The 69,487-nt window shown below is 38.0% G+C and overlaps 1 protein-coding gene across 2 annotated transcripts; it reads left to right on the forward strand.

The window, feature by feature from the left end:
* The first annotated feature begins 23,557 nt into the window (after nucleotides 1–23,557).
* SEC62 (SEC62 homolog, preprotein translocation factor) lies at nucleotides 23,558–60,403 on the forward strand. Of its 2 annotated transcripts, none has more exons than XM_051983169.1 (8): nucleotides 23,558–23,674; nucleotides 38,299–38,407; nucleotides 39,513–39,618; nucleotides 43,054–43,264; nucleotides 49,290–49,382; nucleotides 49,904–49,964; nucleotides 50,911–51,030; nucleotides 57,144–60,403. In XM_051983169.1, the coding sequence occupies exons 1-8, from the start codon at nucleotides 23,639–23,641 to the stop codon at nucleotides 57,626–57,628; spliced, it is 1,221 nt and encodes a 406-aa protein (XP_051839129.1). In that variant the 5' UTR covers nucleotides 23,558–23,638; the 3' UTR covers nucleotides 57,629–60,403. The 2 variants fall into 2 exon arrangements, with proteins under 2 accessions (XP_051839129.1, XP_051839128.1); XM_051983168.1 differs by lacking the exon at nucleotides 23,558–23,674 and adding an exon at nucleotides 24,053–24,295.
* The last annotated feature ends 9,084 nt before the right edge of the window (nucleotides 60,404–69,487 follow it).

A 69,487-nucleotide genomic window follows, 5' to 3' on the forward strand; every position in this document is an offset into this window, starting at 1 on the left:
ATTTGGATTGCTTAGCAACTTTGGGAAAATACTGTACTGTTTAGGAGTAATGAGATATTTGGCACCAAGAGTATAGAAAAGAGAAAAGATATTATCTGGGTTTTTTTTTTTTATCATTTTTCTCTTTTTTTCCTTTCTGCTCCACTCCTGGATCTACCCCTATTTCCCTTCCCACCAACTCCCACATCTCTTTTGTTTACCAGAGAAAATTAACTTGAATCAAAGAGAAGAAAATTGTGGTGAAAAATTTCCCTTGTCCAAGATAATATTGAAATATTTGACAATTGAGAGGCTCACCCTGGGACCCTTTCTGTAATTATGTATTTTGGGAATTCAAAATACTAATGGTTGTTCTGAAAAGACATGGGATCAGGAAGGGGTACCTGCTATAGTAGATATCACAGTAAGACTGGAGTGAGCCAAGATGGAATACTGAAAGGCTTAATTAAATACAAGAAAGGATTCATGTAAAGGCATAAAGGAGCTGAAAGAGAGATGAAGACTTAGAAGGAAAACACTGGAGATGGGAAGAGCAAAAGGAAAACTGTTTTAGAATGTAAGCTCCTTGAGAGCAGGAACTATTTGGTTTTTTTCCGTTTGCATCCCCAGTGGATGCCTACCATATACATTAGCTCTACCATACATAGGCCTGTAATAAATACTTTCCAATTGATTGGTTGATTGATTGATTGACTTAGAGGAACTAAACCACAAGTGAATGACAAATAGAATAACTTTCATAGAGTGGCTCTTATAACCCAAGAAATTAGAGCCAATCAAAGCAATTCGACCAGGAAAGAAAGAAACTAGTTTAAGATTTTGGGAGTGAAAAGACCAGATTGAAATGGCTTATTCATCATATCACATGGCTATGGAGAGAGAGATTTCAAGACCTGGTAAGGGGGGATAATAATAATATTCTGTCTTTCTCCATGTATTGTGAAGGAAGCATTTAGTAATCCTTCATTTGGTCCATAGAATCCTGAGTTTAGAGCAAAAAACCATCTTAAAGTCTGTTTAATCCAATCTCCTCATTTTACATATGAGAAAACTGAAATATAGAAAGACTTGCTTAATGGTAGTGAATAGCAAGGTAGGGATTTGAACTCAGGTCTTCTTACCCTACATGCAGCACCTCTTGCTGCTAGTACCATGATCCCTCTCACAACTATGGACTACTGTTATAGTGTAACTGCATGTGTGGGGAATGGTGTGTTCTGATTAACCATCAGGCTCTGAGGCTCACCGGATCAGATACTGTACATAACTCCAGGCTGATCCTATGAAACACATCCCTTCTTTGATGTGCTCTGTCCTTCAGACCTGGAGAAGCACCAGACCTAATGTGGAATCCCCACAAAGGCACCTGGGAGAACTTATATACCATACTTGGCTTCCTCTCCTAGAGAATAAAGAAACAGAGCCACACAGAATGGGGAGGAGCACTTGGCCACCTAAGTAGGGTATTATAAGCCCCTGAAGCTTTCCCTAGCTATTCACCTGGACAAGATCCCACATTATATATACTCAGAATCTTGGAGGGAAAAATTACAATTCTACACTGGCTTTGACCTTGCCTAAAGACTTTGTCTTCTCTGACACAAGTTGGGGCTGAGCTTCCAGAGATCATCTCTAATGCTGAGTTACATATAGTTCATGTCCATGTACTTGTTCTTAACACTCATCAAACTATTTTGTCTAAAAAGAGAGTTGCCACTGTTTTTCATGATTCTGCAGTTCTTGCAGAAAAGGAGATTGGAAAAGGTAACTGTTAGGTGCTAGAGTTATGGAAGAAAGAAAGAGAAGAGAAGTACTATTTATCTGCTTGACCGTCCTTCTTCCCTAGGTCTTTCTGCCAGAGATTCCTGGGAAAACTGATTTTTACTTATCGATTAGCCTAAATTCTCTAAGGATATATTCCCAGTGCTTGCCAAAGCAAGCCTTTCTTTCCTCCTCTCCTCAACTTGGAAAGCATCTTTATGGTATTTTATGGGAAAGTAAGTTCTCCTGTGCCTCTAGGAAAGACAAGATGGTACCATGGAGCTGACCTCAGAGCCTGAAATATCTGAGGTCCAGTTCTATCTCTGACACATACTGACTGTATAACCCTCAGCAAGGATGCTAAACAGCACTGATAAAGGATAGTTCCCCCTCTGAGTGTTCCTTATACCAAAGAAATCACAAGTCTCTTTCCTATCCCAATTCCTGTTTTACTACATATATATTCTTCAAATGGATTTTCAAATTCTAAGGAATTGGAATATAATAAAATAAATGCAATGCTTAAAAGTTACTGGATAGAATTTATTACTACTAGTTCAGATGATTCTTCTGCATTATTTGATTACTCCAAGTTTATCATTATCTACATCAATTAGTATTTTTGCGGAAGTTGTGGAAGTATGGCTTTGATAAGTAGTTCCAAAGATAACAGAATAGTTAGTGTATTTCTCTGATTTCCTTTTCTCTTCTACCTAGTCCTTAAAAAAATAATTCACTCTTCTTGACCCATGAGCTACCAATCTAAGATTTTTAAGCACAATTGCAATTAGCCACAAGATGTCATTGTAGAGCCAAGTAAGGTTAATTGCTCTTGAAAGACGGACAATTAGCTAATGGCACTGGCTGCCATTTTGTAAAAATCTGAAAATGTTGCATATATTAAAATGCATATATTAAATATATTTTATTTATATTATTAAATGCATGTATTAAAAGACCAAATTTCTGAACTTTTTTCTACAACTGCCTCATCATCATTCATAAGCTCTTTTGATTTTGACTGAAAGTAATGTTCCAACTTGAAAAATTGCATTTTACTAAAATAGAGATAGCATGGTACAATCAAGAAAGCCTTGGTTCAGACCTTTTTCGGTAATCATGTGACCATGACAAGTCACTTAGCTTCTGAGCTGTTTTCCTCATCTATAAAATGGGGATTGACAACTTAGCTCTCATAGGGTTGTTGTGAAGGTCAAATGAGTTAAGGTATCCTAAGTGATCTTTACAGATAACAGATACTTGTAGATATAACTTCCCCCTCTATATTAATTCATTTAGTAATCTCATTAATATGGGTTTAATTACCATCTTTGTGTTGATAACTCTCAAATCTACCTTTCCTAATGTAACTCTGCTAATCTGCTATCTAAGATTACTCTTTCTGATATCTCAAACCAGACATGCAGTAGACAACTTAAACTCCAAAACAGAACGTTATCTTTCTCCTTAAACCCTCTGTGCCTTCGCCAACTTCCCTGTTACTATAGAAGGCACCACGATCCCTTCGGTCCATCAGAATCCCAACCTAGGCGTTGTCCTGGATTTCTCTCTATCTCTCACTCTCCATATCCAATCAGTTGCTGAGACCTGCCAATTTCATCTTTGCATCTCTCCTCTGAGAGTGTCCCACCCTATTACCGGCCCTCATCATCTCACACCCGGGCTATTCAATAGCCTGCAGGTGGGTCTGCCTGCCTCAAGTGTCTCCCCTCTCCAATCCACTTCCCATTCATCCACCAAAGTGATTTCCCTAAAGCGCAGGTCCAATCATGTCACCCCTACCTCCACTCAATAAACTCCAGTGGCTTCCCATTGCCTCCAAGATCAGATACAAAATGCTCTTTTCGGTACTCAAAGCCCTTCATAACTTAACATCTTCCTACCTTGCCAGTTTTGTTACACCTTAACTCCTACTGTTTTACTTTTCGACCCATAAACATTGACCTTCTGGCTGTTCTGCAGACACGATAAAATAATCCCTCTTTTGGTTGTGGACATTTCCTCTGACTATCCTTTATGCCTGGAATGCTATTCCTCTTCTCTGAGTATTGAGTTCCCTGGCTTCTTTTCATTCCCAACTAAAGTCCCACAGAAACCTTCCCTAACCCTTCTTAATTCCAGTCCAGCCTCTTATTAATTCTTTTCTATTTATCCTGTATAAAGTTTGCTTTATTAGATTAGGATTGGGAGCTCCTTGAGGGCAGGATTGTCTGTTGCTTCTTTTTTTCCCCCAGTACCTAGCCCAGTTTCTGGCACATAGTAGGATCTTAAAAATGATTATTAATTGATACTGATTGGTAATCAATCCAACACAACTCTGGAAGGGACCTCAGTGACCATCAAATCAAGCACATACCTGAGAAAGAGTTCCCTAGCCTATCCTTTCCCAATAAATGCTTATCTTGCCTGGAGAGCTCAGAAGAGAAATGTCCCATCCCCTTTCAAGTGATCTCATTCTGCTGCTGGACAGCTCTTTTGACTCCTAGCTTCTGCCCCCACCCCCTCCTCCTTCATTTCATTTCTTCTAGTTCTGTTTTCTGGGCCAAACAGGTCAGGTCTAATTCCTCTTCCACAAAACCATCCTTTAAATACTTGATCATAGCTATCACCTCTCCTCCTACCCATGCTTAAGTAATCATAGTTTTACTCATTGCAAGGAATCTATAACTCTTTTCTCTAGAAGTATAGTCCACAATCTCCCTTCCTGTCCCAATTTCTCGCCTCATGCTGGGAAATTTCATGTACATGATGATGCTCCTTCAAGTACCCCAACCTCCCAATTCTTAACTCCCTTTCCCACCATAACCTATCCTTCCACCCCCACCTCATCTGCACACAGAGACAGCCACACCCTTTATGTTGCCATCACTTGCAAAAGTTCCACCTCCATGATCAAGAAATCTGAAACTCTTCTATCCAATCACAATCTCCTATTGCTCCATCTCTCTCTATGCATTACTCCTCCCAAACCTGTTCTGCATCTGAACCATGACCTGCTACTTCTCAGCCAGACCATCACCCATGCTCTTACTGCACTCTGACCTCTTCTCAGCTCTGACCATTGGGTAAATTGGTTCCACTATCCACTATTCTTCCCTTTTGAATCCTTCGCTCCTTTGCCCCATTGCTACTCATACATTGCCAAATCCTAGTCCTAGGTTGCCAACTCCAATCACCTTCTCTATTCCTACTCTGCTATTGATTACTGCTAAAAGTCAAATAACTGTGCTTACTGGGTTCACTTTAAATATGTGTTATCTCTTCTTAACTGAACCCTCTCAGAACTGGAATCCTCCCATTCTTTCCCAATTTACTCTATTATACTCCCATCGGCATCTGTTCCAAACCTTCTCTTCTTGCATGAAGACACTTCCAAGATTCCTTTCCACATACTTCTCAGCAAATAATGTCACCTCATACTTTAACCAAAAATATAGAAGCTGCTGAAATCTTCTTCTTCTCCCCAGTGCTATTACTCAAATCTCCTTAGCTTATGAGAAGGAGCATGTGGTGGAAAGAGCCTTGACTTTGGGGACAGTAAATCTGAGTAAAAGAATCATCTCTGACTTTTACTATGACTGGAAGCAAGTCAATTAATTTCAATAGAGTTTTCTTTTCTGTAAAATGAAGGGATTGGACAAGCTGGATCTTCAGTCCTTTCTAAAGCTATGATCCCATAATCATCCCCTAGTCTTTGCTATGGATCAAAGAAAAAGGTGGCCTTTCAACTTGCCAGTCAGTCCCTTTACTTATACCCTTGATTCAATGCCCTCTTTTTACCTCTAAGGGTTTGCTCCTTTGATCTTCCTCCCTCCCATTCTCTAATTTGCAGTCTCTCTCTTAATCAACTTATTTGTTCCTCCGCTGCCTAGAAACACCCCCAGATTTCTTACATTCTGAAAGAACCTTCAGTTGTTCTTGCTGTTTTCTGAAATTATAATCTCCTTTTCTCTCCTTCACAGCCAAACTCCTAAAGAAAGAAAAACAGTTTTCCTCTGCTTGCTCTCCACCCATTCAATTTTCCTAGCCATGTAATCTGGCTTCTAAACATACTACTCAACTAAAATTGCCCTCTCCAAGGTGACCATTTGTTGATTTATTGAGCATTTGACACTGTTGACAATTCTCTCCTCTTAGATGTGCTCTTCTCTCAGGGTCTTTATGACACAGTTCTCTCCTCATTTTACTTGTCTAACTGCTCTTTCAAAGTGTTCTTTCCTGAACCAACATTCACATCCTGTTCCCTAAGCATGAGTGAAATCTTTGGGCAAAAAATTGACATTTTCTTCCCTTTCTATATACTTGTCTTTTCTCAGCGATCTCGGCGATGCCCAAAGATTTAGTTATTATTTCTAAACACGTTATTTGGAGGTTTCCATGTGCTGCCCTCATCTCTATCCTCAGCTCCAGCTCTTGACCACCAGTTGCCTAAGGAATATTTCAAGTTGCATGTCCTATGAGTAATTCAAGCTCAACATATTCAAAATAGAACTCATTTTCTCTCCAAACTCACTTTTCTGAACTTTCCTACTTTGTGGAGGGTACCACCATGTTCTTTATCACCCAAGTTCATAATTTTGAATAGTCTTCCATCTCTTTCACTCATTTTATCCAATCAATTGTTAAACATTGTCACTTCTACCTCTATGACAATCTTTGCATCCACTCCCCTAGCCACCACCTAGTTCAGGTCTTCATCAGCTTTTGCCAGGCTATTGTAATAGCTTTCTAATTTGCATTCCGGCCTCTAACCTCTCTCTTTTCTTTTTTTTCTCATTGATTTATTTAACATTTACTATTATTTGTCAAGCATTGTGCTAAGTACAACTGGTGATACAAAGAAAGGTAAAAACACAGTTACATCTTATAAGCTCTGAGAATCCTTAGCCCATCTCTAATGAGTTCAATACCCTAACATGGAAGCCAGAGCAATTCCGGGGAACCTTCTCTAATGCCATTGACTCAGTTATAAATATTTCACTATATCACTGATACCTTGGAGTAATTAGGGCCCCAGTATCATTTAACCAATTAATATCTGCTGGTTTTTACAAAGGGATGTCTACTAGAAAGATGTAGCAAGAACAGAAAGTACATAGCACAATACTTTCTCATAGACCACTGCAGTCTTTCCTCTCCAATTCATATTCCACACAACGGCTAAATCAATATCCCTAAAGCACAATGTGACTAGCTGTTTCTCTCCTTTAAAAGCTTCCGTGGTTCCCCATTACCTCTAAGAAAAAGTATAGACTTTTGCTTTGGCCTTTAAAACTTTCAAAATTTGGGTTTAACTTGCCTTTTCAGGCTTCTTTCATAAAACTTCTCTCCATTGCAACCGGTCTACTTGCTGTTCTTATAGATAACATTCTTTCTCCTGGCACTGTCCTTATATAAAGACTGTTCCCAACATCTTCCTCACCACTGGACCACTGGACAATGCCTGTGGACGTTCTTTACTTCCTTCAAAATTCTATACAGATACTGCCTCCTACATGTGACCTTTCCTTCCCTTTGTTGTTGTTTAGTTGTTACAGTCCTCATTAACTTTTTGTGACCCTATTTGGGGTGTTCTTGGTAAAGACCCAGGAATTTTTGGCCATTTTCTTCTTTACCATCGAAGAAACTAAGGCAAATAGGATTAAGTAACTTGCCTAGGGTCACATAGCCAGTAAGTGTCTGAGTGGTAGATTTAAACATGGGAAGATGAGTCTTTCTGACTCCAGAGCTGGCATTCTCTCCATGGAAGCATCTAGCAGCCCTTTCCTATCCTATTCAATTTTTATTGTTCCCTTTTGCCCCTGAGCCATTTTTCATTTATTTCATCTATTTTGTTATTTTTTAAAAATTCAATTATATTTTATTTTCAGTTCCATATTTTCCCATCTCCCACCCATTAAGAAAGAAACACAAAATCTATTTAAGATTATTTCATATTTTTATATTATTATATTCATATATTTTATCACCCAGGAAAATGTAAAAGTCCTTGAACACAAGGATTATTTCATTTTTGTCTGTGAGTCTCCTTAACCTACTGTAATGTCTGGCATATAGTATTTAATAAAACCTTGTTGAATTGAATGTGGCATTTATCTCATTTCTTTTTGCTTGGGAGGGAAGGCTTCTTGGAAGAGATGACGTCTTAAATGAGCTCAGAAGGATATAAACAGGCTCAGATGGAATCGGTGGTAGAGCTGGGTCACATCACTCATTCTCTCCAAACAATGGGCAGAGCCAGTTCTGTGGATGGTTTACTTTGGTTTTGCCAGAGCATCGTGGAAGGGGAGTAGTGTGAGGTAAGAATGAAATGCCAGTGTGAGGAGGCTCAAGAATGCCAGGCAGGGCAATGATGGCACTGAATCACAAGGGCAGTGACGACTGAATCCTTGACAATACTTTTTTTTTTCCTGCTGTGACTGCAGACAATGAAGAGAATAATCAGAGATCAAAGGACCCTGGAAATGTGTCAGAACCCCAGAATGTTCGACTCTTGCTAGTTGTCTTCCAAATTCACTACTTTATAGTGTTTATGATATTATACAAGGATGGAGCATTGGGGAACGTCAATTAGTTTGAACCCCTCAAAATGGAGGTTGGCTCACAAAATCACCTATTGATTAACTCCTCCTGGTTTGCCATTAAAACTGGCCATGTAATTTAGCAAGCATCAGACTCCTCAGAGGGATGATTCACCACTCTGTGGGAATCAGACTGAATCAACAAACACCAACTATGACAACTTGGGTGTGTGTGATGAGAAGATTCAGAAATCCCCGTGGCTGAGACTCCTTGGACAGTGTTTGTGGTGCCCACGAGCCTGCAAGGATCTGGTGGTTTTGCTGATGAGGCATCTGGTACTCCAGCTATGAAAACAGATGCTTCTCCCAGGATGGTGGTATGGAAGGAATCAGACAAATCATCCAACAGGCTTCCCCTGTCACCTGACATCTGCTGGATGCACACCTTCCTCCTCATTCCAAAGCATTCCTGACTTGAAATTACCTGATTAAAACGTTTGCTTCTTCTAATTATGATGAATAATCGTGGAGGCAGCACCTTACAATGGGAAAAACATTGGTTCTGAAGTCGAGAGACATGAGTTCAAATCCTGACTCTGATACTTATTCTCTATCATTAAATTTATTACCAAATCACTAAAACTCTTTGGGCCTCAGTTTGCTCAATTTAAGAGGAAAGACTAGAACTGGATTATATCTGCAATTCCTTCCAGTTCTAAATCTCTGATTCTTACTGAAAGCAAATGATATATCTCAGTCCACATCACTGAATGTACTAGGAGTTAGAAGGGGAGATTATGTTTCTTTTGTCTGTATTCTTCGGTATTTCGTTTTAATTTCCTATTTTTTCTATGAACCCTCTCATTCTAAGTAATTCCCTCATTCTCCAATAGATACTGGATAAATGTTAAAAGACGGAGTTTAGAAAATTACATGGAGCACTGGATAAAGTTCTGGACTTTAGGTCAGGAAGTAAGTTCTACTTACTTCAGAGACAAGTCTCTTAACCTCTCTCCAGCCTTACTTTCTTCATCTATAAAATTTTGTTATTGTCCATTCATCCAATCATGTCTGACTCTTCATGACCCCATGGATCATAGCCCACCAGTTCCTTCCATCTTTCACTATCTCCCAAAGTCTGTCCAAGCTCAAGTTCATTACTTCCATGACACATTCTATCTATCTCTTCCCTCATCACCCCTTTATTTTGCTTCCAGTTTTTCCCAACATCAGGGTCTTTTCCAGTGAGTCTTATCTTCTCATTATATAGCCAAAGTATTTAGGCTTCAGTTTTGATATTTGACATTTCATTTCTTTAAGTATTAACTGATTTGATCTCCTTGTTGTCCCAATGGACTCACAAAAATCTTCTCCAGCATCACAATTCGAAAGCATAAACTCTGTAGTGTTCATCTTTGCTTTTATCGAACTCTCACAGCTATACATAACTATTGGAATAGCTTTGACTAAACAAACCTTTGTCAGCAAGTTGATGTCTGCACTCTGACCAGATGTGCCAAAATTTTCTTTCCAAGGAATAAGAGTCTTTTAGTTTCATGGCTGCAGTCACTGACATTTTTTCTCCCTCGATTAACCAGGAAGTGATGGGACCATAATCTTGATTTTTTTTTTTTAATGTTAAGTCACACTCTCCATTTTCACCTTCATCAAGAGGCTTCTTAATTCTTCTTTACTCTCTGCCATCAAAGTAGTATCATCTGAATAGCACAGATTGTTGATATTTCTCCTTTGCAACCTTAATTCTAGGCTTTGATTATCCAGTCTCTCATTTCACATGATGTACTCTGCACAGAAGTTAAATAAATAGACAATATCCAGCCTTGTCATACTCCCAATCTTAAACCAATCTGTTATTCCATATTTGGTTCTGTTGCTTCTTGGCCCATATACAGATTCCTTGGGAGACAAGCAAGATGATTTGCTACTCCCATCTTTTTGAAGACTTGCCACATTTTGTTCAGATCCACACAACAAAGGCTTTAGTGTAGTCAATAAAGCAAAGGTAAATGGTTTTCTGGAACTCCCTAGCCTTCTCCAGAATACAGCAAAAGATTTAATCTCTAGTTGCTTTGTCTCTTTGAAAACCAGCCTGCACTTCTGATAATTATTAGTTCACATATTACTGGAGCCTAGCCTGCAGAATCTTAAGCAGAATCTTGCAGGCTTATGAAATGAGCATAAATGTTTGGTAATTTGAACATTGCACCTATGGGACATAACCTGATCTTTTCCAATCCAGTGACCACTGTTCAGTTTTCCAAATGTGCTGGCATAATGAGTGCTATTCTTTAAGAGCATCATCTTTTGACTAAGAACCATTACATAGAATTCCTAATCCCTATATTTTTGCTTGCCTGCATTTTTGATTTCCTTCACAGTCTAATGGTACACTGTTGCAGAATCCGATTCTTTTTGTACAGCAAAATTTTGCTTTGGACATATATACTTATTTTGTATTTAATTTATACTTTAACATATTTAACATGTATTGCTCATCCTGACATCTAGGGGAGGGGGTGGGGGGAAGGAGGGGAAAAATTGGAACAAAAGGTATGGCAATTGTCAATGCTGTAAAATTACCCATGCATATATCTTGTAAATAAAAAGCTATTAAAAAAATAAAGATGTAATTTAAAAAATTCAATAGCAAAAAAAAAAAAAACAACCCAGCAACAACCACAAAAGAGAAAGAGAGAGAGAGAAAGAAAGAGAGAGAGAGAGAGAGAGCATCATCTTTTAGGGTTTTAAGTAGTTTGGCTGGAATTCCACACCTCCACTGGCTTTATTGTTAGCAACGCTTCCGGAGGTCCACTTGACTTTATTCTTTAGGATGTCTGGCTCTAGATCAATAACCACATCATTGTGCCTATTGGTAATATTTTTAAGAGTTCTTCTATATAAGCTCATAGTTTCACTGAGACATGACAAGGCAGTGATCCAGGAGGGAATAACAGCACCTATTATTTCATCTTGTTGTAAGGATCAGTGTGATAACACAGTTTGTACTTTACAAAGTGTCATAAATGTTAGGATTATTATGAGGATCAATGAAATAATGTTTACATATAATCTATATAATAAATGTTATTGTTATTGTAAGATCAATGAATAACATGGTTGGTATTTTGCAAAGTGTCATATATGTCCTGTTATTTTAAGAATCAGTGAGATAATGTTTACATATAACCTATATAATAAGTGTTATTGTTATTGTAAAGATCAATGAGATAACATACTTGCAAAGTACTACATAAATACTATTCTTATTGCAAGTATTGAATGAATGAGAGAACATATTCAAAATACTTTGTTTGAACAAGGCTACATTTATTGTTATTATTGTTATCTAGTTAATATTGTTATATATTGTTGTTATAAGAATTTACCTCCAAAGAGAGGAAAAAAGGGTCAAATCAAACTATACCAACTATGAGACATATTGTCATTGTCTCTTACTGGGTGCTAATTCAGAGAAAGGAGATGTTGGATGATGGAAACATACTGATCTAGTCAATCAATACACAGAATTCATTGAGTACCTACTATGTATTCAGCACTGAGAATATATATAATAAAAAGAAGGAAATGATCTCTACTTTTAGGAGCCTATATTTTAGCAAATGTGAATCCAGCTTGTCCTTATCAAATAATAATCTTAGTAGTATCTAGCATTAAGTTTTGATAAGTGTGTGTATGTTATCTCATTTGATCATTCACAAATGTTATCATAGCCATTTTAGGCAGAAAGGTGGGCTCTTGCTAATTTCATGTCATTTACATCACAGAGACTTCAAAAAAAAAGTCAAGTAGTCCCCTAGAATATACTATCTACACAAGAGCTAAAAATAAGTTATCATATCATTTCAATAAACTTAGGAACATAAATTACAAGGGAGACATTATTTCATAAGAACTGTTAGGAAAACTGGAAAAAACTACTTGGTAAAAGACAAACAAACAAAAATAAAAAACAAATTTAGATCTGCATCTCACACCTTCCACCTCAACAAAATCTCAAATGAATAATAGAGCTCATTAAAAACTCACATCAGAAAAACTAGACATGTTTACAAATATCTAATTAATATTTTAAAATATATTCTTCTAATTAGCATGTAAGCTTCTTGAGAGCAGAAGCTATTGTTTTTTAATATTCTAGAATTTAGTAAGTGCTTAATAAATGTGAACACTAGTTTTTTCCGGTTTTGCTTTCCATATTTCTCTGTATTTTTCAGCTCCTTGTGTTATATTATTCCGTATATTCATATGGCACAATATGTGGTAGGCTCTTTAGAATCTCAAGTGACTTAATTTTGATACTTTGGGGGAAGTTCATCAGACTGGGTACTCTCTTCTAATTCTCTGTGTATGTGGATTCTCATCCATGTCCATGGCAGCATGGGGCATGGCAGTATTTGGAATCAGAAAGACCTAAGTCTCAAATCCTTCCTCTGATATTTTCTAGTTTTGTGACCACAGGTAGAGTTCAACCTTTCTGATGGGCAGGCAACTCTAGAAAGACTACAATCTGCCTTGTTAGAAGGAATTCCCATCCCAAGAAAATTGTGGATCTTTGACCTACTAAAGTACAGAGAATCTCCTAGAGTAGAGCAAAAAGTAAAGTAGTAACTGAGGAATAAGATTGTCTGATTAGGTGTTTGAGATGCAGACCGGTATCTGTGGCCACACTAGATTGGGGTCCTCGGGGTGCCATTTATTTAACTTTAAATAGGAGATGAGTAAGTGTCTAAGGGAGAGCTGCCAGGGTGGAGAAGACCTTTACTTCCTGCCAAATTTAAATCAAGTAGAAGAATAAGGAGAATAAAGTCTGGAGAAGAGAAGACTCAGTTGGGTCCTGATAGCTGTTCTTAAGTATTTGAAAGGCTATCTTATGGAAGAGGACTTAAGTTTATTCTGATTATAATGAGCACCTTGCTCAGCCCCATCAATTCTGTTAACCCTTGCAATTTTGTTTCTCCTAAGATCACTATGACTCCCAGTCATCACTGGGAAAATACTGATGGTAAAAAGATGTACTATTATTACACACAATGGCTTGGTACCACTGAAAACGCATCTAGTTAGTGACAGATCTGGGACCCAAACTTAGAAATTACACAGTACCATATTGTCTGTGTGACCTTGGTCAAATCACTTAACCACTTCAGCCAATAGTTGCCTATTTGTCAAATAAGGAGGTAGATGTTATCTCATTTGTTCATTCATGAATGTCTTCATAGCCATAGGAAGGTGGGCTGCTGCTAATTTCATGTCATTTAAATCATAGAAACAAAAGTAGCCCCCTGGAATATACCAGTTAAATAAGAACTAAAAATAAGTTTTCATATCATTTCAGTAAGTTCAGGAACATAAGCTACCAGAAAGACTTATTTCATAAGAACTGTTAGGAAAACTGAAAAAAACTACTCACCTGTAAGGATTCTGAATTCAAATAAAGCAATTTTTGCCCAGAAAGATTCTACAAATCTTTTTTCCAGAATACTTTTTTTTAAAAATCATAATTGAAGGAAATTATACACTTTAGTTAGAGTTTGGTGAAAATTAAGATGTATTTAATCCCATCCAAATTCACAGACATTCCACCCTTGAAATCTCTTTATGGACTCTTTATTTGGGGAGAATAGAACCTTGTAAGTTGTTTAAGATAATAAATATTTTGCTGTCAGTATCCAAATGAAAATTCTTGAAAACTGAAAGCAAAGACTATCAGCTTTATTTAAATTCAATAGAACTCTGACAGGACCTAATACAAAGTTAAGTAAGCAAAGCCTGGAAAACAATATACACAATAATTATTATAATGTAAATGGAAAGAACCACCACAAGACAATTGAAATTGAAAATTTCAAAACTACAAAACACAAGGGAAGTCCTGACAAACAAATCCGAAAAGACTTCTCCTGACCCTCCCACTTTTTTTGCAGGAGGAATGGCAGTGGGAGTCCAAGATAAGGGAAAATAGCATATATTTGTCAGATAATTTTTATGTATTAATTTTCTGGGTTTTTTTTTTTTGGTTGTTGTTGTCCTTTTTTGTCCTTCCTTTAAACATTCTGTATTATAAGGAATGGCTCTCCAGAAAGAAGAGAAGAAGGAAGGGAGGAAAGGAGGTAAAGGGGAAAAGAAGAGGAATGAATACTAACTAGGTAATATTAAAAAAAAAAAAAGACACTAATAAAAATCTAATTTTAAAAAATAAATATTATGGAACAACTTATTAGAGAAAGTAAATCTGAGAATAAGAAGAAGCATTAGTTATGCGAAGACGCAAAGGTCTTGTTCTGCAGTAGTCTTTTCTAAATACCTACAAACAGGGAATTTTGTTATCAAAATTATATATTTTACTTCCTCTGAACCTCTCTATCTCTTATTTGGTTATGAACTCTTCTCCTATTCATAAATCAGAGAGGCAATTTCTTCCACATTCCTTTTATTTTCTTCTTATGCTACTTTTTGTCCAATCATATACCCACTTGGAGCTTATCTTGGTATATGATGGAAGATGATGGCCTACACTTACTTTTTGCCAGACTAGTCTCCAATTTTTGTGATGCTGGAGAAACTGAGCAAGATAGAGATTAGAGGCCAATTTAATAGTTTATTAAATGGAGAGATATACTAGGATCAAATGGATCCATGTGGTCCCAGGGCTGGACAAGACTATCATCTCAAAGAATCCAGCACTGAGTATTAGACAGCAAGATTTTTTTATAGGATAACAAGAACAATGCCATAATGGGTGAGGTACCTAGATGGGGGTAACCCAATGAGGGGAGGCACCTAGGACGACACAATGAAGGGAGGTGCTGGAGAAGTTACTGATATTCTAATAATGTCTAAAATGGATAGACCTTTAAGAAGAAATGACTATAACCTAAAGATAGAAAACCTTGATCTCATCAACATTAATAGGGAAAGGTCATAACCTGAGGCAGAGTAACTAAACCTGACAGTGGAGAAACTGGGTCAGGACATTAAAAGGGAACTGTGGCACATTTTTTTGTGTATTGATTTGTGAAATTTTTATCTCTAAATACAAAGTCAATTTTTGTAAAGTTTCTATACACATTGGAAAAAGGAATACTGTTCCTATTTTATAGCATTCAAAAGTCTATTATACCTTTTTTAAATAAAATTATATTCAGATCCTTTTTTGGTCTATTTTTAGTTAGATTTATCTAGCTCTGAGAGGAATAAATTTAGGTCCTTCATGACTATAGTTTTCATATTTCTCCCTATGACTCATTTAACTTTTCTTTTAGTTGATGTATGTTTAGTATTGCTATTAAATGTCTGCACACTCTTCAGCAAGTGGGAACAAATTGTTCATCTATTAAATTAAGTCTATTTTTTGCTGATGCTTTTTCTGAGGTCATGATTGTTACCCTTGTATATATACATATATAAAAAACCACTAAGGGTTTGCCTCTTTGCCACCACAAGATACAGGTCTACTTTAAATCTTTGACTCAGAACTGGGTAGTGGTAACCAAGCTGCCAGATGCCATTTATTCTTGCATCCTGTGTTATTCAAAAATCCTCTGGTAATTCTTCCTGCCCTAGTGTCTTGCTAGGCTTTGGAATGCTCCATCCACAGCATTCTCCTGATCAGACCTCATGTCTTCCATCCTCAGATTTCTCAATCTCCCTTTGCCTTCCTGGGCTGGAAAAAGGATTCACTGTGACCTTTTTCTTGGAATTCTTGATCAGAATTAGGTCCAGTGCATTTTCCTTGTGGAGGAGATATAGTGAGAGATGCAAGCTGTACTTCTTCATGAAATACATGACTCTTCTCTGCAACATGCTTTTAATTGGCCTTCATGCCTCAAGGCTCTCCCCATTCCAATTCATTCGCCATTTCATAGTTCTGGGAGGTTTCCTTCCCTTATCCCTACACAGAGATTGTCCTTTATCCTTTGGGTATTTAGGCAAGTACACTCTTGATTCCAGAAGTACACATTACATATATCAGGGAAGTAAAATGGTAGAATATTTGGAGCATCGGTCTTAGAGGTCCAGGGTTTGAATCCTGCCTTAGACATTTATCAGTGTTGAACCCTGAATGAGTAATTTCCTCCATTGTTGAATGAGGGTTAAAATAGCATCTATTCCACAGGGATTATTGTGAGAATCAATTAGATAATATTTGTGGAGCAGTTAGCATAGTGTCTGGCACAGGGTAAATTTTAAGCTTGATTTAAGGACTGTCATAAAGCAGTACCCACTGTAGTGCTCTGTATACAGGAGGCACTTAATAAATGCTTGTTTATTAAAATTTCAGAATAATGAGAACTTTCCATAGTCGGAATGAACTACCTTCAAAGGTGTTGGGTTCTCCCTCATGGGATATCTGTGATTGGAAGTTGGAAGGGATGAAGTAGAGAGGCTTCTAGAATAGTTACAGATTACACTGGATGATGGCTTCCTTTCTTTTCTGAGGTTCTGTGATTAGGGAATTTCTGAATTTTACTTTTATTCTTTATAAAATGGAAGTATTTGTTCATTTACCAAGTTGGGGGATAACCTTGAAGTTTGTCCTTTAAGCTCAGAAAACTGATACTCTAACTCTCTCTTCCCCTTTTAGATCTAAGTTCTTTGCAAGCAGGGATTGTTTCACTCACTGCCTTTGAATCCCCAGTGTTCAGTACACTGTAGTCTAGCCTATAGCAGGGTTTCTCCTAGTTTTGCTGAGTTCAAAAAGAATAAGGCCCATCTCTCTTTCAAGTGACTGTTCTTAGGACACATAAGATAGCAGCTTAAGAAGTAAGCCCTTGGCATTTTAAATTGCCTGACTAGTATTGGAATACATCCACTCAAATGTGGAGTCCTCAGCAAGAAAACAACAAAACATAGACTTCAAAATCTAGTTTCTGAACACAATTGGAAAAGAAAATGTCAATACAGCTTATTCATCAGGATTAGATGAATTGTTTCAAATGTCACAGATCGTATAGGGCATGCACACCAGTAAATTTTGCATTTCTTTCCAAAGAAATGTCTTTCATAAAGCAATGCCTACAGTAGTGCTCTGTATACAGGAGGTATTTAATAAATGCTTGTTTATTAAATTTTGGGCAGCCCTGAAGTCATACAAACCTCATTGATAAGTATCTTTTCCTCATATGATCAGCTATAATCTTGTCCCCATTAATTCCCTGAAGTTGTTCCATGTATCCTAATTATCATTATTCAAATTTGTAATGATATAAAATATGGTCATCGGTTCCAGCTCATTAGAAATAGGCCATATATAATTTATTTCCTCCTACTACCACCCCAATCCCTTTCAAGTTCTAGAACCATCATCAAAACAATTCCATCATTTCTACTAGGAAAAAAAGGTATCGTTCTATTTCTCTGTAACTATACTTACTGTTTGCCTTTATAACTTATTGAAGCAAAATATCTCTCCATGACTACTGCTCTTCTACATGTTTTGTTTTCCTCATATTTGAAGTTTTTTGAGAGTAAGCAGTGGCTTTCTTGTGCATTTGCATCCCTAAAGCTTTGCACAGTATTTATCATATCGAAAGGCTTTAATGCTTTTTGTTCATTCATTCATTCATATGAGCTTTAAGATTTCCAAAGCACTTTCTTACAATTACCCTTTGAAGTGAATAGTACAAATAAACACCCCCATTTTACGGATGAAAAATACATAGAGTTAAAATGGAATGCAACCTAAAGTGTGAATTTAATAGAGAGAAGGAAAAGCAATAAAGGAAATCTTGGAAATGTCTTAGACTCCAGAGCTGAAGGTTTTTGGGAAGTCTTTGGTCAATCCAAAAGTCAGTGAGCTGGTGAGCCATCTGGCACTGTAGCAGTCAAAGAAATATATGTATTCTCAGGATTTTAGCTTTAGAATTGAGAAAAATCTTAAGAGACCAGCTAGTTTAACTCCTTTATTTGAGAGATATGTAAACTGAAGTATAGACCCATTCAGAAGTGATTTGCCCAAGATCATATAGTCAGTGTCTGTAGCAGATTTGAGTCCAGTCTTCCTGATTTCTTGACTCTTACTCTCAATAGAATTTTATTTTTCCAAATGCATATATAGTTTTCAACATTCATTTTTGTAAAATTTTGTGTTCCAAATTTTTCTCCCTTCCTCTCTTCCCTCTTCCCTCTCCAGGACAGTAAGCAATCTGACATGTGTACTTTTAAAAACATATTTGCCATGTTGTACAAAAAAAATCAGGGGAAAGGGGAAAGAACCACAAGAAAGACCAAAAAGCAAAGAACAATATAAAAAAGGTAAAAATACTATGCTTCAATCTACATTCAGTCTCCATAGTTTTCTCTCTGGATGCAAGTGATGTTTTCCAACCCAAGTCTATTGGAATCGCTTTCAATCAGCACTTTGTTGAAAAGAGCCAAGTCCACCACAGTTGAGCATCACATATCTTGTTGTTACTGTGTATGGTGTTCTCTTCGTTCTGTTCATGTCACTCAGCATCAGTTCATTCTTTCCAAGCTTCCATGAACAGTAAATTTAAAAACAAGGAGTCTCTCTTAATTCAGATGTAAGTGGATGATATTTGGGGATGTAAAGAACTTTTCCACTGTAGTGGCCACAAGTGGCCTCTGCTCTAGAAGATCTAGAGTTCCCTCTAAGACCTTACATTAGATGATGATGGTAAGATTACTTGCTTCCTCTGAGAAGCTCATGTTGGTGTAGCAGATCCAACATTGGACTTAGTGACAAAAAGCCCTAGATTTGAATCTTGCCTCAGAGACTTAGTGGGTTAGCTTCTGTTGGGCTCTGGGGGACATTCATCTCTTTTGTTCCTGGTTCCCAACTGAGTTCAGTGTTAGATGAAGTTGACCTCACAGAAGGATTAGGCTTTTCCTCATTGTTTCTGGCTCTTTATGACACCAAATAATTACCTAATTTCAGACAAAATTACTTAAAGTTTGCATCTATTTGGTAAATGTGTAGAATCTCCTCAAGAGGAGATCATGTATGAGTTAGCTCTTTAACTTTTTCCACAAAAAAGAGACACTTAAAACATATGACTCATAAGTATGCATTGACCAAAAAAAAAACCCAAAACAAAAACAAAATCCCTTAACCATAAAGTAGTAATTTATCACTACTATTACTATTATACTCTCCTAGAAAGCTGATACTTAAACTATCAAAATATAAAACATTTTGTGAGACTGCTGAATTAGGGTTTCAACTTCATCTCAGCTTTGCATTGTCCAATTTCCTTTTTAATTTCTGACAAGTCAGGTCAAGTCTTGGGCTCATCCTCCTCCTGATGGTCTTTTTCAAGAAATGGTATAGTAGCTTTGGGAAATATCATTAATTAGCACTTAATGGAAATCCCAATAATTCCTGATGTCTTAAACTCATAAGGTTTTCTCAAAAACTGAAAATGTCTAGTTCAAAATCATATTTCAAACAACAGATTGGAGCATAGGAAGCCTCATATGAACTGATGCAAAGTGAAGCAAGCAGAAGGATGAAAAATTATACATAAGATGATTACAACAGAAATAGAAATAACAAAATTGAAATTGAAAGTTGAATTATAATGACCAAGGTTTGCCTCAAAGAAGAGATATGAATGAGAATACAGCTCTTTCTCCTCTTTGCAAAGTGGAGACTGTAACTGTAGAACACCCCATGCAGTCTTGGACTTGGTTGATGCTGGTTAGTTTTACTGAATTTCTCTTTTTAAAAATTATCTCATAAGGATAGCTCTCGGAGGGATATATTGGGCAGTAGGTGATACAAAAACAAAAGATCATAATTTTTTTAAAGGTAGCTGATGCTAAACCCTGCCTCCAAGATTTAAAAAGTCTTTTAAAAATAATCATTCCCTTTGCTCCAATAATTTGTTTGGAAATATACCATGGAAATATTTCTTGAAAGTTTTATAAACAAGACAAAAGAGTCTTGTAGGCAAAATTGGTCTTAGGAAAATCATTTTGGTAGCTGAATAGAGATGGATTGATTCAAGGAAAGATTTGAGGCAAGCAGACTGCATTACAATAGCCTAGATGTGAGATGATGAAGACCTGCACCAGTGTGGGGGCAATATCAGAGAAAAGGGGGCCAGTGGCAGGGATATTGCTGAGATGAAACTGACAGGTCTTGGCCATAGCTTGAATATTGAGAAATCCACGATGACTCCTAGGTGTGAGCCTGGGAAAGTGGGGGAGAAATATACGGAATTCTATGTTAGACATGATGAGTTTATGAGTCTACTGGACACCTAGTTTGATAGCTGAAAGGCAGTTGTAGATAAGAGACTGGAAGTCTGCATAGAGGTTAGAGCAGGAAAGATAGATTTGAGAATCATCAGCAGAGAGTTGGTAATTAAATCCATGGGAGCTGATGTGATTGCCAAGAAAAATAGAATAGAAAGAGAACAGGAGAGGATCCAAGACAGAGACCCAAGAGTGAGAAGGAATGATCTGGAGGAGGATCCAACAAAGGAGAAACAGAAAGAACAGATAGAAAACCCAGAGACTGGTGTCCTATAGAGAGAAGAGAATCTCTAGAAGGACAGAATGATGAAGTCTTAAATCAGCTGGTAAAGGGCTAAAAAAAAGTGGAGAGAAAATGGAGGCACCAACTGCAAGTTGGCTGAGTAGTTTTGCTGCAAAGGGAAGAAGAAATATAGGATGAGAGTTAATAGAGACAGAAGGATCAAGTGGAAGATTTTTCAAAATGGTGGAAAATGGACATAATTGTAGTCAGTAGGGAATGAGCCAGTCAATAGGGAGAGACTGGACATAAATGATAAATTGGGGGTGCCAGAAAAGGCAACTTGTTGGAGGAGATGGCATAGAATGGATCGTTTAAACTGATAGGTTAGCCTTGGTAAGGGGTAAACCACTTCATCCGTGAGACAGAGGTGAAGGAGATGGAGGCAGAAGACATGGTGAGAAAGAAGGCAGAAGATGGAGCTCATGTCATGTTGCTTCATTTCCCCCTCCCTGTAAAATAGGTGGCTAGGTTCTCACTCGAGAGTAGGAGGAGAGAGAGTCTGCAGAGGTTCACAGATGTTTGAGAAGGTTTGGAGACTGGGATAGTTGCCTAGCAGTGATGAGAGCCCAACTGAAGTTGTATAGCATAGTGGACCCAGTCAGAATGGGTGAGCAATTTTCTCCACCTTTGTTCAGAGCAGGTACCTAGGAGCAAAAGTTGCACATGGTGGGAATAATCCAATGTTGAGAATTTAACTCACAGCACAGATGGAAGACTCAAACAAGATAATATATGTTAAATAATTTGCAAATTTATAATAGTAATAACTGTAGTAGTAATGGTATTTATAGTAGTAGTAGTAGTGATGGTGGTGGTAGGAAGTAGGAAGTAGTGGGTAGTAGTGATTTTAGTAGTAGTAGTCGTAGTAGTAGTAATAGTAGTGGTGATTTTAGTAATAGTAGTAGTAGTAGTGGTAGTAGTAGTAATAGTAGTGGTGATTTTAGTAATAGTAGTAGTAGTAGTGGTAGTAGTAGTAATAGTAGTGGTGATTTTAGTAATAGTAGTGTAGTAGTAGTAATGGTAGTAGTAGTAATAGTAGTGGTGATTTTAGTAATAGCAGTAATAGTACTAGTAGTAGTAGTAATAGTAGTGGTGATTTTAGTAATAGTAGTAGTAGTAGTAGTGGTAGTAGTAGTAATAGTGGTGATTTTAGTAATAGTAGTAGTAGTAGTGGTAGTAGTAGTAATAGTAGTGGTGATTTTAGTAATAGTAGTAGTAGTAGTAGTAGTAGTAATAGTAGTGGTGATTTTAGTAATAGTAGTAGTAGTGGTAGTAGTAGTAATAGTAGTGGTGATTTTAGTAATAGTAGTGTAGTAGTAGTTAATGGTTGTAGTAGTAATAGTCGTAGTGATTTTAGTAATAGTAGTAGTAGTACTAATAGTGGTGATGATTTTAGTAATAGTAGTAGTAGTAATAGTGGTGATTTCAGTAATAATAGTAGTAGTGGTGATTTTAATAATAGTAGTAATAGTAGTAGTAGTAATGGTAGTAGTAGTAATAGTAGTGGTGATTTTAGTAATAGTAGTAGTAGTAGTGGTAGTAGTAGTAATAGTGGTGATTTTAGTAATAGTAGTGGTAGTAGTAGTAATAGTGGTGATTTCAGTAATAATAGTAGTAGTGGTGATTTTAATAATAGTAGTAATAGTAGTAGTAGTAATAGTAGTGGTGATTTTAGTAATAGTAGTAATAGTAGTAGTAGTAGTAGTAGTGGTGGTGGTGGTAGTAGTAATAGTAGTGGTGATTTTAGTAATAGTAGTAGTAGTAGTGGTAGTAGTAGTAATAGTGGTGATTTTAGTAATAGTAGTAGTAGTGGTGGTAGTAGTAGTAATAGTGGTGATTTCAGTAATAATAGTAGTAGTGGTGATTTTAATAATAGTAGTAATAGTAGTAGTAGTAATAGTAGTGGTGATTTTAGTAATAGTAGTAATAGTAGTAGTAGTAGTAGTGGTGGTGGTGGTAGTAGTAATAGTAGTGGTGATTTTAGTAATCGTAGTAGGAGTAGTAATGGTGGTAGTACTAGTGGTAGCAATAGCAGGGCTGTTTTTTCTGTCATTCAGAACTTCCTTCCTGGCTTTGTCCACATCAGGACCTTTAGCAGTGGGGGGGCTCCTCTCAAAGTCTCCCTAAAAGAGCTGCTGTCCAGCACAGGCCCCCCACTGGCAAGATCATCCCCGCGGCTCACATAGAGGTTGGGGCGCCCGGGGAGCACGCAGCACGCCGCCGTCGGACGCTTGCACCCCACCCTGGAGACTCAGCCCCACTTAACCGATAGGGGGGGAGGGGGAGACAGGGGAGGAGAGTTTCAGAGGCTTGACTTGAAGGCCGGTCTCGCCTGGCTCGGAGGCAGCCTTCTTCCGCTTTAGGGCTCCAGCCCATCTTCTCCCAGCGTTGGCCTTTTGCATTTCTAGGGCCCTTTCTATCCTTTTTTAACGATGAGATAACGGACACAGGGAGCAGGGGCCGGATTTTTGAGGCAGAGACTCTGGTTCATATTTCGGCTTGGCCACAAGCCCTTGCCTCCTTGGGCCTTAGTTTCCTTATCTGTAAAAGGGTGGCCTCAGAGGCGTCTGTCAGCTCGCTAGTGTGAGAGGGAGACCGGGGAAACCACCCAGCATCTCGGGTCCCGCAGGCGCCTGCTCCCGCCTCCTCTCCTTTTCCCCTCCCCCACTTCCCGGCTCCCGGGTTACATAACAAGGCTCTCGGAAGAGCCGAACTCTCGCGAGACCTGCGGATTCTCCCCGCCCCCTGCTTTTCTCTCTCCACGTCAGAGGGAGCCGGAGGAGCGGCGAACATGGCGGAGCGCAGGAGGCACAAGAAGCGGATCCAGGTAGTGAGGCCGAGCCTGGGGCCGGAGCGGGGGCCGCGGCCTGGCGCGGGTGTATCGGGAGCTCGGGGGGATGAGGAGCAGGAGGGGGCCGGCGCCGGGGCAGGCTGGAGGACCGGAGCGGGCTGCGGCTTGGGTTGGGGGGGGCGGGTGACGGCTCTGGTGTGTTGGGGGGGGCGTGTGGTGTGTGTGCGCTAAGGGGGTCGAGGGTGTGATGTGTATGGGGGGGCCCGGGCGGCCCTGCGTGCTTCGGATACGTGTGGCTGTGCTGGGAGGGGGGCGCCATGGGGGGCGGGGGCGGGGCTGCAGGCCCCCTCCTCCTCGGCGGGCTGCGCCGCCTGTCAATGGTTGCGTGGCCCCCACAACAATGAAAAGCGCCTACTGTGTTCGGGCCGGCTGCAGACCCTGCGGGGCCGCCACCTGCCGGGGGTCCCAGCTGCGAGGGTCCGGCCCTCGGTGCCTCCAGCCTGCACGGACCGGGCTTAGCTCGTGGGGGCCTCCCAGACCTGCCCGTGCTCTCAGGCCCTCCCTCGGACCACCGCTGCCCCCGCTCCCAGAATGTGATGCACCAGAGAGGGCTCCATGAACACGCCTCGGTACCAGTGTTGTGTTCCTCCCCTCAAGGTCTGTCAGTATCCCCGATGTGGGTATTTCACGGGACGGCGTTTCCTCCGCATCGCCTCCCTCTGCCCCTCTAGTCTTGGGCTCTGCCTCCCTCTCTCTGAAGGTCCGTGTACTATTCTGTAACCTGATTAATTGGGGGGGAGGTGGGGAGGTTTACTGTGCCAAGGATAGCAACTGGTGGGTAATACGTGCTGCTAAAACCACCAATTAATAGAGCGCATACATACGTGTGGCAGAAATAGATAAGATTAAGTCACAGAAAATTTGTGTTCCAGAATTTTTTCCTTGTTGCTCTTATTTACTCCATCTTGACTTAATTTTGTATTTCAGTGTCTTTTTCCTGCTTGAAGTTTGTTACAGTTTCATTGCCCTAACCTCGCATCTTGTCATAAAAATGAAATGTACATAATATATTATGTAATGTACATTATGAACTAGAATTGACTTTAAAACTTGGGGTTTTTTTAAGTCACTAAAAAAAAAAAAAAAAAAAAAAGGTGTTGCCCATTGAAAATGAGAAAGATTTCTTGCAAAAAATGAGACTTGAAAAAAGTCTAGAGATGGACAGAATTTCCTAAATGAGGGTCAGAGTGAAAATGTTGGAGACAGTTTTTTGTGAGGAACAAAGAGGAGGTGTCACTAGGTGATAGAGTAGGTGGAGAGGAAGAAGGTGTGAGAAGGCTGAAAAGTAGGACCGATCCATAGTATAGAAGGGTGTGTTTGTGTGTTTATGTGTGTTGTAATAAACATACACATGTTGGGGGTGAAGGAAGATGAATTTGACTTTTGAGTTGAAGATAGACAGGAGTCGGGTGAATTGAAGCTGGGAGATTATCCAGCCCTCTATTATAGTAGTCTAGGCATATGGCAGTAGCAGAGGAGAGAAGGACTGAGAGATATATCTAGATAGATATGAAATATTTGGAAAGTAGAAATCTTAACAAAGTTACAATAGGGCTCAATAAAGTGTGTTTATATTTTAGTTTTGTCACAAAATTTTTATTTAAGGTAGTGTTCTTTAGGATACATTTCTGCCTATATTTTTCTCAGTAGTAAGGTGACACTTGTCAGAAACTTATGATCTGCGTGTCTTGTTTTGAGTTTCTTTTTGTTATTTTTGGTAAAAGAGAAAAGCAGCACAACTTTTAAAATTCATGTTTAAATTACTTTGGTGTGAAATACACACATCGGGGATACTGAGCTATGGCTGCTCAGAGCTGTTGTTTTGTGCTCTTTAAATAAGCAAAATTAGTTTTTACAATTTTTCTGTAGTAGCTCTTAATATTTCCTAATTCCAGTTCTTTTAAAAATAGTTGACCAAATGAGTTATGATCATTCTTACAGAACTTTAGTTATAAGAGTTTATTCGGTTCTCTGAACTCTGGCCATTTAATAATTACATTCTTATATAAAAGTCTTCCTTTTAAGTAAATTTGGTTGAGTATGGTTATAAATTGTGCTTTTTTGTTAGTCTAGTTAAGTGTTTTTTCTTTTTTAAGCATAAAGAATCTAACATCACACAGTGAAGTAAACTATTAAATTTAAAACAGGTGTTAACACAGGTGTGATGTAGGCGTTTAGATTTATACCCACTTTTCCTCATGCTTTTCTACAAGTAAATGTGTAGACAAGCAGTGGTTTACAAGTGGATGTGTCGTACTGGCAAATGAAAAGACATACATTAAATTGGTAGCTCTCCTAAAAGTTTTCTCCAGTTGAATTTGTGTCATCTGTAAAATGAAGTTGGGATCAATTATCTTTTAAGATATTTTCCTAGCTTAAAGATCCTGTTCATCTAAGCTCCATTCCTGTGAGAATTAGCTCAATTTTCCAGATTCGTAAGATCACCTTGAAGTATGACTGCCTTTGTACATAATGGGCTCACGGGACCATAGTGGTTGTGGTGTTAGCAATTTTAGAATTGGAACCACCGTGCCCTGCATATGGTAGGTGTATGACCAGTAGATTTTGATTAAGTAAATTGGAATTGTCATTTATCTTTCCTGCCCCACATTGAAAGAGTTGTCTTTAGGCAGCAGGAGGCCTGATTTTCATTCCCTTTCCCCCCTTTGACACTTCAGTAGCTTCTTGATAGTGAAAAATTCACATCAGTGCTCTACCTATGCATCTTTTATTTCTTCATCTGTGAAACAGTGGTGATCATGCCTTTGTTACCTACCTCATAGGGTAATTATAAGTCTCTAATAAGGCAATGTTTATAACACTCTTTGCAACATTAAAAGCACCACATAAAAATGTCAGGTGGTGTTGTTACCATTATCATTATTATTACTTGGTCTGGACCTATAATTTCATTTGTGTGGAACATTCCAGAGAAGGAAATTCCCTCTTAGAAGACTGGCAATGTTTTGGAATTTTTTAGTCTTAAAGAGCTGCCATGGCACTGAACTGTGAGATTAAATGATTTGTCTTAAGTCACATATCCAGTATGTGTTAGAGGCTGGTTTTTCTGATTTTATCTTTTTTCTTTATGAACTTGACAGTCATTAACAAACATGAACATTTCCATATACAGAGACAGAGAAAAAGAGGATTGTCTTTTAAACTGAAAAACTACCATGTGCAATTTGGTTTTTAAAAGTTTGTCAACATTATCATAAGTATTATAAGTATCAACATTACCTTTTTTTATTTCTCTGCTATCTTTTCTGTTTTTGACATATTTTGTTGATATCCCTTTCTTTTTCCTTTTTTGCATCAATATCACTTCTCATTCCCTGTGACCCTTCAATAAAAGCTTTTCCTCAAAACAGTAGAGTCAAGCAAAACAGATTAGTGTTGTGTTTGTCATGTCTGAAAATGTTTGTTTCATTCTGTAACTATGGTCTGTCACCCTCCCTCCAAAAGATTGAAAACATGATTCATCATTGGTCTTCTCGAGTTCTAATTGGTCATTGCATCAGTATTTGTTTTAAGTCTTTCCGGGTTGTAAATTGTTGTGGTTCTTCTTTCTTAATTTGCATCCATTCATACATTCTTCTTAGGTTTCTCTTAGCTTGTCCCTTTCATCATTTTTTTTATGTTTCGGTAATTTCCATTACTTACATTTACCATTATTTGTTCAATCATTCCTCAGTGGATCTGCACTTAAGTCATCCCCAGTTCTTTGTTGTAACAAAAAATATTGCTATGAATATTTCTGCAAGTACAAATCCTCTTCCTCCCTCTTTGATCTCTTTGGGGATATAAACCCAGTAATTTTATTGCTAGGTCAAAGGAAATGTACAATTTAATGACTCAGGTATAATTCCAAATTGCTTTCCAGAATAGACCACTTCACAAATACAGCAACCTGTCTTCCCACAGTTCTTCCAACAATTGTCATTGTCCTTTTGCATTTCTCTTGCCAGTAATAATTTGGAACTTTTTTTCCCTTATGATTGTTAATAACTTGCATTTCTTCCCTTTTTTGCCTCTTTTTTTGGGGGACTGCTTGTTCACTATTTATTGGGAAAGTACTGATTTTTAAGCTAAGGCCTAGAAAGATAAGTTAATTAGTGGCAAGTGCAGAACAGTAACTGAATTTTCTTAACTCTTCTATTCTTTTGAAACATCCTGTGCACTAGCTTAAGTTTTTTTCAGGTCAGTTTCCTTTGCCCTTTCACTTCAAATTAGAGTATTGTGAATAGCTTCAGTTATAACAATTTATATTGGCAGTAGATTTGTTTAAAACCACAAATATTTAAATCACGATCAGAATTGAACTGTCTTCTACAAAAATGTATTCATATTTAATATTATAACTGCTATTCATAACTTACTTTATTAACTATTTGTTCTCAGACTTTCAGAAAAAAGTGAGTGCTTGGTTCTTGTTAAAGAGATTTGGTGTGAGTAGAGTTAGGTCATTTTTCTCATATATTTTTATACTTTAATATGCCATTTGTAAAAATAATTTCTTAGATCGTCAAGAGAAATTTTCTCTTTGTTTGAAATCTTTTAACTGTTAATATGCCATTTGTAAAAATAAAATTTCTTAGATTGTTGAGAGAAATTTTCTCTTTGTTTGAAATCTTTTAACTGACTGAACATTTACTTTCCTTAACTAGAAGGATTTTCCTTACCTTGATCCTTTGCTGTTGTATAGATCATAATTGATTCCCTGCCTTTTTTTCCTGCTTCAGTTTTCCTATCTGTGTCTACCCCATAGGCTTTCTTTGTATCTTTTGATAGGCCATGGATGGCTAGCACAAGGTCAGCCATAAGCCCTTGTCCACCATGCTTCTTTTTGACAGCCTTATTTTCAATTCTCTTATTCAATGCCTCATTGATGTATTGGAGCCATCTCATACTCTTCCTTTCCCTTTGGGGGACTCACCATTTTAATTTTTTGTAGCTCTTTCTAATTCTAAAGTGAGGGAACTGAAAATTTCATAATATTAGTCTAAGTAAAGATCTAAAGTTATGTCTTTAACACATCTAAATTTGCAGATTCCCTTTTCTTTATTTGAAAAACATTTTAACAAAAAATCTGACTTAAAATTCAGTCCAGAACTAAGGACATCCCAGCTAGATATCCATGAAAGATAATCAGGTTCCGTAGTGAAAGAGTTTGGGTTCCTTCCTAAGAAGGTTTTGCAGTGTGGTGTTTTAAGTAAGACAGATCACCTTCTTGGATCAGTACTAGCTTGGATTGGAAACTGCTTCTTTTCTGCTTTCCCCTTTGATGTGTGCTCCTCCTGGGGCTCCCAGGGAAGACAAGCTCTTTGAAGAGGCAAGAAAGCTTCTTAAAAAACAGGGAAGACCTAACAAAAATCACAAAAACTTTATTGCCTGGAGCATGAGGAGGGAAAAAGGTGAGTCATTTTTTTCCTTTGGCTTGCTGAGGAACTCCATGGTGGCTCAGAGCTGCTACGTGGCAAGGTTCCCTTTCCTCGTCTTCCAGCTGCTAGGTGCCTTGGCTCGGCTTGAGGAGTTTCTCCATATTTCCTGCCCCTGAAGAACAGGAAGGGACTAAAAAGTATTCCCTTGTCTTAAATTCTTAACTTTACAGGTCTGGGAGTGATGATGGGACCAGCTCTGGTCACGCAGCAGGTAGTGGCAAAATGAAGGCTACAACCTAGTCAGTGAGCAGTTGGTTAATGCCTACCATATGTCAGACACAGGCTAGTTTCCCCAAATTATCTGATAGTGAAGGCAGCAACTGGCACAGTGGCCTAGAGGCACAGGTAATTCTTAATCATGATAATCCTCACTATAGGCAATTAGGGCTTTGATTGTATGATTAAAAACAGGAGAAATATGATAAAACATTCACCGTGTCAGTTGATGTTTCTAATGAAAAAGAAAACATGTTTGTTAAACATTTACTGTGTACCAGCCTTTCATAGTCTAAGCAAGGGTCCTCAAACTACTGCCCGCGGGCCAGATGTGGCAGCTAAGGACAATTATTCCCCCTCACCCAGGGCTATGAAGTTTCTTCATTTAAAGGCCTACAAAACAAAGTTTTTGTTTTTACTATAGTCGGGCCTCCTACAATCTAAGGGACAGTGAACTGGCCCCCAATTTAAAAAGTTTGAGGGCCCCTGGCCACTCTAATGGACTTAATTACTTAGCTGTATAAGTTATACTTAGCTTTTCTAGGGAGTTTTCCAATGGACTCTTTGGTTATGATAAGCCTTCAATGTGTTGAGCTAACTGGATATATGTATGCAAGCATTCTTATATAGAGCTTTTCTGACTGGGAGATCATCAAGGTTATCCTTCCTGCCTTCCTTTCTTCCATTCAGGTTACTCACCTTTTTTTTTTTTTTAAACATATTATACAGTTTAATGGATGTTTGACACTTTTTAACTTGTGCCCATAGATCTAATTCTGCTCTATGCATCCACACAACAGTCTTTCCCTAATATAAAGAACAGGAGTCATATGTCCTCACTCTTCAAGTGTTTCTTTTCAGGCCCGATGTCTGAAAAAAATTTTTTAGCAGTAGCTCAAAATACATGCAAAGATAGTTTTCAACATTCACCCTTGCAAAACCTTTATGTTCCAAATTTTTTCCTCCTTCTCTTCCCTCCAATCTCCCCCCAGACAGTAAGTAATCCAACATAGGTTAAATATGTGCAGTTCTTCTAAATATATTTCCTTAATGTCTTTTTTCAACCTCAAGTCCTTCATCTGGTTTTCCCTGCCTTTCCCTATTGCAGACCTCACTATTAACTGGCCCCTGGGTTGTGATAAATAAGGATAGAAAGGAGTGGAGAAGGGAATAGCCTAGTACAGTAGAGCTAATACTGGAGTCAGAGAACCTGAGTTCAAATCCCACTTCTTTGACTATTTACAGAACATTTAGCAAGTCAGCTTCCTCATCCACAAAATGGAGTGTAATGACTTCGGAAGATCTCTTCCAGTTCTAAATCTGTGAACTTAAGGAAGTCTCCTAAAGCGGGTGAAGTTTGTAATAGCAACAAAGTAAAAGAAAATTCCAAACGGCTGTTAGGAGTGGATCAGTGGCCCTGCTGATTCTGCATGTCTTGGGTATGGCTTGTTGAATCTTAGCCATTTTTAAAGCTCATTGTCATTATCTACTTCATTTACTTTGACACCTGAGTGCTTTGGGAAGTACTTCATCTTTAAGTTTCTTTAGTTAAAAGAAGGAACCAGACCAAAAAATAGAGACACATACAAATTCATATGAATGAATTTTCTGGAGAAAATCTCCAGAAATTTGAGACAGAAGGTCTAATTAGAAGACTGATACAGTAATCTTGGTGGAGAGGACCTGACCTAGACTGGTAACTGTATGTGGAAAGAAGAGTATAGTATAGAGATGTTATGAAGGTAAAATTACATGGTTTGACCTAATGTGGATGCAAGTAAGAAATCAAGGAGTGACAATGATATGAAGTTGCATAACTGGAAGGATGTCCTTGATATATATAAAAAGGGAAAGTTGGAAGATGGGAAAGTTAGGGGAGGAGGTGATAGGAGTGCCTTACAGAACATCCACTTGGAAATGGCCAATTTGGACATATGGAAGTGGAACTCAGGGGAATGCTTAGGCATCTAGAGCTGGAAACCCTGAAAATTGACAAAATCACCTAGTGAAATAGAATTTAAAAAGAGAGAGATAAAAGGACCCAGAGTAAAGCTTTAGATGATACCCCTGGCTAGTGGTAACCATCAAAGGCATCTGAGAAGGATTTGTCAGACAGGAAGGAAGAGAACCAAGAGAGTAATACTGTGACAAATCCAGAGAGAAGAGAGAATCCAGAAGGATGTCCCTCTATAGTGTGATGAAGACAGAAAGAAGTTCTAAGCAACCTGTTTGAGGAAAATTTTAGAAGGGGGGGGGGGGAGAGGTAGGGGAATAACTTTAGCTGTGAATTCTTCACAGAGGAAGTGGCACATCACTTGATTCTTGAAGAAAGAAAAAGATTTCAAGAGGCACAAATGAGGAGAGTGGAATATATCTTATAGGCATGGAAAGTGTACCAGCATGACTGTTAAGTTAAAGAACAGTTCAATTTGCATAAAAAATAAAATACATAAAAGGATTAAAGTTAGTATAAATATGAAACAAAATGGAAAGATAGATTGAATCTGGATTTGGAGGACATTAAATGCTAATCTTAAACTTATATTTTATTCTAGAGGCAGGCACTAGGGAGATCCTTAAGTTTTTAGGGCAGAGGAAGTAATTTTGGCACATCTGTGCTTTAGGCAAATTTAGTACCTGCATGAAAGAGAGATTAGAGAGGGAAGAGACCAAAGAAAAGGAATCAGTTAGTACAATAGTTCGGACCATGTGATATAATTTAAATTTGGGGAGGTAGTTATGTGCTCAGAAAGGAGAGACACTCTGTATATAAAACATAAAATTTGGCACCTCGTTTGAGGCAGCTATTTATTGATGTACTCATGACAGGAGAGAGCTCTGTTGTCTTCCTGAGGCATGTGTTCAGGTGCAACAGAGAACCATAGAAAACTTGTAAAACCAGATCTCTATTATTAACTACTTCTGATGATTCATATAAACAGTAATTATATTACTAGAAGGAATCTAGAAAGCATTGCATTGCTAAAGATTACTGAGTCTTGAGCAAGAAAATAAAGATCTTAGGGGCATAAATTAATCTATTAAAGGCAAGGACTTGAGAAGAGAAACAGATTTCAAGAAGAAAATGGTGTTAGGGGATTTGGATTTCCATACCATGTCTTAAAACAGAAGAATTATCCTGGCCTGAAGTGACGTTTTCCTAGCCAGGTTTGGAAAGTCTATGTTGCCTGCGGTCTTGCAAATCTAATCCAAAGGGATTAGAAAGAAAAAAAAAAGAAAAGAAAAAGAAAAGAAATGGGGCGAGAAAACAACCTCTGTATTTCCACCTAGTAAGAAGCTGTTGAGGAGAGCTCATTTTAAGAAGAATAGCAAAAGAGATGCCAAGAAATTCAAAGAAGACAATAATATTAAAACTCATCCTCTCATGTCTATAAATAAATGCTTAAAGAATGAATAATCTAATTCAGGGAGGCTAATTTGACCTTGTAGATATCAATATCACTGAAATTTGCCCTCACGATTCATAATTGGAAGAATATATCTTATAGCAGTGTTGAAAATGGGTACCCTTGCTTTATTCCTGATCCTATTAGAAAGGCCTTTAACTTTTCTACATTACATATAGTGCTTGTGCTTGGGTTTTGGTAGATATTATATTAAGGAAAAGTGTTATGATGTTTTCTTCAATTTTTTTCTTTTAAACATTAGATTTTGTAAAAAGCTCTTTTAGAATCTCTTGATAAAATCATGTAGAGTTTTATTTCAGTTTCTTGAATATTTTATTATTTTACAATTATAGATAAAAATTTTAATTCATTTTAATAAATTTTGAGTTTCAAATTCTCTCCCTATCTTCCTCCCTACCCCCTTCATTAAGAAGGCAAGCAAGTTGGTATAAGTTATACATTTGTATACTCATGAAAAACATTTCTAAATTAGACATGTGAAAGAAAAGAGACTCTTCCCTTCCCCCACCCCCGGAAAAAAAAAAAAAAAGAGTATGCTTCAGTTTGCATTTAGCCTCCATCAGTATTGTGTAATGTTTAAAAAAAAAAAAATTGCCATTAGTCTATATATAATCTTTTATCTCTGTCTTTTCCTGGTATCAGTGCTATGTTTGTATTACAGAGATGGTGAGAGTTCTTTCTTTTCCTATTTTTTTCAGTTTACATAATATTAGAATTGTTCTTTTAATGTTTGGTAGAATTCATTTGTCTGAACTAGAAACTTTTTTTTTCCTTTGAGAGTTCATTTATGGTTTGTTCAATTTCTTTTTCGGATATTTTATATTTTTGTAAATATTAATTTTCTCTAAGTTAACCAGTTTTTTTTGGGGGGGGGAATTGTTTGTTTTTTGGCGTGGGTTACATGTAATTGGGCAAAATAGTTTATGATAATTTATTCAAATAATTCTTCAAATGTAATGAATTCTCCTTTTCATTTTTTGGTTTTAACAGTTTTGCTTTCCTCTTGTTTAAAATCAGATTAGTCCACCACCCCATGTCACCCTCCTACCCTGAAAAGATCAACTCCTAGTTTTATTAATTCTTTCTTTTTCAATCCTTTTTTATTCTTTCATTCAGTTTTACTGATCTCTTTTGACTTTCTGAACTTCCACTTCGATAAAGTTTAATTATAGAGTTTTGATTTGATGTTTTTCTAGTTGTCTTAGTTACATGTCAAATTCATTGATTTATTGTTATCTCTTTTGTTGATGAAAACTTCAATAACTTTTCCCGCTTATCCCTCAGATTTTGATTTGCCTGCTTTTTGTAATTTCCTTTGATGACATTTTCTATTGTTTCTGTGATTTTGTTCTTTGAACAACCAATTTCTTTAAAATGTGATGTAGTCTGTAATCAAGTTTTGATTTTTTGAAGATCCTTTTTTGAATATAATGTTTACTGTATTATGTGATCAGTAAATGACACATTTTATCTTTCTGTATATTTTTAAAAAGGTTTCTATATTTCGATACATGGTCACATTTGAAGGTATTATACATAGTTGAGAAATAGGTAAACTCTTGATAGAGATCTATCATGTCTTAAGGGTTTGTTTTTGTTTGTTTTAAGTTCTGTTCAAGCCCTTCACTTTCTGGTTTAATTTTTTTTGGCAGGTTTGCCTAGATTTGAAAGGGGTGCGTGGAGGTCCCCCAGCTAATACAGCTTTTTGCTATTTTTCCCCTTTTCCCCCTCTGCTTTTCCTCTTAAGTATTTAGATATCATGCTGTTCAATGCATACAAAAGTGTTATTTTGTTCTCTGTGATGCATTTAAGCATAATATAGTTTTCCTTTCTATCTCTTTGGGTTTTATCTAATGTGATTTCTGCATCCTTTTTATTTGGATTCATTGATAGATGACAATAGATTCTATTCTAGCTTCTCATTTTAAGTCTTTGTGAATCTTTATGTTTTTTCAAGTGTGTTTCTTAGTTAAGAGTTAAATTAACTTAAGAGTTAAGTGACTTATCCAGGGTCCCAGAGCTATTAAGGCCAAATTTGCCTTCAGGTCTATTGAAAAGCAGTCTCTTGCTCATTTCTCTGGTCTCTTCTTACCCAGCCTGTAATCCTGAACTTTTCTTTTTCCTTTCTTTTTAAATCCCTCCTTTATTTGATCCCTTTTAAGTTGGAAGTCTGTTTTACTTGTTAACTATTCCCTTACCCAGGGGTCCTCAAACTTTTTAAATAAGGGGCCAATTCACTGTCCTTCAGACTGTTGGAGGGTCGGACTATAGTAAAAACAAAAACTTTGTTTTGTGGGCCTTTAAATAAAGAAACTTCATAGCCCTGGATGAAGGGGATAAAGCTGCTTCATCTGGCCCACGGGCCATAGTTTGAGGACCCCTGCAGCCTTACTTGTGCCTTTCCTCTGTTAATTATTTCCTGTTTACCATGTGTATAACCAGCTTTGTATATTTATTTACATGTTGGCCTTTCCCCCGACGATATCTTTTATTTGCCCTATCTTGTCTCCAATCAAGTTTTCTTTCGGTATTTTTTGCTGATGGAGATACTAAATCCAGAAAAGTTAGCAACTAAAGAGATGTTTAGAGCTGAGATACTGTTGATCATTCAGCCAAATGGAGGATATATTGAAGTGGGAAGGAACTTGAGGCAGGCAGAACTACCAGCAGGCTATTACAGTAATCTAGGAATGAGGTCTTGAAGTTGTAAGCCTGAAGAACTGGGAGGATGGTAGGGCCCTTTACAGTAATAGGAAAGGTAGAAGGGAGGAGGGTTTGGGGCAAAGATAATAAGTTCTATTTTAGACATGTTTTGTTGGAGAAGTGAGATTGGAAGGAAGCTAATAGAGAGTAGGGATTGGATATAGGTACATTTGAGGTACAGCATTTTATAGGTACATCAGCATAATTTTGGCAATTAAATCCATGAGAATTGATGAGAGAAAGAAAGAAAAGAAAAGATTCCAGAAAAGAACTTTTGAAACACATATTTTATCCAAAGAGCAGTCATTAAAAGATCTTTCAGCATCCTAAAAGGGATAATCTAATGAAACAGGAATTTGGGCCTAGTTGTTTGTGTGTTATTTCCCCCATTAGATTGAATGAGAGCAGAGACTTTTTGTCTTTCTATCCCTAGCACTTAGTATGGTACCTGACAACATAGTAAGTCTTTAATATTTATTGACTGACATGTTTTGTAACTATTTTTAAAAATTATTACTTCGATAAAGGTTTGGATAAAATGTTTATCCATTTCACAAAAGAGACAAAATAAATGTATTGACTGGCAAGATCCCAAAAAACCAAAACAAAACATCGAAAGGCTAGAATTGTGGGTCAAATCTTGTGTGAAATATAATGAGGGTAAATGTAAAAGACTGTATATCTGGGTTGAAAAAAAATCTATCAGAAATAAGATGAAGAAGCAGTCAGTACTTTGGAAAAAGATCTAGGAAGAGAGAGGTTTGAAATTTCAATATCAAATTTCAATATCAATCAGTAGAGTTGTTCTTCATTCTTAAAAAAGACCAATGCCATCAGGAGGATGATATATCTTAAATTATATGTGAATTGGGGCAGAGCTACACAAGGTCAGCCTTTCTAGGTAGGGTAATTGAAGTCTCATGGCAAGACAAAGGTCAAGACCACTGTTATGGCCCAGAATGTAGGGGGTGAACTTGACCTTTCTGAAACTTAAGCTCTGTTCCAGATCTCAATTTGTCTGAGGCCACACCCATTCAATGACTGAAGACTGGGTAAGAATTGAGATAAAAGATGACCCAATTTCCCTTCACAAAGATAAAAATCTGGTAGGGAAAGACCCTTTGAGTTTCTAACCAGAACAGGTTGCTTTTTAGACTCATCCTTAGCCTTCAAAAAAGCCTAAACACAATTGGTTGGAGGTGTTGTTGGCCATACATTTAAAGTCAGAATGATTTGGGTTTTAAGGTATCAAGAGTGCTAATGCAATATTGGGCTCATTGAGAGGTTTAGTGTTTAGGTAGAAAAACAATGAGAGCTATTGGATTGTTGTTAATCCTAGTTTGCTGTTTCACTTCAAGAGTTACTGTAGGGTTTCCCCTCAGCATTTCTATGGATGGTCTAATTATTATCCCCTTGGCAATGGATCAGAATACTGGAGGTTTTTAATGAAAGAATAGGACAGACTTTTGAGAAATTCATTCTGGGGATGAGGTTGATACAATATACTAACCATCACCTAGGAGAGGATAACCAAGAGAAAGCAGTGAATTAGAATAATTGCCAGAAAACCCATATTCAGGAAGGGAGACTGGTCACCAATATCATATATTGCAGAAAGGTCATATAGGATGAATACTACGAAAATTTTACAAATAAGAGGTGCCCTTTGAGAGGTGAAAAGCCAAGTTACAAAAACATTGAAGAGTTAAGTGGATGATAAAGTGAAATGAGAGATAGGATGGCAGAAAAAGTTTTAAAATCTCAAAATACATTATTAAATGATGAGAAGCCAAGAAAAATTAGCAACATCTTTCATATCACTTCATGTGATTCTTTTTTTGCTTGTGTTGTGCCACCATTCTCTTTTAATGTCCTGACCCAGTTTCTGTAATTGTCCTATTCAGTAACTCTGCTTCAGGTTATAATGATTCCCTCTTAATGTTAAAATAAAGGGTCTTATATCTTAGACTTCAGGCTATAGGGATATAGGTCTTTATCCATTTTAGATTTCTTTAGAATATTAGGAACCTCTCCAGTACCTCCCATTATGTCACCCTAGGTGCCTCCCTCCATTAGTTCATCCCCATCCAGATACCTCCCCCATTATGTCGTTGTTCTTGTTACCTTGTAAAAGAATCTTGTATCTAACATTCGGGCCTGGATTCTTTGTCTCTTTCAGCCCTGGGACCAAACCATGGATCCATTTGGTCCCAGTAAATCTCTCCATTAAATAATTAAATTGTTCTCTAATCTCTATCTTGCTCAGTTTCTCCAGCATTATAGTGTTGCTTTGTTATTGTTGACAGACATTTGGGGAAGGAGAATTGAGATAGAAAGAAGGAAAAGGATGGACTATTTAGATCATTTCATACCTCCCAAATCAGCTGTTCATAGTGTGATAGCCTTATTTTATTTGAAGGAAATTCCCATTTAGGAGTACCAATATTCATGGATGTTTATATAATCATGTCCATTTTAAATTGTAAATGATCAAATTAAATTTGAGTAAGTATGAATATTCAGGAATTGACTTTAGATTTTTAGCATATAGATCAGTTCCTAAAAGAGTTTCATATCATAGTGGTATTTTAAAGTTTCAAAAGGGATAGATGGTGTGATTTCTAAAAAATTTATCTGGAAAAGTACTCGAACTCCTGTCAGTACTCAGTGCTAAACCAAGTCCTGATTTAACGTTTCATTACTTTATCACATTGCTTAAAAAGATACTTAATTAACTTTTGTAAATATAATTTATTGTATGTAAAATTTCTTTTGTGAAAGTTAACACTAAAATAAAATTTTCATTTTTCAGGAAGTTGGTGAACCATCCAAAGAAGAAAAGGCAGTGGCCAAATATCTCCGCTTCAACTGTCCCACAAAATCTACAAATATGATGGGTCACCGGGTTGATTATTTTATTGGTAGGAATTCAACAAAAAAATCCTATCAGTTCACATCTTTTAAAGATATTTAAATTTTACTGTTCCTAAGGTGTTTTTATTTAAAGTGTTTTCTTTTACATGAACAAATTTTAAACTTAGCTTTCATTAGCTAATTTTATGTGTTTGTATCTTAAATACACAGAATTGCTCTCAAGTTTTTCTCTAGAGGAGACTTCTGTAATCAGCTTTCTGAAGTCCATTATAGCAGCTTAATACTTACACTACTGAAATGATCTCATTATAAGGCCATCCCAGCTCTATTGTGTTTCCCCAGAATAGGATCCAGGGATTGTGATACACAGGGCAAACTGTATTTTGTGTCTTTTGTTTCTTAACTTTTAAAAACAAGAAACTTCTTGTGGCCTAGAAGAAAGGAATTCTTTAAGTTGTATTTCTTTCCTCTATTTGATTCTGTCCCATAAACTGTTATATTTTATTTTATTAATGTAAAACTCAGTAATGATGTGTATGCCAGTTTGTTTTCTCTCTTATTTCATTTTTTTCTCTTAGCAATATTGGGTTGCTTTACAAAGTCTGATTTTATTGATTCCATACTATTCAGTCATCCTTTGGTGTAGAATCCTTTAGCAAATTTATTTGTATAACAAAGTCTCCCTTCCTCTACCTCCCCTCCTAATCCATACCTCTCCTCTTAGATTTAGTTATCCAAGTTAAAATCAAACATAGAACACTGAATTGGAATCAGACTGTTATCTGGTTTTCATTCTTGGTCCTGACATATCAAAGACATGTGACTATAAAAAAAGTCACCAAGCTGTCTAATCTTTAACTTGCTGAGTAATATTTATCTCAAAGGGGTGTTGTAAAAAAATCAAATCAGATAATAGAAGCAATAAAGTTAAATTATCTTGCTATAGATTTACTTATTGGCACCTAGCAATACAAATTTTGGTGGCAGAAACCTCACAAGTTATCTTGGGGTTCACACATTAATTATATGATCGTAGGAATTTGCTTAATAAAATTTGAGTTTGATAAGTATTGTGGATTCTCATTTTATAGTGTTTAGTTTTCTCATAAATATTCATTAAAAATAATAATAATCATTTTTCCCCCCCTTTAGCTTCAAAAGCAGTTGATTGCCTCTTGGATTCCAAATGGGCAAAGGCCAAGAAAGGAGAGGAAGCTTTGTTTACAACTCGAGAGTCAGTCGTTGACTACTGTAACAGGTATCATTGGCTTCTTTGTTACAAAAAAAATATTGATTTTTGAGTGTGTCTTTGTTGGCTTATGCATTTTCACAATAAAAATAATTTCTTATGGAATTTAAGCAATGACAAAAAGAAGAGAGCTACTGATTTTGTTATATTTTTAAGGACTAAATGTAAATTTGGTGTTATTCAGAGCAACCAAATGGGACTTCAGTAGCTGATAATGTTCTCTCATTGGCCAACTACCTAATGCTCACAAACTACCTGTTTCTAAAGCCAGCTATCACCAATGGTCCTGAGATCACCACTCTCAAAAGCATATGTCCTTTAACTAATAACCTCCTGGGTTCTTTTTAAAGTTTTTAATCACAACTAGAATTCTTTCAACCCAGTAGCTTTTGCTTGTTGGGTGTAAGGATTAAACTCTTGAGTAAACAAGGAAAACAAAAAGGTCCTCCTCAAGGACCTTACATTCATGTAAACAAGTAAGTAGATAAATCATCATTTGAGCCAAGAAAGAACTTCAAAAAACTAGTGTAAACCATTTTTGTGCCATGGACTCTTAAAATGGATGGAGAAAATGTATTTCAGGCTGGCAGGTGGGTTGAGAGTAGACATGTGTAAAGACATAGAAACAGGAGTCAACAGATAAGTTCTGGCCACTGACAGACCTGTGAATTATGTAAAGGTGGGGGATAGACAGAAGATCTAACTAGAAGGTTAGCTGAAGCCAGGGTGCAAGCCTGATTAGACCATGCCTGGGTTTTGTAGCTTAGCCCTGGGCCAATAGGAGTTGCTGAAGATTCTTAAGCAGGTTCAGGGCTGACAAGGTCAGATTTGTGCTACCATATATCTTGTCATCTCTAGAAAAGCAAAGAAAGTATTCTTTTGTGATTTTTCCTGTTGTATTCTTTTGCATGCATCAGATTGTATTATTTCCCCATTCTTCCCCCACAAAAGAAATTTTAAGTTGTTTCTGCCTTAAAAGAAAGCTTTTCTATTGTGCACAAAATAAGTTTGTAATAAAACTTGCACCAAAAAATAAGAGAACAAATAGATTAAACAATTAGCCATAGTTCTGCCTATCAGAATCTATAATTCACTTTTGTATCCTTCACTACAACATTTAAACATAATAATGTCATTATTGGTAATTATAGATTGAGTGTTTTGTGAGTAGGTATGTTTTGCTAAATGTATTCAACAGAGTTTAAAGAGATGGTACAATGAAAAGCCTTTAGCAACTTCACATTGATTTAGCTTTTTCACATTTGCATTATTCAGTACTTAAATTAAGCTAGTTTCTGTCTGATAGTATAGTTATCCACTTTCATATTATAGTGGGTTAAGGATACCCTCGCAATCTAGAAAATCTGCTTAAAATATTTTGACCTTCCCTTTGTACCTAAAAAGAAGTCCGAACTTTTTCTTTTTCTTTTATGGAGTGTTTATTTATAAAATTTGGGTTGATGTACAAGACTATACACATACTTTATACATGTCTGTGTTTCTAAACTTTTTCTTTGTCATCTGCTAGCCTTTGCACATTGTCATTGACTTCCGCAAAACTCCCCCCCAAATTCCCACTTAATTTCTTATGTTGACTTGTGATATATCAAAATTGCACTGGATTAAGCCACAATATGGAAGGGATTATTGTAGTAGAATGATTTCTTCTTTTTTTTTTTTTTTAGTAGAATGATTTCTAAGTAAATGTGCAGGAAAAAAATCAGTAAATCTAAGAAAACAGTGATTCAGATTGGTATATTCTCTTTGTTTCACCAGATCTCTTGACGTAAGGGGGGACCTATTGCTTCCAAAGACAGCCTTACTTTTGGATGGCTTCGGATAGCTCTGGATAGTTCTAATTGTCTTCTTTTATTCACTTGATACTTATCTCTTTGGAACTTCTACACATTTCTCCTGGTTCTACCTTCTGGATTCAAGTCAAAGAAATTGTCTTTCATATGTCAGCCTTTGAGATCTTGAAAATAGCAATTGTATTTTCCTTAAGTTTTCTCTAAGTTGCACATTCTGTTTCTTTGAACAATATGTGGCACATCTCAAATCTTTTCGCCCTTCTGGTTAACTTTCTGGAAACACTCCAGTTTAATCTGTGCCCTTCCTAACATGCAGTGCCCAGAACTGATTGTAGTTCTACAGATATGGGACACAGGATAGTACAGTTTTCACAATCCTAGTCCTGTTTGTCAGCTATCCTTAACTTTTTTGGCACCCACATCGTATATTCATAATTCTTATTGAGATGCAGTCTATGAAAGCTCCAGATCTTTTTCATGAGAACTATCAACCATGCCTCCAAAGTCATTTACATGTGAAGTCAATTTCTTGAGCACATGTAAAAATTTTTATGTTTACTTCAAATATGTATCGTCTTATTAAATTGGGCTTGATCTTTTACCCTGTCCCATTCTTGTGTAATGTTTTGTCTATAAATTTGATAAATGTGCCACCTATTGCTTTATTTAGTCATTGATAAAAGTATTCATTTTCACGAGACTAAGCACAAACCCCTGGGAGACTCCACTAGAAGGGAAGCATGAATGACCAGACCTTTGAGTACATCCATTCAACTAGAATACTTCCCCTTATATGTCAGAAGAGCAACCATGTCTAAAAAGAAAATAAGGTTAATTTTGCACGTCTTGTTCTTGATAAACCCCAGTGACTTTCTGATCACTACTTCCATTGCTAGGTGACCATTGACTACCCTTTGATAAGACATCATTGAATTTCACCAGGAATCAAAGTCAAACTAATTGACCTAAATTTTTATACTCTATCCTCCTTCCTTTTCTTAAAATTGTAAGAGAATCTGCCTTTTGTAGTTTGGGGCACCTCTTCTGTTACCCACAGTGTATGAATATCTCTTACCTTGGCTCAGTAATCCCATTCTCCAGTGTACCTCAGCCGAGTGATTTGACTTCATCAGAGCCTGCTAGGTGCTCACTTTAATTTGTCCCTGCTTGTCCTGGGATATGGTTTCCTGTAAGCCATCCTCCTTCTGTCCTCCCCATTCTAAAGAGAGAGAAAACAGAAGTAAAATGAGGCTTCATTTTGCCTTCTTGGTAATAAGTTACTGTTACCTCTGTACTCAGAGCCAGTACCATTCTCCTGAAGGAGTTGGCAGTGATTCCAAAGGAACATGTTGTCAATACCCCACTATTCATTTCCCCCACTTAAAGGGCCTTGACGTATAACTTGAGAGAATGGGAGTGGGTCTGGTGGAACTTTTTATAGTCTAGTTCTGAACACAAACCCCAAGGATTACTTAAAATTATGTAGACATCTAGAAAGCTAGACATCCTTAAGATGCTTGGAGGGGATTGGGTGTTTAGGGACTTACCTCCTGAATTCTTTGCTATGTAAATTGACTTTGCAGTAATTAATTATATACGATTATAAATAATGACTTTTTTGTTTATTTTAAAGACTGTTAAAGAAACAGTTCTTTCATCGAGCATTAAAAGTAATGAAAGTGAAACTTGACAAAGACACAAAGAAAGAAAAAGAAAAAGAAAAGGGAAAAGCAGAAAGTGGGAAAGAGGAAGAAAAAAGAAGCAAGAAAGAAAGTCTAAAGGATGAAAAGGCAAAGAAGGAGAAAGAGAAAAAAAAAGATGGCGAAAAGGAAGAGTCAAAAAAGGTGAGTCCTGCGCAAGATGGATAGAATGTTTAATTGATACTCATCATCAGATCTGGATTAACACATCAAAATGTCCAGTTTTGATGACTTTCTCTCATTTTTTACCATATATTTTCTGTTGGGTGTCAGGCCACTTGCATTAAGTTATAATAATAGCACTATTTTGTCTGTATCAGCAGCGATGAACTGAATTGTTCCCTTAGGCTTCTCTTGGAAAGAATTTTTCCATTGACGAGTAACTCTCAGTGTTCCATTTCCTTTATTAGCATAATAATCTTAAAAGGGGAAGCATCAATAGCTGGGGAAACAGAAATCCCTCCTACATAAGGTGGCATTGAATGTGAGTGTTGATGAAAGTCAGAGATTCTGTGATAGCTGGGGCAAGAGAGCATTCACAAGCATGGGGTGGGGGGAAAGTGCCATGGCACTTGACAACAAAATAGGAAAGGGCTCAGCAGAGGATGTATATTGGATCTTAGAGGTAGTAGTAACAGGTGGTATACTGCATAGGGAATGAGAAAGGGTGACATCATCTGGCCAAAATGGACTCTTAGAAAAATCACTTTAGCAATAAATTAAAGGATGATTTGGAGTTGGGAGAGGTGTAAGATAGGGAGATGAAGTCTTGAATTCTAAGACATCCAGTCTAAAAAGTGTTACAGACTGGAGCTTATGAGACAGCTATCTGTGGGAATTCATTTACATAGAGATAATAATTAAACTATTAAAATCACCAAGTGAAAAAGTATAGAGAAAAAAGGAGGTCCAGAACAGTCTTGGGTCATTCCTGCTGTTAGTGGAAAGTGAATTGGATAGAAATCTACAAAAGAGACTGAGAAGGAGCATTCATCCAGGAAGGGGGAGAACCTAGGGAGAGCAGTGTCCAGAGTGGAGAGAGTATCCAGGAGGGTGAAGAGGTGGTCACAGGCTGCAGAGATTGTAAAGGATAAGAACTGAGAAGAAGCCATTTGATTAGGCAATTAAGAGTTCATTGGCAACTTTGAAGAAAGCTTTTTCTTCTGAGTAACAGATTAAAAGCCAAAGATTGGTTAAGAAGAGAATGAGAAAAAAAAAAAAAACAAACCAGATACTCAGGACAGATAGCTCTCCCTTTCACTCACATTTCAGTAGCACTTTAGAGCTACAAACCTATATCTCATTTTTGTCTGAATGGCCCCAAGCAGGTAGGCGGGCAAGTCAAGAAACCAAGAGTTTGTAAAAGGATGTCCAGGTGTACTAATTGGTGGGCATGGAGATACTTATGTTTCCAGATTCGAGGCCCAAGATAGGAGTGATAGATGACTTTTTCAAGAAATTTAACCAAAAAAGAGAATAGAGATAGAGAACTATTGCTAGTGGTGATCATAAATTCTAGTAATGGTTGTTTATAGATGAGAGACATAGGCATATTTATGGTCAATAATATGGCTGGAAATAGTAGATAAGGAGAGGTTGAAAATTGAAAAAAGGATGTGGTAGGAGGGTAGGGGTCATCATAAGAAGACAATGAGAGGGAGTGAGATCAAAAAAACATGTAGAGGGATTGGTCTTGGTGAAAATGACCACTTTTTTTTTTTTTAAACACAATGTATAGTATTTATTGCATAGGCTTTTTTTTTTTTTTTTTTAATATAATAGCATTTTATTTTCAAAATACATGCAAAGATAGTTTTCATCATTCATCCTTGCAAAACCTTTTGTTCCAAATTTTTCTCCCTCCTTTTCCTCTACCTCTTCCCCTAGAGAGCAAGTAATCCAATATAAATCCAATATAAATTTTTCTATACACATTTCCACGTTTATCATTCTGCACAAGAAAAATCAGATCAAAAAGAAAAAAAAAGAGGAAACAACAACAAAAAAGATGAAAATACTATATTGTGATCCACATTCAATCTAATGCTCTTTCTGGATGCAGATGGTACTTTTCACCACAAGTGTATTGGAATTGCCTCGAATCATCTCAGTGTTGAAAAAAGCCAAGTCCATCCATATTTGATCATCTCATAATCTTGTTGCTGTGTACAGTGTTCTCTTGATTCTATTAATTTCACTTAGCATCAGTCCATGCAAGTCTTTCCAGCTAAGAATGGCCACCTTTTAAGAGACTATAGGAAAGGAATTAGTGAGGGATGGTGTGGGGTATGAAATGAAAAGAGGGAGATTGTAACAAATAAGCTGCATTTTCTCAGGAAACTTTAAGGTGAGGTCCTCGGCTGAGAAAATGGGGAGAAGAGGATATTGTAGGAAATTTACAATAAAAAAGAGAAGATAGGTCCAAGTTGACAGAATAGCAGGAAGTAATAGATAGTCCACCTCCCCTCCACAAAATCCCCCCAAACAGACCTTGAAAATGTACTAGCAAAAAAATTAAATAAATAGAAACTGGACTAGCCTGAATCCTGATGGGGAATGCCAGAAAAGATTAAATTGTTCCAACCCTGATAGACATAGAGAGAAAGACAGAAAGGTTTGCAGGCACTAGAGATTAGGCCCGCCTGAAGCATCACCCAGGAAAAAACTGTGCACCAGGACAGTAGGAGGTCTTAGACCCACACTAGGGCACTAGTACAGGGAGAGGTGCCATCTGGCAGTTGCCACCCACACCCAGTGTTCTGTGTCACAGATTCTAGATAGCTTGAGAAAGAGACTGACCCCCAGAGGTGTTGTTCCTAAGTAGGAAGTCCTTGGGAAGTTGAGAAGCATCAGCAACAGTGTGGCTCACATCCCAAAAGCAGAGCAAGATCTCAGTTCTAATATCTAGCTTGGCTTGTAGAGGAATCCTAGTCCAGGGAGCAGCCTATAGTTCTGTTACTCTAACGCAGCAGATGTTTGCAGCTGGTTGATAGGGGCTGAGTCCAGGAGCAGTCTGCTTTATGTTAGACCAAACTCCAGTTGAGGGTCTTACAGAACTTAGACCAGGCACCCAGTGTCAGACTACTTCGGGAGCAGTGACACATAGTCATTAGCTCAAGAGACTTCCTTCCACAATGAGCCAGAACTTAGCCCTAATTTCAAGTCCATAGTTAAGAAGTAAACTGGACAGGGATAATAGTTGCAGGAATTTCATGAAGAAAATGACTCCAAAACACCCATAGGCAAATCTTAAAAAAACAAACAAACAAAACAAAAAAACAGCATAAGCCATGGACTCTACCAGAATTCCTAGAAGAAAAAAAGCAAGAGTTAATTTTTTTTTTTTTTTGTAAATAAAATGACAGTACTTGAAGAAAATGTTAGAAAGAAAGAGAGAGTAAAGAAAGAAAAAATTGGGAAAAGAATGAACAGTTTGGCACAGGAGGTTCAAACCTTGCCCAAGTAACAAACTTCCTGAAAATTAGAATGGACCAAATAGCCATAGAGTCCACAAGACAGTGCAAAATATTACAGTCAAAGGCAAAAAATAATAATACTAAATAGAAGATATGTTAACTATCTCAGCAGAAACAACTGACTTGAAAAACAAATTGAGGAGAAAAAAATTTTAAGATTGGTTTATCTGAACACCATAACCAAAGAAAACAGCCTAGACACCTTATTTCAAGAAATCTTTAAAGATAATTCCAGAGGGCAAAATGGAAACAGAAAGATTTCCCCAGTCATCTCCTGAAAGAAAATCAAAATGAACATTCAGAAACATCAGAACCCAAATCAAGAGCTTTTTAGATCAAAGAAAAAACCCTTGTGGCAACCAGAAGGAAAGCAATTCAGGTACTGGGGATTCACAGTTAGTATCATGCCTGACTTAGTCACAACTAGGAGGGATGTGTTCCTCTAGAAGGCGGAGGATATAAGCTTAGAGACTTGGTTACAGTGCCATAGAGGGGAATAAAATGTATCTTTCATGACAAAGGACCTCCAAGCATTCCTGTTGAAAAGACCAGTGTTGTCAAGAAATTTTGAAATTCAAACAAAAGAATTAAAATAGAAATATAAAAAGATAAACACAAACAAATAATGCTATAATTGACTTGTATGCATTCTAACATAAAATGATACTTGTGTCCCATGTAATCTTTCTCACCAGAGATCTAGAGGGAGTCTAGTTGGACAAGACTTGGCGTAGTTTGGGTACATCTTGAAGATCTTAAGAGAAGAGCAAAAAGAAGGGACAGAGGAATATACAGTGCATAGTGATAGGGAAGAAAAGTAGAAATAGGGGATTATAATTTGGGTGCACAAGATGTCTAGTCAAAAAACATGAAGAGGAGGGTGTAGTTGGTAATTTAATCAATCTTACTGTTAAACTAAACTGTTTAAAGAAAGGAAGAATGAATACATACACATACAAAAACTGAATACAGAAATACTGTAGGAAAATAGAGAATTAGAGGGAGGCCAGATTGAGAAACTAGTTCTAAGAAAAACAACTTTTAAGGATTTATAAAAGTGTAGCCCCAGGTCATCTTTAAGCAGCAAAGAATGGTAATTTGTATGATTTTGTCATATTTTGCTGTAAGAGATGGTTTCAGAGAAATTGGGGAGATTCTAAACTGATGCAGAGTGAATTGAGAAAAGGACCAGGAGAATAATTTATACATTGACAACAATATGATAAAGGCAACCACTTTAAAGAATCATGGACTCTTAATCAGCCCAATGGCCAACCATGATTACAGAGGACTACCGAAGAAACATGCTTCTTGATCGACAGGTGAAGGACTCAGAGTACAGAATGAGACAATTGGTGGTGGTTGTTTTTGACACAACTGATGTAGAAATTTGTTTTATTTGACTTTGCAAGCTTATAATAGGTTTCATTTTTCTTAATTATGAGTTAAGAGAAAGGGGGAGATGGTCGAAAATTTTTGGTGATTGACAAAAGTGAAATATTAAGGAAGGAAGGAAGAAAGGAAAGAAGAAAGAAAAAGAAAAGAGATTTGGAGTAGTTGCTGTTAATGCAGCTGGAGAATCAAGAAGGAAGAGGTGAATTGCCTTGCTGCTATTGAGGGCTCAGTTGTGACTCTGTACATGTGTAATGGATCAAGATAGGGGAGCTTCAGCACTCCTAAGCAGCACACAAGTAGGTGAAGGAAGAGGCAGATAGAAAGCTTGTAATTAGTGATGGCAGCAGACTAAGGAGCAAGGGTGTATGAGTAGCAGATAGTAGAATTGAGTTGGTCCTTTGGTATGACCGACCTGGGAAGAGATGGAGAGGAAACAGTGATGAGGATGGCCTGGAACAGGACTGAGGGGACTGAGTGGCTAATCAAAGGTCACAGTAGTTGAGAAATAAAACATAGAAATGGCATGTGTGTGACTAAAGAATTTTACAGTTTTTGAACTTGAAAGTGCATCACAAACCAGCTCTGATCCTTTGGACAAGACAATTAACTTCTAGACCTTTGAGTAAGGTTTTGGTCTAAATGATCTCTCAGGTTATTTCCAACAATAACATGCTATGACTTAATACCTGCCCTCTCTTCTTCCCACTTTCCTAACTGCAGTTGTTAACCACCCAGATGAAAAAACTGTAGTGGAGATCTGAGTGTGAATCCCAGCTCTGGCCTGTGCTATGTGTAGTAGCAAGTTTTTGGAGCTTTGGTTTTCTTCTCTGGAAGATGGTGAAAATGCTTACTTACACAGCCACTGGTCCAGAGCTGGGAGAGCAAATGAGATCTGGGTAATGATATTGGTAAACTATTCAAATGTAGTTTATTTCTGCTCGTATTATGTCAGTCATTTCATTAACTTTTATAATATTTCTTGGAATTTTATTTGTTTTTTTAGAATTACAACAGTTTGTGGAGTTTTTTTTTTTTTTTTTAAGCATACAACACATTGGAATTGTCCCATAGTATAAAGGTATTTTGAATAAATTAAGGATCATTTTTTGTGGCTTTTGTTTTCTTTGTTTCATTTTTCAGAGTTTTCAAATTTTTAATGTAAGAGGTACAGCTAACAAGGCACTGAAAATCACTAGTTTGGCCAGTGTTTGAATTTCATTTGCTACAAAATTATATATTTCTTGTGATATCTTTTTACTCAGTTTTAACTGTGTGTGTGTGTATATATATTTTTGCAGGAGGAAACACCAGGGACACCTAAAAAGAAAGAAACCAAGAAAAAATTCAAACTTGAACCACATGAAGATCAAGTGTTCTTGGATGGAAATGAGGTTAGTGTATCAGGCCTTGAAATAGAAAACTATGCTTATCAGTAGAAATCATGTGGTAGGAATGAAGCAGTCATAAAGATAAGAAATATAATGGCCGCCTTTAGATTGTCAGCCATATATCTAAATAAATCAGTTTGATTAGTCATTTTACCTTGCCAAAGGGCAAATTGTTTAAAACCTAAAGCTGTCCAGTATAATTTACTTACTGGTAGAAAAGTTACCATTAAATTAACAGCTTGCTTTTAGGATAGGTTTTTATATTCCACAGATCTATGTGATGTATGTTATTGTAAACTCATTAAGTAGCTGTTACTTCTCTTGAATAGTCTTAATGAACAAGATGCACCAATTTCAACTGAAGCATTTTGCTTTTTAGGCTTGAGTATTTAATCAAATTTGGATCCTTGCTTTGACTTCCAAAATGATATAACTTTCCTGATACATATATATAACATCTAAATTAAAATGCTAAGATCTCTGACTTTCTGTTATAGGAAATATTTAATTGTTTTTTATTCTAGGTATATGTGTGGATCTACGACCCTGTCCACTTTAAAACGTTTGCCATGGGACTAATTCTTGGTAAGTGAATAAATCAAGTATAGCCTTAAGAAAATGGGGAAGAAATAGCTGAATTAAGTGGGCTTTCCTTGTGGATTTCTTATTAAGAGTCTGAATCCCTGTGCTGGTGATAAACACAAGCTTCAAGGAAGAGTGTTCTTAAATTCTGAAAAATCTAAATCCATTTAAGTCTTTTAACAAAACATATTGCTTGACTTTTTTAAAAGTTACTAACAGCCAAAAATTCACTTTGCCATGGGGCATCCATTCTCCAAGAAGCTGGTGATCTTAATAAGTCACTCTCCAAAATTTCTAGCATGGTAAAAAAGAAATAAGCATTTCTCTACTTTCCTTAGAGTTACAAGAATAATATTCCAAAAGAAAAAAGAGAAGAAATTACTAAGGATATTCTGCGATGATTTGTTACCTCCATGTTTCTTTTTCTTTTTCTTTCTTTTCAAATAATCATGTGTTTCTATGGTAGGGAAAGCTCTGTGATTATAAATGCTGATTTTTGTTTAAAACTATGTGATAACTGTTATCATGATTTTTTACCCAATTACTAGATTATGTATAAATTGTCAAACCAAGGTTTGTGGTGGGGTTATACTTGCTTAAACATCATGCAACCCTAGTAAAGGGATCATATTTAGATCGGTGGGGTATCTGTATTTTCATCGCTTTTAGAGAGAAAGGAGTAGTGTCCTGTGTTAAATTGAGTAGAGTTGAAAATGTCAAAAATAATCCCTGAATTTTGTCACTCCTTCATTTGCCAAACTGTTTGACTTGTACCCTAAGCACTTAGTATATGTTATATCAGATCATTTAATAAATAGAATCTAAAGTATTTTAAAGCTTCTTCCCCTACCAACAGTGGATCTAATATATGACAACCTTTAAGTCATAGTAAGTCAATTCAACTTAAGTCCAAAAGTTGTCTAAGCATCTTTGTTCTTTCTTGTTCCAGTGATTGCAGTAATTGCTGCAACCCTCTTCCCTCTGTGGCCAGCAGAGATGCGAGTAGGTGTTTATTACCTCAGCGTAGGAGCGGGCTGCTTTGTAGCCAGCATTCTTCTGCTTGCCATCGGTAAGTATTATTGCCAGTAAAACTTGACTTCAATGCGGTGGGTATTCAAGAGTTCCGACTAAACTCCAAAACCTTATTGTGGTTTGGAAGGCAGTAATTCTGGGTTTTGTCAGAGGTCGGCAACATTTAAATATTTTATTTGGGGGAAACCTAGAAATGAACCAACATTGATTTTGTTGTTTGTTTTGTTTAGAATTCAAAGTTGACTACTACTCCCCAAGTTGTTTCCTCCTTCCCACTCCCACCCCCTGCCGCCTTCCCTTGTGTAAAAAAAAAAAAAAATCCATATCCCTTTAAAAAGCCATTTATGTGTGCCTGACTGAATTTGGGCAAATATGAAAAACTTGCTTTCACCTAGTGTCCTTGACTAGTTCTCTTTGGAACTATCATTCCATCCTGTAGCCTGTAGAAATCATTCCATCCAACAGCCTCATTTCACAAAGGAGGATAATAAAGACTCCTCCCTGTTCAGTGGCAGAGCCTTCTGACTGCAGCTCGGGCCCTCTCCCCCTATGCCAGCACTGGCCCAGAGCTTGGACTTCTAAGGAGAAAGAAGTCTGGTAATTTGGGAAAGCAGAACAAGGAGGATTGGGGGGGGAGGCGCAGAATAAGGCATTTGCTCTAGATCAGGGAGAGGACGGGTTCTCAAATGCAGGCGGTGGAATGTCAAGTCTAGGCAGAGTTGGCTGGATTGGCACATGTTTGAGTAATTGCAATGTGAAATAGGACTAGAAAGATAAGGTAGGTACCTTCAAATTTAAGAAAGCCATAAATGTTAGGGTGATGAGTTTGTGTTTTATTCTTGAGCCAGGACAGTGCCATGTTCAGGCCTTTATCTTATGGAGATGATTTTGGCAGGATGGATTGGATGGTGGGAGCCTGGAAATGGGGAGACATATACGAAGTTGTCAGAGTTGCATGGGTGAGAGGGGGAGATGAGAGCCTGCATTAGGGTAGTGGCTGTGTGAAGGGAGAGAAGAGGCAGATGTGAGGGCTGTTTCTGCTGTAGCCCCTTAGTCGGGGGAGGAAGATGGGGAATAGGCCATGCTTCGATAACTGTCAAGGTGTGAAATGGGCTCTTGATCACCACAGAATTGGGAAAGCTTGGAAGAAGGGCAAGGGGGAGACGTGGAGTTAGTCAAGGCAGAGAGAACTAAGGTGAAGCTCTCTGAAGGCTGCCGCAGACAGGAAAGCCCAGGTAAGCAAGAGTGTCCAGCACGAGTGGAAGCTCTGAAGAATCGGGCAGGTGGAGGACTGAGAAGAGGCCATCGGAGCTCTTAAGAGCGAGCTTCTTGGGAACCAGAGCCCTCCTAGAGTGCACGCAGCCAGGTGTGGGAGGACGGGGGTCAGAAGCTTTAAAGGAGTGAGAGGGAGTGTCAGTATGATTGTAGACAAGAGACAAGGGGCCACCCTTACAGCCAAGGTACGGCCTCATGGAGCTGTGATCATTGATCCAACCTCTTCATTTGAGAGATGGAGAAACAGGCCCCAAGAGCTGGTCCAGCTCACTGGTCAGAGCAGAGACGTGGCTCCCCCTCACTTCTTGTCATTGGTTTTTACTTTGGCTTGCTCCACAACTAGATGCTTTTTCATTGGTAAGCATATTCTTAAAGCTGCTTAGCCCCCTTTACTGTTTGCAGCAGCATTTATTGCTTGCCATTGAAACCATTTTGCAAAACTTCCAGAAATGAAATCATAGTATATTCTCTTAAGAATTCTTTTTTGTTCTGTTGATTTACCCCAGAACTGCACGTGCATCTCTTTGCATTGAGTTTTGAGTGACATGATTTGATCTGGGGCAAGTTACACTTTCATCACTCAATATGTTCTTATTGCTCAAGCCCAATGTGCCAAGTCTCAATGCTAGGAAATGAGAGGAAATTAGAGATGAAATGTATGTGAGCCCTGCCCTCAATGAGCGCACGTTTTGATGAAGAAGACACAATCTAGAAGTGTAAGTACAGTGAGAGGAGTACCAGCAAAGTTCTGTGAGAGTTTACCATTGTGAGCTGGGCCTCTTATAATAGTGAATGATTAGGGAAGGCACATTACCAGTGGAAGGGAGAACATGAATAAAATACAGAACTAGAGATCTGCGGTGAATAGCAACTTAGTAAAAGGCCTAAGATATCTGGAATTGTAGATAAAATAGAAAAGTAGATTGGTGTCATTTGTAGTGGGCTTTAAATTTTAGAGTAAGAAACTGAGATTTAATTCATATTAATTATATATAAATTAATCAGGGTCATTAGAGGTTTTGTGAGAGGACATAAAGAATGCCATCTCACTGAGGCAGTAAATTCTCTAAACAGTAAATATCTCTGTGTCACAGATCAGAATTTAAAAAAATAGACCCTGTCCTTAAGGAGCTTTTAGTCTGATAGGAATGAGTTTGCTATGAGGTAGAATTTCATAAGGAGAAAAGAACCTTGAGCTAAAATCTCACAGGAAGAGGAAGATTTAAAGAAGGCTGGAATAAGATGGGAATATGTTCTAATTAAATGGGCCTCTATGAACTCAAAAGATTTGGTGAATTGAATTGGAAGCAGGCAGAACAAATTAACCTGAATGGTAGTGTTTGTAAGGGAATCGTTATAAAAATAAGGCTAGATAGGTGGACTGGAGCCAAACTGTAAAAGTCTTTTCATGCTGAGCTAACTCAGGACCAGAGGGCCATCCCAAGACCACCCAGGTGGAAGGGGTTAACCATGACACTTTCACAGCTGGTAGGTGCCCACCCTGAGGTGGTTTGACTGCCAGTTGAGTTGGGATGAGGTCCAGAATTGATAATACAGTGAGAAAAGCATTCTTCCGCTGTGGATGGTGAGCCCTAATCATCAAGAGCTTCTGGGTCTGGGGAATTTAATTAGATTGAGGATAGTTTATACTGAATAGAGTCCTTATAAATATATATCCATTTGCATATTTTTACATTATTATTTTCTATTCCTCTTTATGAAAACAACCTAGAAATTATATACTTGTAGCTTGGAGTGTGTGCCTGATGGTGAAGACTGAGGAAATAAGCCCTTGATTCAGATTATGGAAATGTCGGGAATGAGCAGAAAAGGAGCACAGTCCAAATTATTTTACTGTGAGCAGAATAGGAAGCTTTGGCCTGGATGAGGCTTGAAGGGATTAAGACTAAGGGTTGGATTTTTAGAGCTTGAAAGTGAGGGTCCCTCTTGCTTTCATGCCTTTGATTAAGAGGGTCCCTCTTGCTTTCATGCCTTTGATTTACAGAGCATATTCTAGGTGCAGGCTTTTCCACATTGAATGATGGTGTTTAAAGCTGAATTGGTGGTTGGGGGAGAAAAAATACAGAGCATCACTTACTTAAAGATGTAAAGTCTAAAAAGATAGAGGTCTGCTCCCCGAAGGTGAGCACTTAGAGTTTAAAGAGAAGTGAGCCTGCTCATATACTGCTGAGCTGTTCCCCTCTCCTGTCCTGGAGTACTCAGGGTCCAGCTAATTTTACCTCAGGCATTCTTATTCACACTGAAACACATCTTTTGGTAACCTTTTTACTACCATCTCTTCTTTCTTCCAACTCTGTGCTCATTTGCCCCAAGAGAATGTCTCATTTCTCTCTCTGTTTATTGCATTTGTGACCAACCTCTCTCTCTCCTTGTCCCCACCCTAATTATGACTGCAAAACAGAAGAAAAGTTCTAGGGAGATAGCAGTGCCAAGGGAAGGAAACTTATAAAATAAGGACCAGGGCTCATCAGCTTCCCAAGTCCTTGAATGTTTCCAGAAATCCCTTTCAGACATCCCACAAGGGGTTCTACCTAGTTCCTCATCTTCTTTAAAGTTTGTTTTTCTTTAGATACCAGGATTCAAAAAAATTAAAATGATGCTAATTTTATTGTTTTACTTAATTGTTGTTTCAGTAATACTGGTTCCTTAATATTTATCTTTGCAAATGCCATTTCTCAGCTGCTTTATGAATTAAAGAAGTGTCTTTTACGCTAGCTTGAATAGCAAAATTTTTCATTTTTGCTATGGCAAAAGATGTTCTGTGTTCCAAATAGATTCTAAGCCTTGAGATCACAGCCTATTTATAAAGGTGAGGACTTAGGTGGGTTTCTTTCTAGAAAATAGGCAACACATTTTACTTCTAGTGCATCAGTATTAAGCTAATTTCATAGGGGTCAAATTTAAGATGTGTTCATTATATGTTATAATGTGAATTTTACCATTTCAAATAATAAAAGTAATAATATAGCTATTGCTTACATAGTATCCTTTAATTTTCTGAGATATGTAACATTAGTTTCAGTAGAGAAACATTTGATTATAAGATTCTCTCCATAACTCTTCCCTGTTTTCAAGGGGATATTCTGAAGTGTATCACCTGGGCAAAATTTTATAAAATATGCCAAGTGATAACCGATACTTGAAGATTTTTAAGAAAGCAGATAAGACGGGAATATTGGGTTTCATAAATTACAAAGACTGGGTGAATTGAATTGGAGGCAGACCAATGCAGGAAAAAAAATGAGATAGTTCAATTTGTCCTGAATGTAGAAGCAAGGCATGATTTTTAATTTCATCCATTCACTTTGAAATTGTTCTAGAATTGTATTCATGGTATTGCTGTCTTAGAAGGATAGTTCAGGAGGGAGAAGAGAAGAATGTGCAGCTTTTACAAGTTTCTCATTCTTCTCATCAATGGGATTTCCTGCCAGAAAACAGATTTAGTATATCTTGGCCTCTTCCATTTCCTACTATCATCCACTCCTTTGAAAAATATAAGGCCTCAAAAAATGAAGCTGTGTTTATGTGGAAATGGAAATTAGGACTTCTGACTGTGAATATTTAACTTGTGATGTGAGCTATGTTACTTCCTCTCTTTGGCTATTTATCCCAAAATATATTAAAGGTAAGCCTGTAAAGGAACTTTTGTATGTAGTGGTGATACAGTCGCCTATAAAATTAGCCCATCATAATCAGATAGTTTCCCAGCATTCATCTACTTACTTTGGATCTTAATAAATACTAGGAAATGATGGAGGAACCCTTTATTTAAATAATTATGTTCAGGCAAGGACACTGTGGGTCTGCCAGGCCTGTGCTAATAATAAGGCTTAAGTTTGGTAGGCACTCCTAGGAAAAATGAAGAAGAAAGGGCCTTGTGATGCCTTGGGCCTCAGCTGCCTAAAAGGCTGGGCCAATTGAGCTTGCAGAACCTTTAGATTATAGCCACATGTCAAAAACCTGCCTAGTAAATCATAAGGAGTTGAAATCTGTCCTAGTGTAAGGAATATCTACACTGATGGAATTGAGGTCTTTAAAGTTTGTGTGTGTGTGTGTGTGTGTGTGTGTGTGTGTGTGTGTGTGTGTGAGAGAGAGAGAGAGAGAGAGAGAGAGAGAGAACAAGGTATGGATGTATGAAAGGCAAAATCATTGTAAAGTGGAGAGAGCACCAGGTTTGGGGGTCAGGAGAATACAGATTTGAACCCCAGTTCTGATATGAACCATTTGAGGCTGGGCAAGTCTTTTACTTCTCTCCCTTGGTTTCTTCATTTCTAATAAGAGAGAAAATATTTTGGGTTTTCTACTTCACAAGGTAGTTATAAAATGCTCAATAAGCCTTAAAAAGGTTAGTGTCAAGACAGAGTATTGAAAATTGAAAATTATGTCCACTTGTGGAGATTGGACATATCGTGCAAGGGTTTGTTTTATTTGGATGATAATGTTCAGGGGCATATTCACCTAGAAATATTGACTTGAAGGTAGAAGCTATCATGACATTGGGATGCAAAATAAAGAACAATTTTTTAAAAAGTTTATTCATTGAGTCTTCCATTTTTTCCATTAATTTCTTTAGTTTTTAATCCTAAGATTTTATTGTTACTGTTTCCAAATTTCTAAATGTTCCCTGACAGGAGCAGCTAGCTCCTCTGCAGTTGATGTTCGACTATTTTGTCCTCAGACTCAAAATAAAGGGAAATGCCACTTAGGGACCTTTGGTGCTCACAGCAGTATTATAGGAGCAGGGTGCGCATTTGGGGGGAGGGGGAGGGGGTCGTCCCTGATTTTTTTTTTAGTCAAACCCAGGTGACCATGAGTGCTTAAAACATTAAACTTGGGGGATTTTTCTCCTTACAGCTCGCTGCATACTCTTCCTTATCATTTGGCTCATTACCGGAGGAAGACACCATTTCTGGTTCCTACCGAATCTGACCGCTGACGTGGGCTTCATCGACTCCTTCAGGCCTCTCTACACACACGAATACAAAGGACCAAAAGCAGACTTAAAGAAAGAGGAGAAATCGGAGGCCAAAAAGCAACAGAAATCTGACAGTGAAGAAAAATCAGACAGTGAGAAAAAGGAAGACGATGAGGGGAAAATGGGAACTCTAGGAAATAATGGAACAGAGGGCTCGGGTGGAGAGCGGCATTCCGACACAGACAGTGACAGGCGGGAGGATGACCGATCCCAGCACAGTAGTGGCAATGGGAACGATTTTGAAATGATCACAAAAGAGGAACTCGAACAGCAAACAGATGGAGATTGTGAAGAGGAGGAAGAAGAGGAGGGAGACGACGATGATGACGAACCAGCTAGACCTACTTCATCTGAAAAATCATAAATGTACTCTATGGGGACTGAGTGTGTGCAAGTGGTTGGATTTTCTATGTTGGCTGATCACCAAAACATACGTATAGTGTTTGCAGTAGTCTTTAAATCAGTTTGCTGAGATCTATTTGACGTCCAGGCAATTCTATTCAGTTTTTTATTTTATAGACTACTAACTTTTTTTTTTTGGTACAATCTTAAGTCACTAATACATATATTTAACAATTTTATCCATTTAACAAATATTCTGGCAGTAAGTAGCTTTTATTCCTTTTTGATAGTTGTCAAAGATGTAGTTAGAATAATGGCATTTTTGAGCGCTGTAGAGCTTCTTACTGTTAGACATGGCAGAAGAGAAACGAAAGACCAAAATGTCAGGTGATGCACAATTAGGTAGCTATTTATGAATTTTACTTTAGGATGAAATGAACACATAACTCATGACTCTTGAAACTTAAGCTCTATTTCTTCATTTTCATAAAGTTGTACCAGAAGATTTCTTTAGGATTCAGAGTTAGCAGTTATTTGCTTAAGATAGGCCAATCGGTAATGATGCAACACAATTTTGTTTAGCTCCCAATTCTGTCCTTTTAACTTCCAACTTAGGAAATCCAAATTCGTTTGTACATCGGGTTCAGAGAGGAATGGTTTTCTCCAGCAGAGGAAAGGAAACAGCCTAAGTTGGAAAATGGAGGCTGTTCTTTCCCTTCCCATCCACTTCCCCCATATGAGAAAGCATTCTGTACATAATTTACAAATAAAACAAACCTTTTATTTTAATTGTTACTTCTTATTTAGACATTTTCTCAGCACTTCAATTTGTACAAAATTCAGACCATTTAAAGCTATGTTTTTAGAGAAGCGCAAGTCCTGATATTCCACAGACCATCTGCGCGTGTGTGTGTGTTGGGTGGGTGTGTGTGTGCGTGTGTGCGCGAGTGAGGCTGGTGTATTGATCTCTCCACAGCAGCTGCAGCTTGGTGCCAACATTCCATGTGATTGAGCAGACTTAGAGCAGCTGTTTGCACGCCTTTGTGTTCATTGATTTATCTTAAATTTCTACATTCAGAAACTGGAGTACTGTATTATGAAATTAGGAGGCACTGCTGTGAAAGAGAATTTGCTGTTCTAAAGTACCAATTAAAATAAAGAACATAAAAATGACCAGTTTGACAGTCAGTGGCTCTAATTGATTGCTACTTTGGAGCAGTTTGAATTTTGATTTCTACTTTTGTCTTGCATCCTTATTTACTGTTCTTTGAACAATACGTTGTGTTTAGTTCTATAAACATTTGAGATACTTGACATCATTCCTCTGAAGCTGAAATAATGAAAACAGGTTTGGTTCTTTCCCCCAGCCGCTGTGAGAAGTTATCCTTAGTACTACTTCGCGAATGGAATCATTTATTTACAGACCTTTATTTTTACTCTTTAGTTACCTTCCATTTAAGTATTATCGCTGAAGGGTGTTGAATGTTTTCCTAATTGTGCAAATATGCATTTTTGTGTATGTTGGTAAACATTTCGTAAATGTGGTCTGATTGCTTCATCCTAATAGTCCTTGTTTGTCAGCAGAAACGTGGCATCTGATCTCTTTAATGCGTCTCTGTGGATGCTGCCGTTAGTTATTTTAAGAACATCGCCCCTGACGAACGTTGATTGATTTTAGTGCCTGAGTGCTGTTGACTTTTGTGGGGCTTGGATTCTCACTTCTTTAGTTAGGTACAATTTCAGCTGCCCAGAATTCTCTCTCGGATCGGCCACAACTCTGATAATTACTCTCAAACACAAACAGCAATTCTGTCTTGTTGCCAGTGATTCTAGAGTAATCATTGGCAATAAGAATTAGGCAACATTCTCCTATGCACCTCAGATTTTGTCTTAATTCTGAGGTCACTAACATCGGTAATCTATATTTGGGTATAAAATGATACTAACATGTTGTTTTTTTCCCAGAAATTATAAATTATTAGGTAATCCTTATCACTAATAAATACAAAGGCACTTCAAACTGTAATTTTGTCCTGTAACTGTAATATCTGCTTGGGTGTCTAGTCTTCAAAAACCATTTGCGGGGAGTTAGCAGCAGCTAGGAGAATTTGAATTTTGCAGATTCTTAAAGTAAACGGATTTCTGGTTTCACAAATATTTTGATGACCACTGGAAAACGGTCTTTGCGAATCTAACTGTAGAAAGTGATTTTAGGGGTTACAGCTCAGTACCTCTATTCCTGCTCAAAGGTGACATTTAAAGGAGTGAGTATATGAAAATTAAAGGGCTGTCAATATTGCACCCTACTGAAGAGTAGATGATTATCCTTATGAGCCAAAAAAATAAATAACATAGCTCTATTACTATGAAAGATTGCTTCCTTAGTCTCTTCAACTTGAAGGTTGGAGTGATGGATTTTTAAAAACAAACTCTTATTATAAAGCTCAAAGTAGAAGAAAAATGAGATAGACAATTTGAGTTTATTTGGAATAGGTGCCGATGGTGTATCTCTAGAATTGAGCTTTAAACCAAGAGAGGATCCAAGATAGTTAAGACACTCAAGACAATAATGAATATGCTCATTGTGAAAATAATCCTAAAATTGATGTATTTGATATATTGTTTTGTTTTTTTTTTCCCTTTCCCTCCCACTGATTTTGACTTCTAATTTCCAAACACAATGCCTGTCTTTGTTTGGACAACTTTAATAATTGGAATAATTTTTATTTAGTGGCATACTACTCCATTACTATATTAAAATTTCTTCATTGCAATAAAAGTAAGCAGTGGTGATGGGTTTCGGTGGTTTTATTTCCTTTGTTACATTCATTAAGAGATCTGATGTCTACATCAGCTTTTACTGAAGACTTTATTTCCAGTAAAAATTGTCTTAACGTTTTGTAAAATCTCATCTACAAACAAAACAAACACTACTAGCTACAACAATCGCTTTCTCGGCAATATAGATTCCAATACCAAATTTATAATTTATATATAATATATATTATTATGTTATAACTAATTATAATATATACAATTGTAATTGATTATAATGTAATTATAATTAATATATATATTTATTTATAATATAAATATAATACATTATAAATATTTCTCTTTCACCAGAACAGTCAGAAAGTACATCCGAAGTCAGTCACTGCCTCTGTACGATATTAAGTGAGCGGATTTTTAACCATCCCCACTCCGCTGTATTGCTCTTCAGGTTTGTGCAGGCCTTGAGTAGGCTGGGGTCTGATCACTAATAGTGGGAGGCCCGTCTGGCTTGTTCCAGCCTCAGCCTGGATTCCTTCTAGCAATCTCTCTCATTTGGAGGAATTGGGACCTCTGGAAGAACCCGCGTGAGCTGGCCTAGCCTGTGCTGTGTGCCCCCACCTTCGGAAAGGTGGCGAGTCTGACCGATAGCGCCAATGGTACCAACTAGATCTTTAATGACAGAGAGGTTCCCTTCTACAACCTGAGGCTCTGTAGAACCTGCAACCCTTTTACTCCCTTTCCCTCTCAGGTAAAGTTTCTAGCCAAGGAGAGCCAAAGGGTAGCTCCTCCTGGGCGTTTGTGCCATTAGGATACATCTTTATGTCCTAAAAGCCACAGGACGGAATGGGGGAAGCCAACCGACTTCGAGACCCTGAGTAAATTCATCAAGAGACTGGCTCTCCCTTTTACTTGTAGTGAATTCCAGGAAGACTAAAAATACACACATGCCAATGGAAGTACAGAAATGCTAAAATCCCCTTAATAACACATGACAGGTGGGGAGGGTGGAAGTACTTGCTCTGGGGAATTTTCTCACCTGAAGTTTCTTCCATTAGTACAAATTAGCTCTCAACGTTACTAGGCTAGGTAAAGAAAAACATTAAAAAGCAACAGTTTTCAGCTAATACATAACATTTTGTTCCTGGAGAATTTCCCTCTCAGTAGGGGAGTGAGAACTGTATGTTAGAAGTGTTACAAAAAAAAAGTAAAATTAAAAATTTTTAATTTAAAAATTTAAAAAAAAAAAAAAAGTGTTGCGTATCTTAAGTTTGTGTTATACCAGGGACAGGGGTGAGTGTCAGCATTAGCAAGAAATGCTTGGTGTAAAAAATTTCTGCCTAAAACTTCAATTAAAAAAAATTTTTTTTGCTAGGTTATGTGTGTGGACTCCAAGGATTTTAACTGAGATAATTTGTGCCAGACATGAAACAAAATACCCTTTTCTTAAAAGGAAAAAACGCTACCAAATTGAGACACTCATGGTCTTCGTCTTTTGCTGAGGTACATGCCTCCGACTTCCCAGTTAGAGGGCAGAACACATTGTTGACCCATAAAGATGCAGGCTGGAATCCCAGAAGTTGGGGTGACATTTCCCATTTCTGTGAAGACCGAGTTAGCGCCCTGGACGCCTTAGAATCAGCCGGAGTCAGGATCAGCAAAAGTCCTTGGTCTTTAGGTGGGGGAAGTGAAGGGAATGGCTGTAAGTTTTCCACGACCTCCCTTCTCTACTGCCAAAGTGACCCTGGCTTGTTTTACTCTACCCCCGATCCTTCCTACAATTCTCTGTATACACCCATTATCGAGCCAGCACAGGATCGTGGGAAGGGACATTTTCCAAGCATATGCCCATAGAGTATTGTCCATTCAGTAATTAGCCCTAAGTGCTCGGTTGTCTGATCCCAGTGCATCTACTCAGAGCTTCAGCCCTTCACACATTTCCATCAGACCACCGTTGTCCAGTTAGTCATTTCAGCTTTTATGTCCCCAAACATGCTTCAAGCCATGATAACTTGAGCCAAGTGTGCATCACTTGTTGTCTCGGGTGTTTGAAAGAGCCCTCCCAGTGGAGCTTGTACCTCTCAGGCTCCCCCCTCTACACAACCCTCTGGGAAAGCCCAATTCAGGGTCAGAGACCCTCATTCGAATCCTGCCTCTGCCACGTACTGCAAACGGAAGCAAAAAACAACTTTCCTGAATCTCATTTTCCTTATCTGTAAATGAAGGCTTTGAACTAAATGATTTCCAGTTCCTCTTCCAGCTCTCTATCTGTCCGATACGGAGCCTTCCCACGAAGCTCTAACAAAGACAAACTGTTTCTTGAGGGAGCTTACCTCTTACGGACAGGTCTAATTCTTGGGGGATTTTTCCCTAATTGTAGCTCTGCAATTTCCACCTACTTATTGCTTCCACTTCCCTGGGGTCCGAGCAAGGGGAGGGGTCTCACAGCAGTAACTGACATTATTACGGTGCTTTCCAACAGTGCTGTGATGTAAGCATTTCAGGTATCCCCACTAGCCTTAGGTAAGCAAACCAAGGCTCAGCTTATGTTGTGTCCATGGCCCATATAGTAGGAAGTGGATTCGGGATATTTTTGGCCCAGACCCTTCACCTTGATCACCTTTCATTAACCCATTTTTATTGGCTACTACCGAGCCTCCTACAATAGGCATTCAAGCCACTAATAGCAGAGAAGACCGGAGAAAATGGATGGTTTATCTGGATCCTACTCAAATGCACCATCCTTGCCACTTCTGTAAGAGATTCGCTCCATTGGAGATAACCTTGACCTTCATAAAATGGAGATGATTAAAAAGGACTATCATTAGCTCTCTTCACCCCTGACAGCCTAATAGGCTAATACTAATTTGTGGACTTTGGTTTCTCAATCCAAGTCCGAATGGAGCCAGCCTGACAAAATCTCACTCCAGTAAATTGGGTCCGATCAATTAGAGACCCAGGGTGCCTTAAACTCACAGCAATGACTTTGATGAACCCCAGGTATCACCCCCATCCTGAACTAGAGTAATGAAAGTTGTACGTCCTTAAAACGGTTTTCCACTCTGACAAAAATCAGTCTCCACTAACATTTTTTCCTTGTCTGTGAATTATTTTCAATAAGTCGTGGATGTATAATTACTGGGAAATAGTATATAAAAACACTACCAATAGAGTAGTCTGAGGAGCTGGGGTCCAAGTGTTACAACCTTTGGGTAAGAGGAAAGAAACTGGTCTGGAATCAGCAGACCTGGACCCAGCTGTTTACTGCTGGTGTGATATTGTGTCTCAGCTTTCTATGTAAAAATGAGGAGTGGGCTAGGGTGGCTGCCAGGGTCCTTTTCTAACTTTAAATCCATGATCCTATACAAAGTCAGCAGGTCTCTTAAAAAAAAGTATACAATTGAATGACCAGGCAGCTGGCTCTACAGTCTATCACACTGATCTGCATTAAATTGCCTATCCACCCAAGCTACAGAGCCAGATAATCAAGAATTACTTGTTGCACAGACACAGACTTAAATGAACAAAGAAACACTTCTTACTCTCCATCATAAACACAAAGCAGAAGGAAACCCTGCTAGGTTTGAGAATGTCCCAGGGAATATGAGGTCTATGTAGACTTGGAAAATGGAGGGACAACCTGAGGTTCCCAACTGGGGAAAGGCAACCAAGAGCAGGGAGTTACATAGAAGGAAAGACCCGTGGGGCTCCAGAAGATGTCTGACTGGGGCATTCCAGGCACGAGAGGGGAGGAACAAGGGCAGACGGCCATCTTTACCTCTGCTGCCCAAGAGCTGCCCTCGGCTGCTGTCAGGGAGTCTAGCCATGTCTTTCTTGGAAATAATTTAAAACATGTAAAAAAAAAAAAAAATCAATCTGTATGATGCACGATGGACTGGAGAGGAGCCTTCCAGTTAACAGCTAGGACAGGAGGGCTGAATGAATACAAGATGGCCATTTCTTCTCAGGTAAATGGACCCCAACTACTGTCGGCTCTCCAAAACGAGTTAGCCCGTTTGACTTGCAGTCTGTGTTCGTAACATCATCTTGGGACGAGTCATTTTTGCTCATTTGGAAGATGGTGGCAACATCTGCCTGGCTTCCTTCAGTTCTTGGAGGAGTCCGATAAAACAATGTGTGTTCGGTACTTCAAAGGAATAAGACTCAAATGAGGAAACTCGGGAAGTGCTTTGCAAGCCTCGAAGCTCCTCCTAAGTCCTAGCATTACATAAATAGAATTTCAGGACCTCTGGGGTCGGAAGGTATCTCTAGGGGCCATCTGGAACCAGATCCCCTTCATTTTTGCTAATGCTGGAAGCAGTGACTTGTTCAACATTACGCAGACAGAGGTAGTAGATGGCGCAGTGGATAGAGCACTGGCCCTGAAGTCAGGAGGACCTGAGTTCAAATACAGCCCCAGACACTTAACACTTCCTGGCTGTGGGACCCTGGGTGAGTCACTTATCCCCAGTTGCCTCGTCTCCCCTCCTCGGAAAAAATTAGCCGTGCTGATGTGCCTCCCACTACGTGTCATTGTTCTGGTTAGAAATGGGCCTTGCCCATTAGTGTTAATGTGACCTAGAATATGTAGCGTCAGCTGACTGAATCACCCCACTCATCGGCCCTTTCCTTTCACTTAAATCAGCAAGACCCGGTACACAAAGACAGAGGTGGGGCCGGCCCTTCCCTCAGGGAGCTCACATTCCCTCAGTCTCTCCTGGCTCGGCCCATTTCCCCAAGAACCGCCTCTCCTGACCCTCCAGGCGAGACGTCCCGGCTCTTCCATTTCCTGGCCATCCTTGAAAAATTGTCTCTAAAAGTGTCTTCCCTGCTCAGGCACTTGTTAGCCCCACTTGGTCAAACCCTCAGGAACCCTAAAGCAAAGTCCATCCCTTCCCGGCTCCTCCCTACGAATACGCTGCCAGAGGGTCACACATTCGGGCAAACTGGGGCTACTACGAATGCACACGCTCTATTCAGCGGGTCCTCCCGCGGTGGGCCAGACTCTGTTCTTTTTTTTGTTTTGTTTTGTTGTTTTTATTATAACCTTTTATTTACAAGATATATACATGGACAATTCTTCAGCATTGACAATTGCAAGACCTTTTGTTCCAACTTTTCCCCTCCTTCCCCCACATGGCAGGTAGACCAATACATGTTAAATGTGTTAAAGTAGAAATTAAATACAATATATGTATACATCAGACTCTGTTCTTCCCTAACTTTGTACCGTGTTCTGGCTCCTCAGCCAGTCCCAGCAGAGGACCAGGCCTCCCATGTGACCGGGAAAACCCGCTCCATGTCTCAGCATCCCCCCCTCACTGCCCACCTCCTGGGCCATCTCCAAGGCCAGACCCCCTCCTTAGGCCCTTAATTCCATCCCTCCTCCGGGAATCTTCTCACCACTGGCAGCATGGCCACTTTCTACCATCCTTTAAAAAAATACAAATAAAAAAAATCTTCACTTGGCTGCCTCCTCTTCAGCTTGTCATCCTGTAGCTCTCCTCCCTGTAATAGTTACACCCTGGGGGGAAAACTTCCTGTAGTTTTCCTCTTCCTTCCTCCCATGTATTTCTCAGGCATCGGACTCCATCACTGAATCAAAACTGCTCCCTCTCCAGTGCCCTGTCCTGGGGCTCCCACGCCCGTCCCACAGACTCTTCCCCCTCATCTAGGTGCTGTTTAGTTCAGGCTCTTAGCCCCCCACTCCCCTGTACAACAGTCGCCACCTTCGTCTTCCTGCTCACAAACTCTTCCTTCTCCATCCTCCACACAGCTGCCAAAAGAGATTCCTAAAGCGTGCTTCCAACAGTATCAGCCTCCTATTCCAGGATCTTCAGCGGCTCCTCCGTCTAGTATTTAAAGACTTTCACAGTCTGGCTCCATCCTACTTTTCTAGACTGATGACGAATTACATTCCCTCACATACTTGACATATACTATCCAAATTTAACTATTTGCTGTTCCCCAAATTTGACATCCAAATTCCCAGACTGTCCATCATGCTTGGAATACAGTCCCTTCTAAAATTTCCAAGATCAGTTTGTGTACCATCTACAGGAAACCTTTTCTTATTCCTCCTGGTCACTATAATTCTTAAAGTTTGATGTGATTTCCCACTGCAAAGTAAGCTTTATTTAAAATTTTTTTTAATTTACTTTTTAAAATTTTAATTTTTAAAATGTTTAAATTTAAATTTAATTTAATTTTTAATTTTAATTTACTTCACATAGTAATCATTTACTATTTTATTCTTAAAGTTTAACATTATTTCCTGAATATAAACTGCTTGCATTTTTGTTTTTCTTCCCAGATTATTTACATCTTCTGAATTCAATTCTCCCTGTGCAACAAGAAAACTGTTTGGTTCTGCACACATATATTGTATCTAGGATATAATGTAACCTACTCAACATGTAAAGGACTGCTTGCCATCTGGGGGAGGGGGTGGAGGGAGGGAGGGGGAAAATCGGAACAGAAGTGAGTGCAAGGGATAATGCTGTAAAAAATTACCCTGGCATGGGTTCTATCAATAAAAAGTTATTTTAAAAAAATTAAATAAAAAAAACAACATTATTTCCCATTGCAAAGTAAGCTCTAATTTTTTTATTTTTATTTTAGTCTTTGAGTCTATTTCATATAGTAATTATTTAATAGATGCTCACTGAATTGACAGGAAATCTAATGTTTCTTGTTTAAGCTGTAACCTTTTTCCTATCCCTCTCTACCCTCTCTCATTTGGCAATTTTGTTCACTCCTAAAGCTTCAACCATGACCTCTAATCAGATAACTCCTATTTGTCCCTGTGTCTCTTGGAATCTCCAAGGTAAGTTTGTATACCACTTACAGGAAACCTTTTCTTATTCCTCTTAGTATTATTCTCCTCAAAGTTTCACATTATTTCCCACTGCAAAGTGAGCTCTATTTTTTTTTTAAATTTCAGTCTTTGAGTCTACTTCAAAAATGCTTATTGTGTTGACAGGAAATCTAAAGCTCTACCTCTTTTCCTATCCTTGGCAATTTTATTTACTCCTGAAGCTTCAACCATGACCTCAAATCGGATACCTCCTAAAGCTTCGTCTCCAACACTAGCTCTCTTCCTAGTTCCAGACATCTCCAGTTGCTCCCAGGTCACCTTAATTGGATTATCAACAGCACTTCATACTCAGTCTTACATCTTTGAGCTTATTATTATCTTCATCCCAGAAGCCATTCCTCCTTTTGGCTTCCCCAGTTACTCCCCAGGACCATCACTTAATGACAGTCAGAACCTACTTAGGCCCTGGACTTCTTTCACATGTCCTCTCTAAGCAGTTGCTAAATCCCTGAATCTGCCTGCTCAGTCTTACCCGATTTCAGGCCCCTTCACCGAGTGTCTCTCTGAGCTTTTGGAAGACTCAGACAGGTTTTCACACTTGTACATTCCCTATCCAAACCAAACTACCTTCCCCATTAAATTGATCATTTTACACTTTTACTTATAAAGCCTCCTAATAACTCCCTCTGGCTGCAGAGGAGCTTTCCTGCCACATTGCCTGGCATTTGAGGCAATCTGGTAGCCCCTTTCTTTTACATCCTGATTTCATCAGTTCCCTCGCCATACCCTGTGCTCCAGCCAAACTGGACTACTTATCATTTCCTATGGACTGGCTAATTTCCCACCCCCTGCCTTTGCTTATGTTGAGGTTCAAAAAGAGCCCTCAGAAGGACAGAGGTTGCAGACTGGTGTCCAAAGGTATTTCAAAAGAATTTGCAAGCTTGAACCCATCTCCAAGTCAAGGGACAAAATTTATTGTAATTGTAACGCTAATCGAAGCAGGCTAAGATCTAAAAGAATTTAGCAAGGAACCAAGAGAAAGAAGATAGATTTATAGGACCAAGTTAGATCAGAGCTTCATGTTACTTATTCTGAAAATCTCTAATTTGGAGAGGAAGTAATAATCTGGGGGTAGGAAGAGCAGTCGTTTTTATGAAAATCAGCATCTCAGTTCTCCTCCAATTCCTCATACATAGCCTGATGTGTTGAAACAATTGTTTAGATATTTGGGGACCATTTATTTGAAAAAAAATTTTTTTAATTAGAAAAACTGTACAATTAATTTTTTTTTTCCTTTAAAAGAATAGAGCCTCTGAATCCAATTCTCCCTATGCAACAAGAGAACTGTTCGGTTCTGCAAACATATATTGTATCTAGGATATACTGCAACATATCCAACATATAAAGGACTGCTTGCCATCTAGGGGAGGGGGGTGGAGGGAGGGAGGGGAAAAAAAAATCGGAAAAGAAACGAGTGCAAGGGATAATGTTGTCAATATAAAGTAATCATTAAATAAAAAATAAAAATTAAAAAAAAATAAAAGAATAGAGCCAACATAATTTGCAGTAGAAAAACATTAAAAAACATTCTTATTAGAAACAGATATAAAACAAGAAAAATAAATGAGCAAGGATGTCAGTTACCCTAGGGAGGGGAAACTAAAGAAGCTGGTCTTACACTTTCTGACTTTAAAACATTGCAAAATAGTTATCATCAAAACCGTGTCATACCAGGTATAAATTTAAGAAATAGATGAATGGAACCAAATACACGTATATAAAAGATTAGTGTTTGACAAACCTATAGAGGTATGGAATATAGAGGAAAGGAATCATGTAACAAATGCGCTTGGGAAAATTGGTCAATAATTTGATGGGAAAGATTTAAACTTCCTTCTCAAAACATATATCAGTGAATTCTAACTAGAAAGATGCTTTACATATTAAAAATGTAATTATGAAAAATAAAAGAAAAAACAAAAATAGGTTTATTCCAGTTATACAAGGGAGATGACCTGTGGTGATCTTCTTTTAAAATAAGTAGAATAGTTCTCTCTGGGGGAAAGAGCAGGTTTCTCGGGGGAGGTTTTCTTGGAGGCAGCCTTAGTATCAGTTCAGATCAATAATTACCCTAAATGCAGCCAGCTGGTAAAAATACAAACGTTTATTTCTCCTTTCAAGTCTTGTCTCTTTCCTTGGGCCCGGACAGCTAGATTCTCAGAGACCTATCTTTCTGCTTGGTTCCAAGAGCTCCCTCCCAATGTCTCCAAATCCAAAGGTTTGTCCTTCAGC

This window comes from Antechinus flavipes, chromosome 3, assembly GCF_016432865.1.
Source record: "Antechinus flavipes isolate AdamAnt ecotype Samford, QLD, Australia chromosome 3, AdamAnt_v2, whole genome shotgun sequence".
Taxonomy (NCBI): domain Eukaryota; kingdom Metazoa; phylum Chordata; class Mammalia; order Dasyuromorphia; family Dasyuridae; genus Antechinus; species Antechinus flavipes.

Excerpts from the sequence above, each read along its gene's own strand:
- SEC62 (XM_051983168.1), top strand. The coding sequence starts at position 24,254 with ATGAACACGCCTCGGTACCAGTGTTGTGTTCCTCCCCTCAAG. Across the intron at positions 24,296-38,298 it reads GTTGTGTTCCTCCCCTCAAG|GAAGTTGGTGAACCATCCAA; the intron begins GTCTGTCAGTAT and ends TTCATTTTTCAG. Across the intron at positions 39,619-43,053 it reads GTCGTTGACTACTGTAACAG|ACTGTTAAAGAAACAGTTCT; the intron begins GTATCATTGGCT and ends TTTATTTTAAAG.